The 72,089-nt window shown below is 41.1% G+C and overlaps 3 protein-coding genes across 5 annotated transcripts; 1 reads left to right on the forward strand and 2 right to left on the reverse strand.

Moving 5' to 3' along the window:
- Positions 1–4,200: 4,200 nt before the first annotated feature.
- On the forward strand, positions 4,201–6,975 carry LOC126284642 (fatty acid-binding protein, muscle-like). Its single transcript, XM_049983719.1, has 3 exons — positions 4,201–4,341; positions 6,404–6,684; positions 6,859–6,975. Exons 1-3 carry the CDS (start codon positions 4,260–4,262, stop codon positions 6,907–6,909), a joined length of 414 nt encoding a protein of 137 aa, XP_049839676.1. The 5' UTR covers positions 4,201–4,259; the 3' UTR covers positions 6,910–6,975.
- A 5,497-nt stretch (positions 6,976–12,472) lies between these two features.
- On the reverse strand, positions 12,473–41,457 carry LOC126284699 (fatty acid-binding protein, muscle-like). 3 transcript variants are annotated; one of them, XM_049983829.1, is made up of 3 exons: positions 41,320–41,454; positions 12,764–13,044; positions 12,473–12,589 (listed from the first exon to the last, which is right to left on the reverse strand). In XM_049983829.1, exons 1-3 carry the CDS (start codon positions 41,399–41,401, stop codon positions 12,539–12,541), a joined length of 414 nt encoding a protein of 137 aa, XP_049839786.1. In that variant the 5' UTR covers positions 41,402–41,454; the 3' UTR covers positions 12,473–12,538. The 3 variants fall into 3 exon arrangements, with proteins under 3 accessions (XP_049839786.1, XP_049839785.1, XP_049839787.1); XM_049983828.1 differs by lacking the exon at positions 41,320–41,454 and adding an exon at positions 15,205–15,358; XM_049983830.1 differs by lacking the exons at positions 12,473–12,589; positions 12,764–13,044 and adding exons at positions 38,801–38,889; positions 39,103–39,383 and having other exon boundaries at positions 41,320–41,457.
- LOC126284701 (fatty acid-binding protein, muscle-like) lies at positions 32,516–35,149 on the reverse strand. The gene is made up of 3 exons (XM_049983831.1): positions 35,037–35,149; positions 32,820–33,100; positions 32,516–32,606 (listed from the first exon to the last, which is right to left on the reverse strand). Exons 1-3 carry the CDS (start codon positions 35,116–35,118, stop codon positions 32,556–32,558), a joined length of 414 nt encoding a protein of 137 aa, XP_049839788.1. The 5' UTR covers positions 35,119–35,149; the 3' UTR covers positions 32,516–32,555.
- Positions 41,458–72,089: the final 30,632 nt, after the last annotated feature.

Consider the following 72,089-nt stretch of genomic DNA (forward strand, 5'->3'; position numbering starts at 1 on the left):
TACGTTGAGACCCACACATCGGTGGCACCGTTTGCGATGGTCTCAAGAGCGTAGGGACTATATCAAGGAGGCGCAGGACTGACATGCTCTTCTCAGATGAGCGCATATGTCGTCTGCGTAGTGATTCTGGACATACCCTCACATCCTAGTACAGTGAGATGTGGACATACAAAAAGCACCCATGAACAATGTCGAACGTGCCCGTCTTGGCAGCCCAGGTACCAAGTTGTGGGGAGAAAGAATGCTGCAAGGACGTACTGATATTCAAATCTTTCAGCATAGTACACTGACCGGTAAACGTTATTGTGATCCTGATTTCATTTTCATGGGTGACAATGAGCGGCCGCATCGAACAGTATACGTGAGGCAGCTCTTGGAACGAGAGAGTACACGGCGATTGGACTGGCCTGATAGGTCCCCTCTTTAAAAGATACCAATACTTCTGGTATACAGTAGAGATACGTGCTGCAGGATGTTCGCTTGCACCAACAACCATGCAGCAATTGTCAAAGACGTTGGTGGAGGTACGGAACGCCCCACCACAAAAACAACTTAACTAAGAATGAGATTTTTACTCTGGAGCGGAGTGTGCGCTGATATGAAACTTCCTGGCAGATTAAAACTGTGTGACCGACCGAGACTCGAACTCGGGACCTTTGCCTTTCGCGGGCAAGTGCTCTACCATCTGAGCTGCCCAAGCACGTCTCACCCACGGTACTCACAGCTTCACTTCTGCCAGTATCTCGTCTCCTACGTTCCAAACTTTACAGAAGGTCTCCTGCGAACCTTGCAGAACTAGCACTCCTGAAAGGAGTTCGCAGGAGAGCTTCTGTAAAGTTTGGAAGGTAGGAGACGAGAAACAGGCAGAAGTGAAGCTGTGAGTACCAGGCGTGAGTCGTGCTTCGGTAGGTGAGATGGTACAGCACTTGCCTGCAAAAGGCAAAGGTCCCGAGTTCGAGTCCCGGTCGGGCACACAGTTTTAATCTGACAGGAAATTTCAACTTAACTTACTCCCTGGGAGCACCTGCAGAGCACGCACTGTTCATCTGAGCATACACCCTATTATGAACCACATCCCTCCATTTGTTGTCTTCTGAGGACTAACATAATAAGAAGTGATTTCAGTTTAATTGATGCTACGGTATTTCTTCCCTTTAATTAAATCTTCACATAATGTCATCAGAGACGTCCTTTTGTCAACAGTTATAATGTTATAAACATTATGAAATTACCTGTATTACAACAAACACGGTGACAATTTTGTCAACATAAAATTCTGAAATGCATATTTACAACATGTGAAATAAGTTAATACGAAGAAAGAACAATAAAAATGCTTATCGGACCATTCTTACACAGATATTATTTCTTGAAATAGTTATGGCATATATTGTGATTCACAGCTTGACACATTTCGATTGTCTAAAAGATGTTCGTTGGACAATCCATACCGAACTTTTCCCGTAACGATACAGACTGTCCAAGAAAACAAACTGAAACATAATAAGAGAGTAGGTCGGGTAATTCTTAGATCCTGATAAGATTATGGGACTGTGACGTTTCGTAGCATAGTAGAAGGCTCTTATTACATGTCACGTGGTTAACAATTGACAAAGTGGTCCTTCTTTCTTTCACTGTAATTGCAGACAGCATTCATGTGTAACTGTAGATGTGAACTAGTGCATACAAGTTACTCCCTCCAAACGATATCCACACGTAATTGGCTGAACTTATATAGAAGTACTAATTTCATATTAAATGCAAATATACACTCCTGGAAATGGACAAAAGAACACATTGACACCGGTATGTCAGACCGGCCATACTTGGTCCGGACACTGCGAGAGGGCTGTACAAGCAATGATCACACGCACGGCACAGCGGACACACCAGGAACCGCGGCGTTGGCCGTAGAATGGCTCTAGCTGCGCAGCATTTGTGCACCGCCGCCGTCAGTGTCAGCCAGTTTGCCGTGGCATACGGAGCTCCATCCCAGTCTTTAACACTGGTAGCATGCCGCGACAGCGTGGACGTGAACCGTATGTGCAGTTGACGGACTTTGAGCGAGGGCGTATAGTGGGCATGCGGGAGGCCGGGTGGACGTACCGCCGAATTGCTCAACACGTGGGGCGTGAGGTCTCCACAGTACATCGATGTTGTCGCCAGTGGTCGGCGGAAGGTGCACGTGCCCGTCGACCTGGGACCGGACCGCAGCGACGCACGGATGCACACCAAGATCGTAGGATCCTACGCAGTGCCGTAGGGGACCGCGCTGCCACTTCCCAGCAAATTAGGGACACTGTTGCTCCTGGGGTATCGGCGAGGACCATTCGCAACCGTCTCCATGAAGCTGGGCTACGGTCCCGCACACCGTTAGGCCGTCTTCCGCTCACGCCCCAACATCGTGCAGCCCTCCTCCAGTGGTGTCGCGACAGGAGTGAATGGAGGGACGAATTGAGACGTGTCGTCTTCAGCGATGAGAGTCGCTTCTGCCTTGGTGCCAATGATGGTCGTATGCGTGTTTGGAGCCGTGCAGGTGAGCGCCACAATCAGGACTGCATACGACCGAGGCACACAGGGCCAACACCCGGCATCATGGTGTGGGGAGCGATCTTCTACACTGGCCGTACACCTCTGGTGATCGTCGAGGGGACACTGAATAGTGCACGGTACATCCCAACCGTCATCGAACCCATCGTTCTACCATTCCTTGGACCGGCAAGGGAACTTGCTGTTCCAACAGGACAATGCACGTCCGCATGTATCCCGTGCCACCCAATGTGCTCTAGAAGGTGTAAGTCAACTGCCCTGGCCAGCAAGATCTCCGGATCTGTCCCCCATTGAGCATGTTTGGGACTGGATGAAGCGTCGTCTCACGCGGTCTGCACGTCCAGCACGAACGCTGGTCCAGCTGAGGGCCAGGTGGAAATGGCATGGCAAGCCGTTCAACAGGACTACATCCAGCATCTCTACGATCGTCTCCATGGGAGAATAGCAGCCTGCATTGCTGCGAAAGGTGGATATACACTCTACTAGTGCCGACATTGTGCATGCTCTGTTTCCTGTGTCTATGTGCCTGTGGTTCTGTCAGTGTGATCATGTGATGTATCTGACACCAGGAATGTGTCAATAAAGTTTCCCCTTCCTGGGACAATGAATTCACGGTGTTCTTATTTCAATTTCCAGGAGTGTATTATCCAAACACTAAAATTGATGTGTGTTCAGTTCTAGATTTATGAGTCATTTGGGACTGTCTGTTGTAGAACATGGTTGATATGTGATAAATGATTTTATGCAGATCCCCACATTTGTATATCCTATGTTAGCCTCTTCCTCTCTGCATTAACATTGCGACCTACACCCATTTCAGCCTGCGTACTGTATTGGAGCCTTGGCCTGACTGTACAATTTATGCGTTCTACAATTCACTGCGAAATTGAGAGCTCCTTACTGCCTCAATTTTACAACATCAATCGGCTTCTTCTTTTATGAAGCTCTGCCGTACATTAATTTTCCCACTTGAGTTATCCTATCTACCAATCTAATCTTCAGCGTTCTTCTATGGCACTGTATTCGAAGACATCTTCTCTCTTCCTGTTTGAAATCCATATAATTCGTGTATTACTTTCACATAAAGTTTTCCTTTAGACACCTGCCTTCACCAAAGGCGTCTGAAGTCTGGAATTAACATTAAATTTCTATTTTTCAGAAATTTTTTTCCTGATCTTGCCAGTTTTTATTTATATATTTGTTATTCGGCCCCCATCAGTTAGTTAGTTGCACAGTTAGCGAAGCTCACATATTTCTTTTAGTATTTGATTTACTAACATAATTAACAGACTTAATTTGACTAAATTCCTACAAAGAACTATAATTTACTTTAAAACCAAATAATTTCTTGTAAAAGACATGAATTTGAATTCGAATGTACAGAGTTAACACGTAGTGCCAATACAGAGTGTTCTTACAGGAAGAGAGAAAGATAATCTCAAGGAAGCAAGCACTTACGATGTATGATAAGAAGTTGATATGGCGCAACAGCATTATCTCTGTACTCGAGTGGAGTGAATCAGATCATCAGAAAATAGCACGTGGGTAATTACTACTTTACGGCAGGATGTTTGCTTATCTCTGTCGGTTACGATTACACTAGGCGTGGAGCCGCTTACATCAATATAAAAGTGCTTCTGCTCTACCACAAGACATTAGGACTTCTGAAGTCACAGAACCGCAACAGACATCCGTAGACCGCCAGCAAAATGGTGAAGCAGTTCTCTGGGAAGACCTACGAGCTGGACCTGGATAGCCAGCAGAATATTGAGGCCATGTTTGAGGTGTACGGTGAGTACTGACTATCAGAAATGATTATGGTCGTTTTACGTGATAATTTTCTGGCTTCTTTCCAGCGTCAAAAGAAAAAGTTATTGTTCTACAAGAGAATCAAAGGTGCTTGTTCATCGTAAAAGAACAATCATTCGATGTAATTCTCCTTTCATATACTCCAGTGACGATAACGTTCCATGTCGTGTCTTTGCTTTTTTGTTTCCCGTTCCTGATGTTTACGTAGTCAATTATATTTACGGAGCACAGCATTGTTGCTGTTCAACAGTAGAATAAACTCTGTTCAGCCGCAAGTGAAGTGGCGTACTGGTTAAGACACTAGACTCACATTCAGAAGCATTTGGGTTCCAATGTCTGTCAAGTCGTACAGCTTTAGAGATCCTCTGTTGTTCCTATAGCGTGTGGAGGTCATATCACACTGTAATGTCCGCATCCCCGTCAACATTGACAGTTAAAACGACACATAACAAGAGAAACAAAATTCTTATTCGTACATATGGCGTAGGTCAAACACTTTGAGTTCTACTAAAATCGGGTTAGTGTTCTAGTTACAACAATACAAGCTACGGATTATCTTTAGTTCAAAATTCAGTTCCACTTTGTAGTGTATCAAATCTATGAGGGTAGCATAGCCTCCGTATCTTCAGAACCTGAAACCAAACTACACGGCCACATAGCCATGAAAATACCAATGTAATGTGGGCAACTTGCTGTGCTATGTAGACTCCATGTACAGTACAACCATTGACAGCTGCTGTTAGGACCTAACCCCTACATTTTTGTGCATTCTGTCCTTTCTGTTCATTTACTGTCACCACCTTAAATTTCTTGAATTTTATGTACAGTTAATGTCTTTTAGAATTTGTGGACATAAATTGCATGAACCATAGATATAAGTGTTATTTTTCAAATTGATAATCTGATTCTAAACCACATGATACATATTTTGATCGAGTGTCGTAACTGTGTATGTTCCACTATGGTACATGCGATTGTTAAGTTGCATCATTAGCGGAATGCGCGCTGCCTCATAGTATGCAGACTGCAGACCATACAGTTGTAATAGTAAAAAGTTTAGTTAGATGTTATGTCTCGAACTGGCGACTCCAAGAGTATCATCGTGAAAACGTGCAGTTGGACAGTGGGCTGTGGGGGAAATCACGTGTAGCTAGTAGAAGAGTATTGCTGGGAAGCTTACAGACGTTCTTGGGTATACAAGTCTTATCAGTAAACACTAAATATTTGTCAGGTAATGTTGCTGGGGACTCTTTCTACAAATTGAACAACATTAGCTGTCAAAGGGGAAAAAGAGGATTATAAGATTTCTGTAGACTGGACTTTACGCCGTTGTGTTGAACAGACCAGGAAACTCCACAATTAATCACCGCATAAGGTCCTGTGATATGGCAGTGAATCGCTTGGTGGATGGATGGAAAAGATACAAATGATGCTCTTTGTCACGAGTAGGCTACTATCGTCATTGTACATCACCCACACTATTATCTGTTCCATGGTCATCAACAGCACACACACATGACCTGTATCACTGCACACATGAATCTAGCAGTACCAATTTAACTGACGCACTTACTTCCAACTTCACTCGGGATACATGTCACTGTGTATGAAGAAACAAATCCTACCTAAATTGTAGGTTAGACCAATTCCTATTGGCAACAGTGCCATGCTAAATTATTTATTAGCTGATTGAGTTACATAGAAGTAATAAGGCAATAGGAATTTAAATCATTCCGTTACAATATCCTATTGGTTATGTTTGTTTCAAGGATTTAGTTGTAGAAAAGAAACATGCATATAGCACATAAGATTACAAAGTGTATGCAAGAAAACAGTTACCTAGTTTCTGCCTCTGCTTCTGGTATGCAGTTTTAAGAAATCACTATGCTAAAGAGTTGCAGAAAGAAGTACAGGCAAATTACTTTTATTTCATTCTGTCGTCAAGATTTGTAGTCGAAGACTGCAACTTAGAGATAGTAGATTACGTTCCACTGATCCAACGACAGTATTTTGTGTCCATATGCTACGTGTACTTTTTTTGCAGGTGTGACAGACCCAGCCCACAAGCAGGTAGCCCTGAAGACGAAGTCTCGGGTGACACTGACTGTGGACGGCGACAAGTACACAGAGACCACCCAAACAGGGGACCACAAGACCAGCTCCACGTTCCGCCTGGGAGAGGAGTTTGCAGAGGAGTCCCTGGGTCGCAAGTGGAAGAGCACCGTCTCCTTGAAGGACGACCACACGCTGCTCAAAGTCGAGAAGGGCGAGGATGGCAAGACCGTGACCCTCGAGAAGAGCTTCAGCGCTCAGCAGCTGGTCGTGGTACGTCACATTTTACTAAGCTCATATCACCCCAGTTTAAAAGTTTTCTTGATTTAGAGGTTAATTTTGAGATGGTAATAACAAAGATTTGGTGTTTTCTATTGATCAGCCACTTGTAATGTTTCGTTTGTGTTTATGGACTGTATTAACATCTTGATGTATTTCTTGTTGCAGACTTACAGCTTCGGAAGCGTCACGGCAAAGAGAATCTACAAAGCTGTTTAAGACATTTCATAATTTATTTATATTTTTATATTATTGTAAAACTAAAAATAAAATTTTTACCTGTGAGACAGTGTTTTCTCTTTCATTTCCTAGATCTGGCATCTGGATAAAATTTTAAATTAGGAATTGGTTTTAATAATGTTACTGTCGCTTGGAACGAGTTACATTGGGCTCTAACAAAGAAAAAAACTAACTATTTGCTTGCACTAACAGCATTTTCTGCTTTTAACTGACGCTACTTGTAATGGAACTTGCAAGGGTGCTTACAACTGTCACTTATGATGGCACAATATCATCCATTTATGTAAAAATTCGATATGGCAAAATTACAGACGAGTGCACAGTGCTGTAAGTGACGTTAGTGGTTATTTTAGGTAGACCACACGACAGTTCCTCATCTCTTTCATTTTTTATGAGGCATGAATTATTACCCATAGCCAAATGTTTTTACAAGACAGATGAAAAAAGTGTAAACTCTTTGTACAAAAAGGGGATGAACTACTGAAACTACAAAGATTCCAATAACGTCAGTAAACTGGATAAATGGAAATCGATTAAACTAGAGAAACATTTATGTGCACTCGCCGTCTCACTGCTACATTATCGAACAAAAGTAAAAATGTTTGGATATTTCTGTATTCCGAAACATGCCTTAGAATTGTAAAGTAAAGCCTTTCTGTATCTGTTACTCGTTGTTGACGAAATGTGGGTTGCAGCTTTTTAGTCAGAATTGAAATCGCAGTACAACGTTTAGAGAGGTTCAGCTTCCTCCTAGCTCAGCTAACATGTTATGGACAAGCCCGCTTTTACATGCGTTCCGTTGTAGACGGATGTCATGGTAGCTCATGTTTGCTACACACTATCTGTGGATACTACCTACTGTGATGTGTTTTTACTACCTTTTCTCTTTAGGTGTTTACACCAACAGCCAATGTATCATAACTGATTTCCTTCATGTAGACCAAAATTTGGCTATCTAGCATTTTGTTTATATTTTGATGCGTAAAACAGATACCAATTTCGTATTGAAGTTCCTTCTACTTTTAGAGAAAGCATTATTCAGAAAACCGAAGTAATGTAACGGAGGTAAAATATTTTCGGAGATTTGCGACGATGATTATTCAGATCTTCTTATAAGAATAAAGATCGAGATAACAATCTGAATTTGTCATAGTTTTTATAGTTCTGAGAACAGTTCAAGTAACAGTGACATCAACAGACATGCAAAGAAGAATAAGGTGTCAGTGTTTCCGAGTGATTCTGAAATAAAGACGATGGTGGTTCTGTTCTTGTGAACGATTCGTTTTCTCACAATGTTAACCGTTTCGAGGCACCGCCCATCTCTTACTCAGGCACTGGCTGTGCCAACTGTTCCCACGTATGCTTATCATTACATCGGGCAAACATGAGAAAAATGAATAAAATCAAATACCAGTTTGTGAAGTTCACACCACGCAGAATGCGGACTCCCTGATAAACCTCATCAACGTGTTAGAAATATCGAATCTGGTACGATTTGTGAATATTATTAGAAAGTGTTTATTAATGCTCAACATGGCCCGACTTGATCACTCAGACTCCTAATTGTTTGCCTAATTGTTTGCAAAGCTGTAACATCCTACATTTGGACACCAATTTCCGTCAGTTGAAAAGCTTCCTGCCACATCTATCTGAGCCATTCTCCATGAGAACAGATACTATTCTCAACTAAAATACTAACAGAGAATACTAGGCTTCAGAAGCACCAAAGTCTCCCACAATGTTTCGATTACAAGCAGTAACTGCATAGGCTTCATGCCACACTGACGATGAAAGTAAATGCCAGGACCAACGTATTCTTCTGCAGAGTGACCCGTTAAATCTTCATGGTACCGTAGGACCAAAAACTGAAAAACTGGTGTTTGTACACAATTGGCTATAACATAAATCTGAATGCTGGATAGAACCACAATCACTTCCACGTCAAAAGAGGAGATAATTGGTTCTTAGAACTTCATTCTATATCAGTTACCAACCTGTGCAATCAGTAATTATAAAATAAAACTAATGAACCCACATGGTACTGTGACCAAGAGACAAGATCAACCCACAAATTTAAAATAATTTCTTTCTTACCACAGAATGAGAGCTTTCTTACATGGGGGAAGAAGTTACTTAAAATATCAATGGAGGTCTGTGCTCTGATAATGCCACCCAAAACAGAATTGGATACCAACCCCCTGCATGAAAAACACGACCTCACCGCCTCCCAATTTTTCTGTTGGCACTACAAACACTGGCAGATGACGTTCACCAGGCATTTGCCATACCTACACCCTGCCATCGTATCGATGCATTGTGTACCGTGCTTCGTCACTTGACACAACGTTTTCCCACTATTCAATCGTCCAATGTTTACGCTACTTACACCAAGGGAGACGTCGTTTGACATTTACCGGCGTGAAGTGTGGCTTATGAGCAGCCGCTCGACCATGAAATCCAAGCTTTCTCACCTCCCACCTTACTGTCGTAGTACTTGCAGTTTGGAATTCCTGTGTGATGGTCTGGATAGATGTCTGCCTAATAGACATTACGACCCTCATCAACTGTCGGACGTCTCTGTCAGTCAACAGACGTGATCGGCCTGTACGCTTTTTTGCTGTACGTGTCCTTTCACGTCTCCACTGTCACATTGGAAATAGTGGACCTATGGATGTTTCGGAGCGTGGAAATCTCGCGTACAGACGTCTCACACAAATGACACCCAATCACCTGACCACGTTCGAAGACCGTCAGTTCCACTGAGCAACCCATTCTGCTCTCTCACGATGTCTAATGACTCCTGATGTCGCTGATATGGAGTACCTGGCAGTAGATGGCAGCTCAGTGCACCTAAAATGAAAACGTACGTTTTAGAAAGTGTCCGGATACTTTTGATCACATAGTGTACTTGCAGATAAATATCCGAACTAGAGGAAGGTGGTATGCAATTAAGTCCGCTTTTTCCTTGCTCTCACCCGTGATTTCATAATTTGGGTGAAAATTGTCGGAAATTTTGACGTCTTTTTCTTTCGAGATATTTCATTTGTTAAACCAATAAAGAAATGATAAAATAGAAATACCCAGCGTTTTCAGATGACCATTCCACACTTCAAACTATTACGCCATGACCAATAGGGTAGTCTCTTTCAACACCTGAATTAATACGCTCAAGGAAGGTAATATGCTGACTTTACTCCTCATTCCAAAACGTGTGATGGAATCTGAAATTAGCTTAGAAAAAAAACTTGTTAGAATAATTGGTCTTTCATTCTTAGTTATGTTCCATTTATTAAGCCTGAACGATTGATGGTGAGCCCTTGTAAGTGAATTTTTAAAAGTTTAACAATCTCCATGACTCATATTTGTAGATATCCTGTTGCTGTTGTTGATTCGAACATTCAGTCAGTTCGAGAATCATAGCCACCAGACGACCTGGATCACACTCTGCCAGCAAGTCAATTAAAAAATCGTCAGCACAGGTGATTACAGGTTAAACATCAGTTATCTTGCATTTCCTGATCAATAAGCGATTTCCTCCGTCTAACGTGGTACCTCGTGTCGAATATTCTGCTTCTGTTGCCAGATAGCCCCAATTTTCTGCCGTTTGGTCCACGGTGGCATCACTTTCTTGCCCAGATTGCACATCTAGCACTTCGTGGAAGAAAGCTGACATTCTGTGGTAAGAAAGAAATTATTTTCAATTTGGGGGTTTATCTTGTCCTTGGTCACGGCACCATGTGGATTCATATTTTATATTTACTGCTTGCACAGGTTGGTAACTGGTATTTAATAAAGTTCCAGAAATAAATTATTTCCCCGTTCGACATGGCAATGACTGTGGTTCTATTCAGCATTCAGTTTTCGGTGATAGCCAATTGGGTACAAACAACAGTTTTACAGTTTAAGGCCGTAGGGTAGCGTGGAGAATAGTTTCTGTTCTCATGGCGAATGGCTAAGATAGAAGTGGCAGTAAGCTTTTAAACTGAAGGAAATTGATGTCCAAATGTAGGTTTTTACAACTTTGCAAACAATTAGGAGTCAGTTAGACAAAGTCAAGCTATGGAGGGCATTAAAAACACTTTCTAATAATATTCACAAATCTTACCAGCTACGATATTTCTAACACGATGATGGGGTTCGTCAAGGAGGCCGCGTGGTGTGAACTTGAGAAACTGGTATTTGATTTTATTCATTTTTCTCTGCAGATTTCCCCGATGTAAAGATAAGCATACGTGGGAAGAGCTGGCACAGTTAGTGCCTGAGTGGGACATGGGTGATGTCTCAAAACTGTTAACATTGTGAGAAAACGAATCGTTCACAAGAACAGAACCACCTTCATTTTTGTTTCAGAATCACTCGGACACAATGGAACCTTATTCTTCTTTGCAGGTCTGTTGATGTCACTGTTACTTGAACTGTTCTCAGAACTATAAAAACACTTATTCAGATTATTATCTGGATCTTTATTCTTATAAGGACATCTGAATAATCATCGTTGCAAATCTCCGAACATACTTTACGTTCGTTCAATTACTTCGGTTTTCTGAAAAGCGCCTTCTCTAAAAATAGAAGAAACTACAATACGAAAATAATATCTATTTTGCGCATCAAAATATAAACAAAATGCTAGATAGCCAAATTTTGGCCTACATGAAGGCAGTCAGTTCTGATACGTTGTCTGTTGGTGTAAACACCTAAATAGACAAAGTAGTAACAATATATCACAGCAGATGGTATCCACACACAGTGTATAGCAAACATGAGCTATCATGACATCTGTCTCTAACGGATGGCGTACGAAACACGAGTAAAATAGGCATTGTCTAAAACATCTTAACTCAGCTAGGAGGAAGAGGAAATTCTTTACATATACTGCGATTTCAGCTCTGACTCAAAATCTACAACCCACATTTCGTCAACAGTGAGAGAAAGATGAAGAAACGCTTCACCTTAAAGTGCAAATGTATGTTTCGCGAATACAGAAACATCCAAACTTTTTTGTTTTTGTTCGACAGTGTAGCAGTGAGACGCCTAGTGCACATAAATATTTCTCTAGTTTAATAGATTTGCAATTGTTTAGTTTACTGGCGTTAGTGGAATCTCTGTGGTTTCAGTAGTTCATCCCCAATTTGTACAATAATCTTCTATCACAGATTTTACACTTATTTCATCCCACTTCTTTGAACTTGTTTTTGCCTCATAAAGAATGAAAGAGAAGAGGAACTGCAGTGTGATCTACCTAAAATACCCACTAGGGTCACTTATAGCACTGTGCAGTCACGTGTCATTTTCCACATCAAATTTTTACGTAAATGGATGATATTGTACCATCATCACTGACAGTTGTAAGCCCCCTTCCAAATTCCATTTCAAGTATCGTCGGTTAAAAGCAGAAAATGAAGTTAGTGCAAGAAAATAGTTTTTTTCTTTGTTAGAGCCCAATGTAGCTCATTCCAAGCGACAGTAACATTATTAAAACCAATTCCAAATTTAAAATTTTATCCAGATGCCAGATCTAGGAAATGAAAGAGAAAACACTGTCTCACAGGTAAAAATTTTATTTTTAGTTTTACAATAATGTAAAAACATAAATAAATTATAAAATGTCTTAAACAGCATTGTAGATTCTCTTTGCCTTGACGCTTCCGAAGGTGTAAGTCTGCAACAAGAAATAAATCAAGATGTTAGTACAGTCCATAACTACAAACGAAACGTTACAAGTGGATGATCAATAGAAAACTCCAAATCTTTATTATTAGCATCTCAAAATTAACCACTAAATCAAGAGAACTTTTGAACTGGGGTGATGTGAGCTTAGTAAAATGTGACGTACCACGACCAGCTGCTGAGCGCTGAAGCTCTTCTCGAGGGTCACGGTCTTGCCATCCTCGCCCTTCTCGACTTTGAGCAGCGTGTGGTCGTCCTTCAAGGAGACGGTGCTCTTCCACTTGCGACCCAGGGACTCCTCTGCAAACTCCTCTCCCAGGCGGAACGTGGAGCTGGTCTTGTGGTCCCCTGTTTGGGTGGTCTCTGTGTACTTGTCGCCGTCCACAGTCAATGTCACTCGAGCCTTCGTCTTCAGGGCTACCTGCTTGTGGGCTGGGTCTGTCACACCTGCAAAAAAAGTACACAAAATATTGTCGTTGGATTAGCGGAAAGTAACCTACTATCCCCAAGTTACAGTCTTCGACAACACATCTTGACGAAATAATTTGCCTGTACTTCTTTCTGCACCTCTTTAGCAGAGTGATATCTTAAAACTGCATACCAGAACCAGAAGCTAGACACTGTTTCCTTGCACACACTTTGTAATCTTATGTGATACACACGTGTGCCTTTTCTTCAACCAAATGTTTGAAACTAACATAAACTACTGAATATTGTAAGGGAAAACGGAATGGTTTTAATCCATATTGATTTATTAGTTCTATGTTGCTCAGTCAGCTAATGAGTATTTTAGCATAGCACTGTTGCCAATAGGAATTGATCTAACCTACAATGTAGGCAATATTTGTTTGTTCATGCACAGTGACATGTATCCCAAGTGAAGTAGGTAAGAAGTGTGTCAGCTAAATTTGGACTGCTAGGTTCATATGTGCACACAAGTCAAGTGTGTGTGCTGTCGACGCCGATGAAGCAGAGAATGGGATGGGTGAAATGCAATTACGATCGTAGTCTACTCGCATCAAAGAGCATGATTTGTATCATTTCTATCCGTCCACCAAGTGAGTCACTGCCATATCACAGGACCTCACTCGATGAGTAATTATCGGGATTCATGGTCTATTCAAAACAATGGCATGAAGTCTGGCCATCAGAAATCTTATAATCCTCTTTTCTCTCTTTGACAGCTAAATCTAACAATAAAATTGATTTACGTATTATGTCTTGAACTGGCGAATTCAAAAATACCATCGTGACAACGTGCGTTAGGATAACGGACTGTGGGGGAAAATACGTGCAGCTGGTAGAAGAGTATTACTGGGAAGCTTACAGACCTTCTTCTGTACACAAGTCTTATCAGTAACGAGTATCAGATTCATTAAATATTTGTCAGGTAATATTACTGAAGAGTGTTTCCAGACCTTGAACTGCATCCTTACACCACGAAAAGTCTGATTAGAAAGGAAAGGGCAAGGGGAAACAGTTTACCACCGCTATGTTTTTGCACTTGAGAACATGCTCTTATTTTTTATTGTTAGAATTGTATGGTCTGCCTTCTGCATACTAGACTGGAACGCACATTCCGCTAATGACACAACTTACAATAGCACGTACCATAGTGAAACATATACAGTTACGACATTCAGTCAAAATATGTACGATGTGCTTTAGAAGAAGAGTACCAATTTGAAAAATAACACTTATATTGGTGGTTTATGCAGTTCATGTCCACACATTCTAAAAGACATGAACTGTGCATAAATGTCAAGAATTTTAAGGTGGAGGTAGTAAATGAAAATAAAGATAAGACTGCACAAAAATGTAGGGGTTAGGTCCTAATAGCAGCTATCAATGGTTGTATTGTGTATGTAGTCTACATAGCACAGCAAGTTGCCCACATTGTATTACTAATTCCATGTCTATATAGCTCTGTAGTTTTGTTTTAGGTTCTGAAGATACAGAGGCTATGCTGCCCTCACAGAACCTATGATACACTACAAAGTAGAACCTAATTTTGAACTAAAGACAATCCGTAGCTTGTGTTGTTGTAACTAGAGGAGTAATCTGATTTTAGTAGATCTCAATGTTTTTGACCTACACAGGATGGAGGAATAACAATTTTGTTTCTCTCGTTATATGTGGATGTAAGTGCCAACGTCGACAGCGATGTGGACATGGTGTTATGTGACATACACGCGCTATAGGAGCACCACAGGAACTCTAAAGCTGTACGAACTGACAGACATTGAAACCCAAATGCTTCTATCTGCGGGTCTAGTATCTTAACCAATAGGCCACCTCACAAACGGCTAAACAGAGTCAATTCTACTTTTCAACAGCAATAATATTGTGCTCCGTAATAATAGTTAAGTGACTAAGTAAACATCAGAAACCGGAAATAAAGAAGCAAAGATACGAGCATGGAACGTTTTCTCATGGAGTATATGAAAGGAGAATTACGTCACATGTTAGTCGTTCATTGTTCTTCTACGATGAAGAAGCACCAATAATTCTCTTATGGAATAATAACTTCTTTCTTTTGCCGTTAGAAAGAAGCCAGAAAATTATCACTTAAACTGACCATAATCCTTTCTGATAGTCAGTACTCACCGTAGACGTCAAACATGGCCTCAACATTCTGCTGGCTATCCAGGTCCAGCTCATACGTCTTCCCAGAGAACTGCTTCACCATTTTTCCGGCGGTTCTACGGAGGTTCTACGGATGTCAGTTGCGGTTCTGTGACTTCAGAAGTCCTAATGTCTTGTGGTGGAACAGAAGCTCTTTTATAGTGATGTAAACGGCTCCACGCCTACTGTAGTCGTAACCGACAGAGATAAGGAAACTTCCTGCCGTAAAGTAGTAATTTCCCGCGTGTTATTTTGTGATGATCTGATTCGTTCCACTTCATTACAGAGATAATGCTGTTGCGCCATCTGAATTTCTTATCATATAACGTAAGTGCTTGCTTCCTTGAGATTATGGTTCTCTCTTCCTGTAAGAGAACGCTGTATTGGTGATGCGTGTTAGCTCTGTGCATTCGAATTGAAATTCATGTATTCTACAAGAACTAATTAGATTTGAAAGTAAATCATACTGCCTTGAAGGGAAAGTAGTATATTGACAACGGAATTTAGTGAAATCAAGTCTGCGAATTAGGTTAGTATATGAGACACTAGAATTGATAGATTGCTTTGCTAAGTGAGCAGCTAAGTAAATGATTAGAGCCGAAGAATAGATATATACATGCAAACTGGCAATATCAAGAGAATCATATCTGGAGAATAAAAATTTAATAACATCAAATGTGAGATTTAGACTTTGGCAGCCTCTGTTGGAGGCACATGTCTGAAGTTTGTGTGAAAGTAAAATACGAGCTATAAGCACTTCAGACAGGAAGAGATTGTAAACAGTTTGAATATAGGGGAAGTCGGGGCAGAACGGGATAGCGGGGCACAATGGGAAATTGCAGTTTTCTAGATTCGACAGTGCCGAACCTGTTGTATGGGCATGTAACTATTTAGTTTGAAGTGCAAGATCTAAGCGAATTGTTGTCCGTCACGTTACCGCTTGCGTAGTTCTAACGTTTGGTGAATTTCAACGTCAGGAAAGCTGTTAATTGTTAATTTTATACCCTAAAATGACACATTTCCTTAAAGTGCATGGAATTTGTTGCACGTTAGTTGTTTAATGCGTTTAAATAAGTCAGTTATTACACTCCATAAAAGTTGTTAACCTCAAAAGTGCTCTTGGGGCGGATCGGGACGGGGCAGAATGGGATAGTGTCCTGTTCTGCCCCGTCATATTTTGAAGCAAGTAGAAAGCAAACCCAGCCTGGATGTTCATGGATGCCAGACTCTCGCAACCAGCTATGTTGGCCGAACAACTCAGCTTTCCAGATATCGCCCGAGGCTGTCATTCCAATCCCACTAATCTGTCAAAATACTCGGCGGACTACAAGACGAGAAGGAAAAACCGTCGTAGTAACAGATTCTTCTTGTAAGAAGGAACTGCAGAATACTGTCCCACGTAAGGTAGGTCTACAGAAGGGAGGAGGGTGCAGAAATATGAACAATGTCAGGACACAGACGTCAGGTTCAGTGCAACTTAAGACAAAAATATCAAACTGTACACCCTAAAAAACCAAAACAGAGGACATCAAAGACCTTAAGAAAAATAAAAGGAAGAAGTTAATCGAAAAGAGAGAATCAGAGAGAGAGGATGCTGGCTGTCTCTACTGTGGGGACAACTACTGCGTTTCTAATGAGGGCTGGGTCGCATGCCACAGTGGGCACACAATTCATGTGCTGGCATCGACAGTGAAGATGAAGAGGAGATACTGATTTGTGACTATTGTCGAAAGGACTAGTAGTTAGTGGTTTGGTGGTTATCAAGCATTGTACATTTTTCAGAATGACATTAAAATGCTTTCTTATTTTGAAGAATGACTTTTTAATTGTTTAAATTAGACCTTCCGTAGGCTGAATTGCCTGTTATACAACATTTTGTCATAGTTTAATACGATATTCGTAATTCAAATTCAACGTTTATGCAACAATTTAACAAAAAATACCCTTATCCCATTCTGCCCCGTGGGTGGGGCGGAACGGGAAATATGCAAGACTTTCTTTGAAAAATTGTAAAAATTTTAAAATGTATTGTTTTAAGTGATTTTATTATAAGGTACATTAGGTTACTCCGCAAGGTGTTTTTTATCACTTTAAGAAGTATTTCCTTGTGTTCCCTTATGTTATAGAATTTGTTACACATTAAGTATACCGTTTCGCCCCGCGTTCCCCTAGTGGCATAGTAGGACGCTGACGATTAGATTGGTAGATCGCATCAAATATGCGAGAAAAGAAATGTACGGCAGAATTTAAATAAGAGAAGAAGTCGATTGATATGGCAGAAATTGAGGCAGTAAGGATCTCTCGATTTCGTAATGATCTGTAGGAAGCATAAATTGTACAGACAGACCAAGCCTTCACTATAGTAGGCGGTCTGAAAACCGTGTAGGTCGCAGTATTTATGGAGAGAAGGAGAGGCTAACACAGGATAGACAAGTGTGGGGACCTGCATCAAACCAGTAATCACAAATCAACGATGTTCTAAACCAGACAATCCCCGAATGAATCATAAGCCAGACATTATACACACTACAGTTTTAGTATTTGGATAATAGATTTAGATATGATATTAGTACTTATTTATAAGTTCAGATGTGTGTAAAATACGTCTGGATATCGTTTGGAGGGAGTAACTTGTATGCACAAGTTCACACCTACACTTTGACATGAGTGCACTCTGGAAATATTGTGACAGAAAAAAGGACCACTTTGTCCTCTGTTAACCACTTGTCATGTAATAAGAGCCTCCTACTAAGCGACGAAATGTCACGGCTTCATAATCTGATCAGGATTTAAGAATTAAACAACATGCTCTCTTATTATGGTTGAGTTTGTTTTCTTGGACAGTCTGTTTTATTACGGAAAAAGGACAGTATGGATTCTCCAACGAAAATCTTTTAGACAATCGAAATATGTCATTCTTTGAATCACACTATTTGCCATAACTGTTTCAAGAAATATTGTCTCAGTAAGAATGGTCCCCTAAGCATTTTTATTGTACGTTCTTCGTATTAACGTATTTCACCAGTTCTACAGAGGCATTTCAAAATTTTATATTGTAATACAGGTAACTTCATTATGTTTATAACATCATAACTATTGTGAAAAGGACGCCTCTGATGGCACTACGCCAACATTTAATTAAAGTGAAGAAGTACTATAGCCGCTAATTATGAAGGTTCCATGGACATTACAAAAGGAGAGACTGTTCATGATCACATGAACAGCAGTGCGTGCTCAGCATGTGCTCCCATTTTGGTACAAAATTTCTTAAGGAGTTCTTGTGGTAGGGCGTTCCATTCCCCACCAACGTCTTTGACAACTGATCGACGGTTTTTGGTGTATGCGAACATGCTGCAATACGTATATCTACCGTATACCAGAAGTACCGATAGGATTTAAGTCGGGGGTTAAAGGCAGGTGATTCCATTCACTGTTTGGTCTCTTGTTGCAAGAGCTGTTCTGCCTATACAGATCAATGCGGCTGCCCATTGCTATCGACGAAAATGAAATCAGAATCACAATAACATTTACCGGTCAGTGTAATATGTTCGGAGATTTGGTGGTCAGCACGTCCATCCAACATTCTATCTCCCCACACCATGGCACCTGGGCTACCAAGACAGATATGTTCGACATTGTTCATGGGTGCATTTAGTGTTTCCACATCTCATTGTAGTACAATATGAGGGTACGTTCAGAATCACAACTCAGACTACATAATCATCTGAGAAGAGCATGTGAGACCGTTCCCAAGTAGATCCAGTCCCTATGCTCTTGCGACCATCGCATTCGGGATGTTGGAGATTCAAACCTGTGTCTGGCCGTCCTGATTTATAGTTTTTCCACGATTTCCCTAAAACGCTTACCTCCCCCAAACCAACCAACCAACCATCCCTGTGGAACTGTCGTGCCACTGTCGAGTGTAAGATTGTATGACTTGCACCTGCTGTTTGACATAAATTCACTCTTGCCATTTGTGCAAAGTAGCCGTGATCTTCTATGTAGTTTACCATTGTCAACCACCTTCTCTCATTTGGGCTGCAGTGATTGTGATTTGGAGGGCTCTCCATTTTCGTAAATTATGTTGTGAACAATACCAAGCTACATGGACTACTGGACTATATGTGTCACACTTCCTCTTCCTCCATGTTTCCTGATGATTCTTCCCCTCGAGAATCCATCCAAATTTTGTCTCTGGCCCATGCTGTAATGAAAAACACTGTAACTGCTCGCTGAGTAAGTAATACTGTCCCTTCCCTCAACTGCGTTGTGTTTCGGGGGCAGCCCAATTTGGTGAGAAGTCACGCTGACGTCATGCCATGTCACGTCCAACTTCCTGCACACGACTGTCAGACCTCTGCTCCCTCACTTCCATTTATTTCAACAGCGTTGCTAACGTAATATGTTACTTTATCTATCTCGTCATTAAGTTCTGCAGAATACTTTAAATTCAATATTGATATAATCGTTAAAACTCCATCTGAGTGGTCTGGAACTGACATTTAAACAATCCATTGTGTATTTCAGTTGCAGCAGCACTTTGTTGCTACAGTAATTAAGAGAAAATCTGTGACATGTTTTATGTGTTATCAAATAGGTGAAAGTGCGTAAAACGAAACAAAGTTTGTTTTGAGTTCAGTCAAAATGTGATGAATAAATTTGTGGTCTTTTCCTTCGGGCGAATGTATGGTAGTTTTCAATAGTGTTAATAACATTTCTGCGAACATTTTCTTCAAACGAGTGACACGTGCCATTGTCAAAAAACCTAAATAGCCTGTTTTTACGTTGGAGGTAATTTTGACGATCACAAGAGAATCAACATAAATCCGGAAAGAAGCTAAATGACATTTGTCAAGGTTGAAGTTATAGTATCTTCATTTCTAGCGTAACTCGAGCGTTTCACCAATAACCATAACCGAAGATGACAAGCGCTCCGTCGCCCTTCCAGAGGGTCTATACATGAAGAGTAAGGCGTACTAATAGGTGGAGTCTCAGATGTTTTTTTTGTTAGCTCCCGAACAAGACCAGCACTGACGAGAATCTGTTCACAGGTTACAAGAGCAGTTGGCAGACTTTATCGTAAAATATACAAGCAACAGCCTAGCACTTTTTCTTTAATTTAACTATTAATAACTTCAGATTTTTTTTTCTATCTTCGTATTGAGTGGAAACATGCTTCAGTGAGGTGTTTCCAGAAGTGAGAAAGAGAGAGTAGATGTGTGGAAGAAGCGACTTTGGAGCTTCAATTGACGAAGTTTAAAGCAGCTTTTCCAAAACTGACATCTGTTCATTATCTCCAAGTGCGTACCTAATGACATAGAGTCGTGAGATTTTGCTGAGAAATTAACTACTCTCAATTCTCGTCCTCTTCTTCATCGCTTCATCGTCATGTTATGGCTATTACAACTATTATTATTATTATTATTATTATTATTATTATTATTATTATTATTAAAATTTCAGTGTTCATTTAATGTATTTTAGTTTTTGGTCTATTAAATACTAATGTGCATCTTGTATTTTATGTGTTTTTATGTTTGTGCAAATATATTGCAACTACAGCTTATTCAGATACACTTACTTCCTCTCAAAAAAAGTATATTCAGTAATAAACGTAATTATTATCATTTTAGAAATTAACCTGCACCTAAATATCAATCTCAATTAGACATTCTCTATTATATTTCACAGATAAGGTTTTTCATTTAAAACTTCATGAAATTATAACCCATATCATATATAGCGAGATAGATTATATTTTCATAAATATATAATATGCAGGCGAATTTTCGCAGGTGGAATATTACCTGCTTTATTACTATTTTCATTGAAGAGACAGAGCGTCTTCAGATTTGTTTGTGCACTCGAGTTAACTTGTTGCAAGGTAGCCTCATGGAGACCTAAGAGATAGGTCACAGCCACTGAATATTAGGGCATGCTGAAAAGTAATGTCTCTGAAATATTTCTCCGAAAACTCTAAAAGTATTTTAAATAAAAAGAACGTCATTAACCATCAGCGTTTTTGTTCCAAATATGTGCCGCCCTCTGATGTTAGAGGTCTCCGAATTGTAGCGTCTAACATGGCAGTGGGAAATATAGCTATGTCGTTGGATGGGAAAGACCGTGCTGTAATCGGGTTTAGAATTCGAAGAGTTCGCCTCCAAATGGTGCAGCCTGTCCTTTTTCATGACAATTCCAGCCCACATACATCTGTGACATCTGCAGCAATCCGACGCCTTGAGTTCACTGCCATCAGTCATCCTTCATACTATGCTGACTTGGCCCCATCCTATTCCGAGTTCTTCACTTTGATAGTGATGAGACGGTGTAAGCATAGATGAGGTTGTGGTTCCGTCAACAAAGTCAAACATACTACAGTGATGGTATCTACAAAGTGGTCTCTCGTGTCCGTCGCCAGCATGACTACGTTGAGAAATAGGTTTGTAGACACGAAGAATGAAGATGTAGAAGGTTAGTAACGACGTTTTTCTTTCTTTTTTTTTAGCTACAAGTTAAACTTGGAGGCGTTGCGTTTAAGGAAAGGCAAACCTACGTTTCTAGCATTTTTAGACTTACAGAAAGCATTTGACAATGTTACCTGGAATACTCTCTTTCAAATTCTGAAGGTGGCAGAGGTAAAATACAGGCAGCGAAAGGCTATTTACGATTTGTACAGAAAGCAGATGGCATTTATAAGAGTCGAGGCTCATGAAAGAGAAGCAGTGGTTGGAAAGGGAGTGACTCAGGGTTGTAGCCTCTCCCCAACGTTATTCAATCTGTATATTGAGCAAGCAGTGAAGGAAACAAAAGAAAAATCCGGAGTACTTATTAAAATCCATGGAGAAGAAATGAAAACTTTGAGGTTCGACGATGACATTGTAATTCTGTCAGAGACGGCAAAGGACTTGCAGTTGAAATTAATTGATAGTGTCTTGAAAGGAGGATATAAGATGAACATCAACAAAAGCAAAACGAGGATAATGGAATTTAGTCGAATTAAGTCGGGTGATGCTGAGGGAATTAGATTAGGAAATGAGACACTTAACATAGTAAAGGAGTTTTGCTATTAGGGGAGCAAAATAAATGATGATGGTCAAAGTAGAGAGGATATAAAATGTAGTCTGGCAATGGCAAGGGAAGAGTTTCTGAAAAAGAGAAATTTGTTAAGCGTCAGAAAGTCGTTTCTGAAAGTGTTTGTATGGAAGTGAAACATGGACAATAAATAGTTTAGACAAGAAGAGAATATAGGCTTTCGGAATGTGCTACAGAAGAATGCTGAAGATTAGATGGGTATATCAGATAACTAATGAGGATGTATTGAACAGAATTGGGGAGAAGAGAAATTTGCGGCACAACTTGACTAGAAGGAGGGACCTGTTGGTAGGAGATGTTCTGAGGCATCAAGGGATCACCAATTTAGTATTGGAGGGCAGCGTGGAGGGTTAAAATCGTAGAGGGAGACCAATAAATGAATACACAAAACAGGTTCAGAAGGATGTAGTTTGCAGTAGGTACCGGTAGATGGAGAAGCTTGCACAGGATAGAGTAGCATGGAGAGCTGCAGCAAACCAGTCTCTGGACTGGAGACCACAACGACAACAACGTTTCAGGACGCACTCTTAAATTCGTCACAAAGTATATTGAGACATGTGCAAATTAATAGCTGTCACGCAAGAATGGCTACATCTTTATTATGTATCCAGTTCAACGATTTATCTGAATAGGCGACGTGGTGCTACCAGTTTGACCGCTATTTCGCAGGGTCGGGCATTGTCAATCTTTTTCTTTCTACTGCCACTTCGAGGGAAGACGCACAATGGTGGCCCAGCTGCCAATCCTTGGTGCTCCAAATCCGTCGGACTTCCAATACGCATTCTTGCCTTGCTAGCGAAAAGCCGTAACCTGGTTCGTGGTATGTCTGTACGATCTTGCATGCTGAAATGAACAATATACCTGTCCTTTCTGATGCTAGTCACGTTGGGCCATTGAGGTCCTACATGAAGCTTAGTTTGGTCCTCCTGAACCAATCGATTTCATATTTGTATGAGTTTGATGGGATCCGTGCCGACGCCAGCACCAATTTCACTGCACGATGGACCAATCTCGGTGTCCCCCGAACGCCGGCCGGGATGGCCGAGCGGTTCAAGGCGCTTCAATCTGGAACTGCGCTACAGCCACGGTCGCAGGTTCGAATCATGTCTCGGGCATGGATGTGTGTGATGTCCTTAGGTTTGTTAGGTTTAAGTGGTTCTGAGTTCTAGGAGACTGATGACCTCAGATGTTAAATGCCATAGTGCTCAGAGCAATTTGAACCATTTTTGTTCCACAACCTTTCCACTATCGCACAGCGATGCATGCTGACTTGTTTCAAGTGATAGTAATTCTCACATCGTTAAGGGATCGCGATGCCACACAAGAGTCGGCAACGCGAATCGATACCACAGACATTAGAGAGTGGTTCCTTGAATCCACAACAAACAGTGGATGGCACTGGTGAAGAACACGCCTCTCTCTCTCAGCACAACACAGCAGTACCCTCACAGTCGGCTCAGTATAGTGTCATACATGCAAGAACTCATCCGTAGTTCGTGATCTGATCTGAAACAGTCAACATTATGGTGTAGGAGCAACGGGTTGTTAAAGTTTCTGATGAACTTTGAATTTCAAGAGAGCAGTTTGTCAATCAATGCATGAAACGATGATTTTCTGCTAAACGACAGCTTTACAGCAGGTATCAAGTACTCCTGTTGTAGTAAGTGTTTCAAAGTTAACTAAATCTTTTGTTCATGTATGTAACAAAGTTAACTAATATTTCATCTGTTCTAGTTTCATGAGCCTTCTCTCAGGCAAATCAAAGAATATAGAATTGTGCCTGGAGAAAAACAGTTTCCTTCTGTCACAACACTAATATGCGCCATCCTGATAGGAAAAAGTTTAGTGTGCAACTAAAAATTAACAGAAATGATTGCAGAAGGACAGTAGCAATAGCGTTTCATACCCGCCAGTACTTTGCAATTACATGCTTTTCCCTGCAGAGGCAACCAATGAGATATTTTCAATCCTTCTTTCTAATCCATAGCTTTCCATTTTTCGTTAAATTTATGGGGGAAGAGAAAATTTTGTAAATAGCCGGGCCGTCACCGTAGCAGGCGTGCTGGAGGCCCCCCAGCAGTGACGGTGACAGCGGGAGGGCTTTTGTTGCCCTATGTAAGTAACCTGATCACAAGGATGTAGTCTCGCAAGTATGTTGACAGAGGGGTGGTCATCGGCGAGCGTCGGAGGGGGGGGGGGGGGGGGGGAGGGGGGGGCATCGAAGGATGTGTAGCATGGGATTAGACTGCCATTTGTATCTTTTCGACTGGCATCCGAAAACTGCGGAAACATGAACTAAGGCGACATTTTTACTACATGCATCCATACAGGACCGACATGCTGTTATTTTTTACTTGGATACTGAAGAAAAAACACTGGCAGACACTCATCAAGGAATAAGGAAAGTGTATGGGGCAGCACGTCTGACGAAAGGTCTGTTGTGGAGTGGTGCAACAAGGGCTGGTCCTCTTCATGATAACACACGTCCCCATACTGCAAATATCGTAACGCAGCAATTTACCCAACTCAAGTGGGAGACATTGAGCAAGAGCCGTATATCCATGTTCTCTCCCCAAGTGACTCACCCCTTTGGTCCCTTAAAAAAATGTCGCCAGGATCGTCGAGTCCTGTCAGATAGGGATGTGCAGATGTCAGTAACAGACCACTTCACGCAACAGGACATGGTATCGGGTATCTTCAACCTAGTGCGTCGGTTTTATGGTTGTCTCAATGGACATGGAGATTTTTCCTTAGTGGTATTAAAATTCTCGTCTGTATGGCCTTCGATTGGAAACTTTTTGATAGCTCCTTATATTTTGCTTTTCAGCCATACGATGAAAAAGTAAAATACGCTATTGGTAGTCAACAAGGTCATCAGTAGGTTTAAACTGTCGATATATCGATAGCACTGTCAGCTATCGCCGATCCCTGCTCAATCCAAAACCAACTATTGAACATTGTTGGTCTTACTTATCTTCAGTAGTTTTGTTAACGAGTTTATTTCCTGCTGGCAGTTGACTCTAATGTAAGTCCTACTGTTTATTGTCTTGTGCTGTGTGCTGTTCTGATAGTTCCTAATTATGAATCAGTTGTAACGAGAGAGTAGGGAAAATCTGATTTTCATTCGTCCACTAGCGTCATGGTAAGTTAAAAGTACGTAAGCATTACTATAATAGCCTAATAATATAACAGCAGTTTACCGTTGGCACTGGAGTTGGTATTTGGAGATGGGTAAAACTTTGTAGTTGCAATATTTTAGTATTTCATAATGCAGCGGAACGGTAAAGATCATTAAAATAATGCAAAATTAAATCGATTACACAGATGTACACACCTGAATTTTTTGAGTCGCCCAAAAATCTAGTTGATCAACAAAAATATCGCCCAAACGTCGATGGTTGCATTTATTTACAAAATTTCCTCAAAATTCTATTATTATTAACCCTAATGGCAAAATATCACCCGATCTTGTCACCCAGGAAGTACTCAATTTTAAAAACCAGTTCCGATACGTAACAAGTGGGGAGGGGGGAGGGAGGGGGTTTAGGAAGTGCGAAAGGGCTATCTGATGACAGCTCATTCTGTGATTTGTTCGTTGCTAAAAGACTTTTTCAGCAGGCTGCTTGAATTCGTCCCTCCCTCCCCATTTCGTCCATAACCTATTTACGCTCTTGTAATACTATAACAACTGAAACCACGAATTCCCTGCACAATTAAATACAAAAATATGCATGCACTCATGCACTGTCACATGAAGAAACAACATGTAATATCAGAATTTCACCTTTTCTTGTGATGCATTTTTTGTGCTTGGAAACAATCTACGATAACCAGGTTTTCCAAATTTTCCAGCTAACATGGTAGCTCTGCGCCTTGAGCATTGACCTATCAATACCAGGATTTGAAAGTTATTGGGTTTCGAAAATGGTTTTCTGTGGATTCCCATTTCCAGTTTAGGCAAATGTTGGGATGGGTTCCTTATCATAGGCGACAGCCAATTCCTTACGAATTTCTTATTTTCCTGACAGATTCCTATTCCCTTGAAGATGAAACTTCTCTGCTTAAATGAAAAAAATCTGCATCAAAGGCGAGCCAAACACCTCCTCAGAGACTACTGGCAGTAAAATCCATAATTACATTCGATTGATGCTAGCGACCTGTGTTTTGTACTATGTGTCTGTGCATAAGGTTTGCTCAATTGTAGCGCGGAAATATATCACATTTTCCACTGTTGCCACAAGAACGATGTTCTACTGTGAAAAGTCTTATTCCTAATATTCTTGCGGACTGAGATCAACTATCACAACACTACCATATTTGTAAATAAACGTAATATAAACGACAATATATGCTGTATATCGTAGAGGAGTTTATTGGCATGAAAGATTGTATAACCATATGTTCGTGGTTAAATACAAACTCATTTATGAGGTCGCATGCAGTAGAAGGCTAGCTGGAACTAACGCAGGAACCAATTTTAAGATCCCAAAACTGTAGCTCATAGAATTTATGAAATCCGTCTTCTTCCTAAATAAGTTTGATTGCTATAGTTTCAAGTTAGTAATAACAAATAATTTATTAATAATAAATTTTTAAGAAAACTTGATGACTTGGGGAAGCTGACGTATAGTAACGAAATTAGTTAGTTATAAAAATCTGAGATTGAATCGAGTAATTTGGGATGGTTTAACGTACTGAAGAAATTATGATTTGGGTTCACATAAGTCGTAAATTTAAATACAGCATTGTATTAGGAGAAATATAACCATTGCCAAAAGAGATTTGAACCCATAGAACTTTTATGTAATTCAGCCCAACGTTAAGATTCTTCTGCTCTGCGATGATGATCGTTATAGTATAAGACTGAACTCCGTTTCATTAGCAGAAACTATTCGTTCATATAAATACAGGGGGTATAGAACATATAAACAAATATATCTACATCTCATACATATGGTCCCTGACGGCAGTTTCTGATGCTAGGAAAGATTTAGCACAGAAGGTAGCTTTGCATACTAATTGCAGAACTGGCAGTCACACGAACTGCGCGAATGCGCGCCTATTGGCCTGCATGCACGCAGTTTAACGTTGGACCATTGACTGTGATGTGCATTTGAAGATTCCTGGCATCCCGGAATGGTACCAGCAGTGACAGCATTTCTAGTGACGATGTCTTCTTGTGTTTCCAGAACAGATTCGTCCACCAGTTGCTCCATATGACCCCAGAGGAAGAAATCCAGACACATGAGGTTAGGTGACTTCGGTGGCCAGGCCACATGGACACCACGGCGAAGTCATCGATTCCTGAATGTAGCTCTCTGATGATTCCTCATAGCAGTGCTGAAGTGGGCTGGCATCCCATGGGGCTGGTCTCTATTGTGGTAGGCGCACTTGACTGAGTGCCTACTATCGATCTTCGCGTTACTGGTGCGCTGGCAACAGCTTATGTCAGCACACATCCTGCAGCAGATCTTGCGACACATGTTCCATGAAGATGCGGAATCCCAGTCCATTGAGGTGGACTGGAATAAATAAGGAGTACAGTCCGATCAGCCTAATAGCAAGAATGATCGCCCACACACTAGCACTGAATCTCTGTTGATCAACACGAGGTCAAGGAACTCATGGATTCACATGTGCCCAAACATGCAAATTGAAGATATTTTGATGTCAGTTCACATTACTAGTCATTGACACTGAGCCAACAGCTTATGTCAGTACCATTAGCTAAACCTTCAGTAACAAGTCGATTTCACATTCCATATATTATGTACTTGTCTGTCCCCTGTATTATCTGAAGGAGTAGTTTCGAAACATGGAGAATGTATGTTACACTTTTTTGATACAAGTGTTTCTTCCTTAATTTTTTAGATCAAATACTATTTATATGAACACCTCCCAAAAGATGATTATATACACAAACTTAATAAGTAAATATATGTGTTTCAGTATAAAAATATTATCCTTTTTAAGATATCCTTTAACAAACTGCCCCTTCCCCACTTTGACATATGACACGTTGCTGACTACATCCTAGCTTGAAGAAAAACATTCCAAGTATAGTGATATTCATATGCACTAAATCTTGGCATTTCGTTTCTTTCACTGTCGATTTCAAAATTTGCATAAACATTATTGGCGCATTCTTCTTTCGTTGAAATGAGTAAAATTTGGAAGCATGGAACTTTGAAATCCGAATTTTCGGATTACTATTCCACACATCAAATCATTACTCTGTGAGGACCAGACTTGCGAGTAGACTCATTGAATAGAGCAGATCGTATGCTTGTGGAAGATTATTTTGTGACCTAAATCTTCATCATATGAAGTTACAATTTCAAGTGGCAAAAACAAAGATAAGCGACTTTAGGAAAAAATAAACTCTAGGCATAACTGATCTTTCAAAAAATGGCTCTGGGCACTAGAACTTGTTGTTGTTGTTGTTGTGGTCTTCAGTCCTGAGACTGGTTTGATGCAGCTCGCCATGCTACTCTATCCTGTGCAAGCTTCTTCATCTCCCAGTACCTACTGCAACCTACATCCTTCTGAAACTGCTTGGTGTATTCATCTCTTGGTCATTTCGAAAGCTTCTATTCTCTTATTGTCCAAACTATTAATTGTCTGTGTTTCACATCCATACAAACAAATCCAAACAAAATCCAAACAAATACTTTCGGAAATGACTTCCTGACACTTAAATCTAGACTCGATGTTAACAAATTTCTCTTCTTCAGAAACGCTTTCCTTACCATTGCCAGTCTGCATTTTATATCCTCTCTACTTCGGTCATCATCAGTTATTTTGCCCCCCAAATAGCAAAACTCCTTTATATGTTCTCATTTCCTAATCAAATTCCCTCAGCATCACAGGACTTAATTCGACTACATTCCCTTATCCTCGTTTTGCTTTTGTTGATGTTCATCTTATATCCTTATTTCAAGACGCTATCCATTCCATTCAACTGCTCTTCCAACTCCTTTGCTGTCTCTGACTAGAACTAAGATCTACTTAAACCTAACTAATCTAAGGACATCACACACAGCCATGCTCGAGGCAGGATTCGAACCTGCCACCGTAGCAGTCACGCGGTTCCAGTCTAAAGCACCTAGAACCGCGCAGCCACTGCAGCCTGTACCTGGTCTTTCGTTTCTTCGTTATCTCCCATTAGTTAACACTGCATAGTTGATAAGGGGCCCTTGCAAGCACATTTTTGAAGTTTAATAGCTTCCATGTCTCATGTATTTGTTGCCATATTCATATTGATTTGGCGGCTCGTTTTTGGGGCACCCGCTGCTAGATAGTTATTGATGCGTACAGCAACTTCCCTTTTGTTGTGTCTATGTCTTTTACAAGTCGCAGCAGGAGTCGTCCATGCAAAGAAGCATGGCGGGGAGCAGGCTGATGGTCCGCGCAAGAGCGACAGTTTGCAAGCAAATTATCAATTTGTTTACCAATGCCGACCCAAGTGCAGTGGTGAAGCGCTAATTGCTTCATCTGCACTATACTCCATTGACCAGCGTGCAGTAATCGGAGAATTTCCGATTGCAGCGAACGAGGTAGAACCACACGAGACTGATCATTGTCAGTTTGTAACAAAAAATCACCGTGGTGTACAGACAAGTTGTGACGTTGCGCAAAAAAACATTGAACAAGTGCATCACGAATCTGCGTAAGAGACGAAGGCCATTGAGTACGAATATACTGCAAAAGAATCTGTAAAGAAGAATCGGCGGCCGTCGCAGAAGCAATGCGTCGAAAATCCACCGGAAAATCATCAGCTTATTCCTTATACTGCGAATCAATAAACATGCATGACAATTCTGAAGAATAAAATTCGTCGTCAGGACGTATAGGGAGGTGAGACAATGCGTCGGGATTGCCATGCTGGGCCGTAGGCCGAAACAAAATTCCGTAATTATATAGTTAGTCTAAATAAGGACCATTGTTGCAACTTTTGTGCAATACGGGCTGGAACTGGCTTTGGGTGGTGAAACAACGACGTCAAATGCATATGCTCAGTGACCAAACAGAACTTGCGAACTTGGCCACTCCATAGACAATAGCTAAAGCTTCTTTCTCGATTTGAGAATAGTTTTGCTGGGCTGAATTGAGCAAATTAGACGCAAAACCGATAGGTTGATCGACTGAATTAATGCGGTGATGTGAGAAGATGCATTGACAGCCAAGACAACAGCTTTTGAGGGATCGAAAGGAATCAAACTGCCATAAAAGCAGATTTGAGCTTGTGGAAAGCAGCCTCGCATTCAGAAGACCAAACAAAAGAAACGTTCTTACGCCTAAGGCAATACAAAGGCGCTACAATCTGCGCTGCATTTGGTATAAACCGAACATAATATGTAATTTTGTCCAACACAGACTAAAGTTATTTTAACTTCCTGAGTGCCGGCAAGTCCCAGATCGCACTGAGATGTGATGGTGACGGGTGGATACCCTGTCCGTTAATCATTTGTTCTAAATACTGAATATCTCAAGACTGGGAGGAAGCCGGACCACTCTACACGTTGTACTCTGATTTAAGTTCTAACTCAAAGTCTATAACCCACGTTTCATCAACAGTGAGTAACAGATGCAGAAAGACTTCACCTCAAAACTCGAATGTCTGTTTCGTAAATACAGAAATACCCTGCCATTCGTGTTTTTGTTCAGCAGTGTAGCGGAAGGACGGACTGCACACAAATGGTTCTCTAGTTGAAGTGATTTGCCATTCTACAGCTACATCTGCATCTACATTTATACTCCGTAAGTCACGCAACGGTGTGTGGCGAAGGGCACTTTACGTGCCACTTTAATTACCTCCCTTTCATGTTCCACTCGCGTATGGTTTGCGGGAAGAACGACTGCCAGAAAGCCTCCGTGCGAATCTCTCTAATTTTACATTCGTGACCTCCTCGGGAGGTATAAGTAGGGGGATGCAATATATTCGATACCTCATCCAGAATCGCACCCTCTCGAAACCTGGACAGCAAACTGCACAGCGATGCAGAGCGCCTCTCTTGCAGAGACTGCCACTTGAGTTGCTAAACATCTCCGTAACGCTATCACGCTTACCAAATAACCCTGTGACGAAACGCGCCGCTCTTCTTTGGATCTTCTCTATCTCCTCCGTCAACCCGATCTGGTACGGATCCCACACTGATGACCAATACTCAAGTATAGGCCGAACGAGCGTTTTGTAAGCCACCTCCTTTGTTGATGGACTCCATTTTCTAAGGACTCACCCAATGAATCTCAACCTGACACCCGCCTTACCAACAATTAATTTTATATGATCATTCCACTTCAAATCGTTCTTCACGCATACTCCCAGATATTTTACAGAAGTAACTGCTACCAGTGTTTCTTCCGCTGTCATATAATCATACAATAAAGGATCCTTCTTTCTGTGTATTCGCAATACATTACATTAGTCTATTTTAAGGGTCAGTTGCCACTCCCTGCACCAAGTGCCTATCCGCTGCAGATCTTCCTGCATTTCGCTGCAATTTTCTAATGCTGCAACTTCTCTGTATACTACAGCATCATCCGTGAAAAGCCGCATGGAACTTCCGACACTATCTACTAGATCATTTATATATATTGTGAAAAGCAATTGTCCCATAGCACTCCCCTGTGGTACGCCAGAGGTTGCTTTAACGTCTATAGACGTCTCTCCATTAGTTTACTAAAGTCAGTGGAACCTCTATGGTCTCAGTAGGTTCTCCCAACTTTGCATGACATTCTTCTGTCACTGATTTTACACCTCTCGCATCCCTAACTTTTTTGGAACTTCTGATTTCAGGTTATCATTTATGCCTACCGAAATGCTTCAAAAATAATAAGGAATGCAAGAAACTGTTCAATGATCTAGTATGAACTCGCAACTAATGGCACTCACAGATCTGTACAATCCTGTGTAATTATCTCGAGTAGAGTTTCTACGTAAGTGTATGATATTGCACCTTCATCAGTGATAGTAGTAAACATCTGTGCAAGTTTAATTTTAAGTAAGTATTGCTGAAAAACAGAGAACTCTATTATTCTATCTCAACAGTCATTTCTTCTTCTGTTACATCCCTTTGCTCGTTCCAAGGTATAGTAACATAATTTGAAATTTAATATTATATCTAGATACCACATCTAGGAAATAAAAGAGAAAATCCTGATTTACATATAGAAAATTTTATTTTTAAGGTTACAGTAATACAGCAATATAAATAAATTAGAACACAAAATGAAATATCTTAAACAGCCTTGTAGATTCTCTTCGCCGAAACGCTTCCAAAGGTGTAAGTCTGCAACATAAAGTACGTCGAGACATTAGTGCAGATCATAAACGTGAACGAATCATTTCAAGTGCTGATAAAAAAAAGACATGAAATTAATACTATTCCCATTGAGTAATCTCAAAATTAATGTCTAAATCAAGAGAACTTTGATATTGTGGCTGATGAGCCTGTAAAAAATTCTATATTAGACAAGTAAGGACAGCTACAGATATGACATACCACGACCAGCTGCTGAGAGCTGAAGCTCTTCTCGAGAGTCACGGTCTTGCCATCCTCGCCTTTCTCGACCTTGAGCAGCGTGTGGTCGTCCTTGAGGGAAACGGAGCTATTCCACTTGTGGCCCAGGATCTCCTCTGCAAACTCCTCTCCCAGACGGAAAGTGACGCTGGTCTGGTGGTTCCCTGTTTGGATTGTCTCTGTGTACTTGTCGCCATCCACAATCAATGTCACTCGAGCCTTCGTCTTCAGGGCTACCTGCTTGTGGGCTGGGTCTGTCACCCCTGCAAAATAAGTACACGTAGCATATGGACACAAAATATTGCCATTGGATTAGGGGAAGGTATCCTACTAAGTTATTCTCTCTCAGTACATATCTTGACGACAGAATGAAACAGAAGGTAATTTGCCTGTACTTCTTTCTGCAAACTTTTAGCACAGTGCTATTTTGAAACTACATCCAGAATCAGAACCAGAAACCAGACACCTCTTTTAATTTTTCCACACTCTTTGTAATCGTATGTGCTATATGCATGTGCCTTCTCCACAACTAAATGTTTTGAAACAAACATAATCAGTTGAGCATCGTAGGAGTAATTGGAATGATCTGAAGTATATACTACCTTGTGATCTCTAGGTAATTCAATCAGCTAATAAATAAATTACTGTGGCACAGTTTCCATAACAAATGGGTCCAACCAACAAATTGGCAGGTTTTGTTTCTTCGTGCACAATGACACATTTCCTCAGCGAAGTAGCAAGTAAATATTTTAGTTAACTATGGACTCCTGGATTCGTATGCATAGTAATATGTGTTATGTGTGTGTTGTTGATGACGATGAAACACAGAACAGATGAGGGGAACACGATGACAATCAAAACCGACTCGTATCAAAGAGTTCCATCCGTTCACCAAGTGATTCGCTGTCATGTCACAGGTCCTCACTTAATGCGTAATTGTGGATGTCTCATAGTCAAATTAAGACATGCTGTAAAGTTAGTACAACTAAAAAGTTACTTTTTTCTCCCCTTGATAGCTAAATCTAACAATGAAACTTTATTTTAATGCTAGGGTTCAGAATATCGGTTCCAAGCTGAGCACCATCGTAAAAACTTGCGGTACGACATTGGACTTCTGGAGTATTGCAGGGAAGCCAACAGACCTCTTAGGCATTACCAGAAAAGATACTAGCTTCACTAACTATTTGTTAGGGAATATTACTGAAGAATAATTCTAGACTTTGAACTGCGTCTTTACACCGTGAAAAATCTGTTCAGAGTTTAAGGAGCATTGAAAAACAGTTTTCCACTGTCACCTTCTTGCACTTTGGCGACTTGCACTTATTTGTTTACTGTTAGAATTGGATGGTCTACAGTCCATATACTACGACGGAGTGCACATCCAGTTAATGACAAAAGAAACAATGACTGTTATAATAATTATACATACACAACCACGACATTCAATCACAATATGCACAATGCAGTTAGGATGAACAATACCCATTTGAAGAATAACAGCTCTAGTGATGTTTTATGCTGTTCATGTCCATAGCTTCTGTAAGATATGGACTGAGCATAAAATTGAAGACATTTAAGGTGGAGATAGGAAGTGGAAATAAATAAGAGAATGTACGAAGATGTAGGGGTTAGATCCGAATCGCAGCTGTCATGGAGACTGACTACATTGTATTGCTGTTTCCTTATCTATATCGTCCTGTGATTATGTTTCAGGTTCTGAAGATACAGATCCTATGTTACCCTCACAGAACGTTTGTTAATAGTAACGTTACGCTACACTATAAAGAAGCAATTGAATTCTGGAGTGAAGATAAGCTATAGCTACTGTTGCTATAACTAGAACACTAATCTGATTTTTGCAGTGCTAGAAGCGTTTGACCTGCGCAAAATCTACGAATAACAGCTGTGTTTCTCTCGTTTGTAGTGGCAATGTTGGTGAGGACTTGGACGTAACTGTGGAGTGTGAGCTCCACACGCCACAGGAACACCACAGGAACTCTAAAGCTGCCTGACCTGATGGACATTGGAACCCAAATGTTCCTGATCGCGAATCTATCTCTCAATAAATACGCTGTCTTACAAGGTCGGCTAAACAGCGTGTATTCTAGTATTCAACAGCGACAATAACGTTTTTTTTAGCATTAGAAAGAAACCAGCAAATGAGCACGTAATACGACGATCTAGCTAGTCTCTACTCACCGTAGACGTCAAACATGGCCTCAACATTCTGCTGACTATCCAGGTCTAGCTCGTAGGTCTTCCCAGAGAACTGCTTCACCATTTTGCAGGCGGTTCTACTGATGTCGGCTGTAGCTGGGTGACTTCGGAAGTCTCATGCCCTGTGATCCAGCAAAAGCTCTTTTATACCGGTACACCGCTGCAAGCCGAGTGCAGGTGTGACTGACAGAGATAAGCAAACTTCCTGCTGTATCGTAACGACTTCCCGCGTACAAAGTTCCGATTCATTCCATCTGACGGTTACAGAGATAATGCTGTTGCACCTTGTTAAGCTATTGTAATATATCTTAAGTGCTTTCTTCCATGAGATTAACTTTTTATCTTCGTGTAAGAGAACGCTGCATTAACGTTGCATGTAAACTCTACGCCTTAGAATTAAGCTTCATAATATGCTTTGCAAGAAAGAAACATACCTGAAAGGAATTGATAGTGTTTTGATAGAGGTTACCAATTCAACATTAACAAAAGTAGAACAATGGTAATGGAGTTTAGTTAAGTCAGGAAATTAGATTACGAAATGGCACACTAAAAGCTTTGCTAACTGAGCAGTAAACTAACAATCTAATTGACGAGACCCAAAGTAGAAATGATACAAAAGCAGACTGGCAATATCAAGAAAAACATTTCTAAAAAATAAGAATTTAGTAACATCAAATATGTATTTATGAAGATCAGAAGTCTTTGTCTGAAGTTAAACCCGGTGCGAAGGTAAAACACGGACGATACACATTTCAGGGTAGAAGGAGTAGGAGGATTTGAATGAGATGAAGACTAGATTTGTAGATCGGATGGCTCATGAGGGAAAGGAAATTTATCGCAAAACTTGAATTAAAGATGATACCGATTGATATGCCACGTCTTATCAACGATCGTCAATATGGTAATGATTGGAAGGGGGCATATATTGTGGAGGCAGACCAAGGATTCACTGTAGTAAGCAGTCTGAAATGTGTGTAGTTTGTAATAGTTGTACAAAGATGAAGAGACTTTTACAGAACAGATTAGTGTGGAGGACCTGCATCAGACCAATCTTTTCACTGAAGAGCACAACTAAAACGTGTTCCAAACCAAATGATTCCCGGAGGACTCATAAGCCAGACTTTATACAAGGTGGTCCATTGATCGTGACTGGGCCAAATATCTCACGAAATAAGCGTCAAACGAAAAAACTACAAAGAACGAAACTTGTCTAGCTATAATGGGGAAACCAGATGGCGCTATGGTTGGCCCGCTAGATGGGGCTACCATAGGTCAAACGGATATCAACTGTGTGTTTTGAAATAGGAACCCCCACTTTGATTACATATTCGTGTAGTATGTAAAGAGTATTTTACTTGGACCACTTTTTACGCTCGCTGTAATGGTGACAAACATGTGGCTCACAATTTTAGACGAAAAATTGGTAAGAGATAGGTTAAAATACAGAACATAGGTACGTTTGAACATTTTATTTCGGTTGTTCCAATGTGCTACATGTACCTTTGTGAACTTACCATTTCTGAGAACGCATGCTGATACAGCGTGATTACCTGTAAATACCACATTAATGCAACAAATGCTCAAAATGATGTCCGTCAACCTCAATGCATTTGGTAATAAGTGTAACGACATTCCTCTCAACACCTAGTAGTTCGCCTTCCGTAATGTTCGCACATGCATTGACAATGCGCTGACGCATGTTGTCAGGCGTTGTGGTGGATCACGATGGCAAATATCCTTCACCTTCCCCCATAGAAAGAAATCTGGGGACGTCAGATCCGGTGAACGTGCGGGCCATGGTATGGTGCTTCGACGACCAATCCACCTGTCATGAAATATGCTATTCAATACCGCTTCAAACGCACGCGAACTATCTGCCGGACACCCATCATGTTGGAAGTACATCGCCATTCTGTCTGACAGTGAAACATGTTGTAGTAACACCAGTAGAACATTACGTAAGAAATCAGCATACATTGCACCATTTAGATTTCCATTGAAAAAATGGGGGCCAATTATCCATCCTCCCATAATGCAGCACCATACATACCCGCCAAGATCGCTGATGTTCCACTTGTCGCAACCATCGTGGAGTTTCCGTTGCCTAATAGTGCATATTATACCGGTTTACGTTACCGCTTCGTGAATGGTGAATGACGCTTCGTCGCTAAATATAAAGCGTGCAAGAAATGTCATCGTCCCGTAATTTCTCTTGTGCCCAGTGACAGAACTGCACACAAATGGTTCTCTAGTTGAAGTGATTTGCCATTCTACAGCTACATCTGCATCTACATTTATACTCCGTAAGTCACGCAACGGTGTGTGGCGAAGGGCACTTTACGTGCCACTTTAATTACCTCCCTTTCATGTTCCACTCGCGTATGGTTTGCGGGAAGAACGACTGCCAGAAAGCCTCCGTGCGAATCTCTCTAATTTTACATTCGTGACCTCCTCGGGAGGTATAAGTAGGGGGATGCAATATATTCGATACCTCATCCAGAATCGCACCCTCTCGAAACCTGGACAGCAAACTGCACAGCGATGCAGAGCGCCTCTCTTGCAGAGACTGCCACTTGAGTTGCTAAACATCTCCGTAACGCTATCACGCTTACCAAATAACCCTGTGACGAAACGCGCCGCTCTTCTTTGGATCTTCTCTATCTCCTCCGTCAACCCGATCTGGTACGGATCCCACACTGATGACCAATACTCAAGTATAGGCCGAACGAGCGTTTTGTAAGCCACCTCCTTTGTTGATGGACTCCATTTTCTAAGGACTCACCCAATGAATCTCAACCTGACACCCGCCTTACCAACAATTAATTTTATATGATCATTCCACTTCAAATCGTTCTTCACGCATACTCCCAGATATTTTACAGAAGTAACTGCTACCAGTGTTTCTTCCGCTGTCATATAATCATACAATAAAGGATCCTTCTTTCTGTGTATTCGCAATACATTACATTAGTCTATTTTAAGGGTCAGTTGCCACTCCCTGCACCAAGTGCCTATCCGCTGCAGATCTTCCTGCATTTCGCTGCAATTTTCTAATGCTGCAACTTCTCTGTATACTACAGCATCATCCGTGAAAAGCCGCATGGAACTTCCGACACTATCTACTAGATCATTTATATATATTGTGAAAAGCAATTGTCCCATAGCACTCCCCTGTGGTACGCCAGAGGTTGCTTTAACGTCTATAGACGTCTCTCCATTAGTTTACTAAAGTCAGTGGAACCTCTATGGTCTCAGTAGGTTCTCCCAACTTTGCATGACATTCTTCTGTCACTGATTTTACACCTCTCGCATCCCTAACTTTTTTGGAACTTCTGATTTCAGGTTATCATTTATGCCTACCGAAATGCTTCAAAAATAATAAGGAATGCAAGAAACTGTTCAATGATCTAGTATGAACTCGCAACTAATGGCACTCACAGATCTGTACAATCCTGTGTAATTATCTCGAGTAGAGTTTCTACGTAAGTGTATGATATTGCACCTTCATCAGTGATAGTAGTAAACATCTGTGCAAGTTTAATTTTAAGTAAGTATTGCTGAAAAACAGAGAACTCTATTATTCTATCTCAACAGTCATTTCTTCTTCTGTTACATCCCTTTGCTCGTTCCAAGGTATAGTAACATAATTTGAAATTTAATATTATATCTAGATACCACATCTAGGAAATAAAAGAGAAAATCCTGATTTACATATAGAAAATTTTATTTTTAAGGTTACAGTAATACAGCAATATAAATAAATTAGAACACAAAATGAAATATCTTAAACAGCCTTGTAGATTCTCTTCGCCGAAACGCTTCCAAAGGTGTAAGTCTGCAACATAAAGTACGTCGAGACATTAGTGCAGATCATAAACGTGAACGAATCATTTCAAGTGCTGATAAAAAAAAGACATGAAATTAATACTATTCCCATTGAGTAATCTCAAAATTAATGTCTAAATCAAGAGAACTTTGATATTGTGGCTGATGAGCCTGTAAAAAATTCTATATTAGACAAGTAAGGACAGCTACAGATATGACATACCACGACCAGCTGCTGAGAGCTGAAGCTCTTCTCGAGAGTCACGGTCTTGCCATCCTCGCCTTTCTCGACCTTGAGCAGCGTGTGGTCGTCCTTGAGGGAAACGGAGCTATTCCACTTGTGGCCCAGGATCTCCTCTGCAAACTCCTCTCCCAGACGGAAAGTGACGCTGGTCTGGTGGTTCCCTGTTTGGATTGTCTCTGTGTACTTGTCGCCATCCACAATCAATGTCACTCGAGCCTTCGTCTTCAGGGCTACCTGCTTGTGGGCTGGGTCTGTCACCCCTGCAAAATAAGTACACGTAGCATATGGACACAAAATATTGCCATTGGATTAGGGGAAGGTATCCTACTAAGTTATTCTCTCTCAGTACATATCTTGACGACAGAATGAAACAGAAGGTAATTTGCCTGTACTTCTTTCTGCAAACTTTTAGCACAGTGCTATTTTGAAACTACATCCAGAATCAGAACCAGAAACCAGACACCTCTTTTAATTTTTCCACACTCTTTGTAATCGTATGTGCTATATGCATGTGCCTTCTCCACAACTAAATGTTTTGAAACAAACATAATCAGTTGAGCATCGTAGGAGTAATTGGAATGATCTGAAGTATATACTACCTTGTGATCTCTAGGTAATTCAATCAGCTAATAAATAAATTACTGTGGCACAGTTTCCATAACAAATGGGTCCAACCAACAAATTGGCAGGTTTTGTTTCTTCGTGCACAATGACACATTTCCTCAGCGAAGTAGCAAGTAAATATTTTAGTTAACTATGGACTCCTGGATTCGTATGCATAGTAATATGTGTTATGTGTGTGTTGTTGATGACGATGAAACACAGAACAGATGAGGGGAACACGATGACAATCAAAACCGACTCGTATCAAAGAGTTCCATCCGTTCACCAAGTGATTCGCTGTCATGTCACAGGTCCTCACTTAATGCGTAATTGTGGATGTCTCATAGTCAAATTAAGACATGCTGTAAAGTTAGTACAACTAAAAAGTTACTTTTTTCTCCCCTTGATAGCTAAATCTAACAATGAAACTTTATTTTAATGCTAGGGTTCAGAATATCGGTTCCAAGCTGAGCACCATCGTAAAAACTTGCGGTACGACATTGGACTTCTGGAGTATTGCAGGGAAGCCAACAGACCTCTTAGGCATTACCAGAAAAGATACTAGCTTCACTAACTATTTGTTAGGGAATATTACTGAAGAATAATTCTAGACTTTGAACTGCGTCTTTACACCGTGAAAAATCTGTTCAGAGTTTAAGGAGCATTGAAAAACAGTTTTCCACTGTCACCTTCTTGCACTTTGGCGACTTGCACTTATTTGTTTACTGTTAGAATTGGATGGTCTACAGTCCATATACTACGACGGAGTGCACATCCAGTTAATGACAAAAGAAACAATGACTGTTATAATAATTATACATACACAACCACGACATTCAATCACAATATGCACAATGCAGTTAGGATGAACAATACCCATTTGAAGAATAACAGCTCTAGTGATGTTTTATGCTGTTCATGTCCATAGCTTCTGTAAGATATGGACTGAGCATAAAATTGAAGACATTTAAGGTGGAGATAGGAAGTGGAAATAAATAAGAGAATGTACGAAGATGTAGGGGTTAGATCCGAATCGCAGCTGTCATGGAGACTGACTACATTGTATTGCTGTTTCCTTATCTATATCGTCCTGTGATTATGTTTCAGGTTCTGAAGATACAGATCCTATGTTACCCTCACAGAACGTTTGTTAATAGTAACGTTACGCTACACTATAAAGAAGCAATTGAATTCTGGAGTGAAGATAAGCTATAGCTACTGTTGCTATAACTAGAACACTAATCTGATTTTTGCAGTGCTAGAAGCGTTTGACCTGCGCAAAATCTACGAATAACAGCTGTGTTTCTCTCGTTTGTAGTGGCAATGTTGGTGAGGACTTGGACGTAACTGTGGAGTGTGAGCTCCACACGCCACAGGAACACCACAGGAACTCTAAAGCTGCCTGACCTGATGGACATTGGAACCCAAATGTTCCTGATCGCGAATCTATCTCTCAATAAATACGCTGTCTTACAAGGTCGGCTAAACAGCGTGTATTCTAGTATTCAACAGCGACAATAACGTTTTTTTTAGCATTAGAAAGAAACCAGCAAATGAGCACGTAATACGACGATCTAGCTAGTCTCTACTCACCGTAGACGTCAAACATGGCCTCAACATTCTGCTGACTATCCAGGTCTAGCTCGTAGGTCTTCCCAGAGAACTGCTTCACCATTTTGCAGGCGGTTCTACTGATGTCGGCTGTAGCTGGGTGACTTCGGAAGTCTCATGCCCTGTGATCCAGCAAAAGCTCTTTTATACCGGTACACCGCTGCAAGCCGAGTGCAGGTGTGACTGACAGAGATAAGCAAACTTCCTGCTGTATCGTAACGACTTCCCGCGTACAAAGTTCCGATTCATTCCATCTGACGGTTACAGAGATAATGCTGTTGCACCTTGTTAAGCTATTGTAATATATCTTAAGTGCTTTCTTCCATGAGATTAACTTTTTATCTTCGTGTAAGAGAACGCTGCATTAACGTTGCATGTAAACTCTACGCCTTAGAATTAAGCTTCATAATATGCTTTGCAAGAAAGAAACATACCTGAAAGGAATTGATAGTGTTTTGATAGAGGTTACCAATTCAACATTAACAAAAGTAGAACAATGGTAATGGAGTTTAGTTAAGTCAGGAAATTAGATTACGAAATGGCACACTAAAAGCTTTGCTAACTGAGCAGTAAACTAACAATCTAATTGACGAGACCCAAAGTAGAAATGATACAAAAGCAGACTGGCAATATCAAGAAAAACATTTCTAAAAAATAAGAATTTAGTAACATCAAATATGTATTTATGAAGATCAGAAGTCTTTGTCTGAAGTTAAACCCGGTGCGAAGGTAAAACACGGACGATACACATTTCAGGGTAGAAGGAGTAGGAGGATTTGAATGAGATGAAGACTAGATTTGTAGATCGGATGGCTCATGAGGGAAAGGAAATTTATCGCAAAACTTGAATTAAAGATGATACCGATTGATATGCCACGTCTTATCAACGATCGTCAATATGGTAATGATTGGAAGGGGGCATATATTGTGGAGGCAGACCAAGGATTCACTGTAGTAAGCAGTCTGAAATGTGTGTAGTTTGTAATAGTTGTACAAAGATGAAGAGACTTTTACAGAACAGATTAGTGTGGAGGACCTGCATCAGACCAATCTTTTCACTGAAGAGCACAACTAAAACGTGTTCCAAACCAAATGATTCCCGGAGGACTCATAAGCCAGACTTTATACAAGGTGGTCCATTGATCGTGACTGGGCCAAATATCTCACGAAATAAGCGTCAAACGAAAAAACTACAAAGAACGAAACTTGTCTAGCTATAATGGGGAAACCAGATGGCGCTATGGTTGGCCCGCTAGATGGGGCTACCATAGGTCAAACGGATATCAACTGTGTGTTTTGAAATAGGAACCCCCACTTTGATTACATATTCGTGTAGTATGTAAAGAGTATTTTACTTGGACCACTTTTTACGCTCGCTGTAATGGTGACAAACATGTGGCTCACAATTTTAGACGAAAAATTGGTAAGAGATAGGTTAAAATACAGAACATAGGTACGTTTGAACATTTTATTTCGGTTGTTCCAATGTGCTACATGTACCTTTGTGAACTTACCATTTCTGAGAACGCATGCTGATACAGCGTGATTACCTGTAAATACCACATTAATGCAACAAATGCTCAAAATGATGTCCGTCAACCTCAATGCATTTGGTAATAAGTGTAACGACATTCCTCTCAACACCTAGTAGTTCGCCTTCCGTAATGTTCGCACATGCATTGACAATGCGCTGACGCATGTTGTCAGGCGTTGTGGTGGATCACGATGGCAAATATCCTTCACCTTCCCCCATAGAAAGAAATCTGGGGACGTCAGATCCGGTGAACGTGCGGGCCATGGTATGGTGCTTCGACGACCAATCCACCTGTCATGAAATATGCTATTCAATACCGCTTCAAACGCACGCGAACTATCTGCCGGACACCCATCATGTTGGAAGTACATCGCCATTCTGTCTGACAGTGAAACATGTTGTAGTAACACCAGTAGAACATTACGTAAGAAATCAGCATACATTGCACCATTTAGATTTCCATTGAAAAAATGGGGGCCAATTATCCATCCTCCCATAATGCAGCACCATACATACCCGCCAAGATCGCTGATGTTCCACTTGTCGCAACCATCGTGGAGTTTCCGTTGCCTAATAGTGCATATTATACCGGTTTACGTTACCGCTTCGTGAATGGTGAATGACGCTTCGTCGCTAAATATAAAGCGTGCAAGAAATGTCATCGTCCCGTAATTTCTCTTGTGCCCAGTGACAGAACTGTACGCGACGTTCAGAGTCGTCGCCATGCAATTGCTGGTGGATAGAAATATGGTATGGCTGCAATCGATGTTGATGTAGCATTCTTAACACCGACGTTTTTGAGATTCCCAATTCCCGCGCAATTTGTCTACTACTGAAGAGTGGATTACCTGCGACAGCAGCTAAATCACCTACTTGGGCATCATCATTTGTTGCAGGTCGTGGCTGACATTTCACATGTGGCTGAACACTTCCTGTTTCCTTAAATAACACTTGGATGATGTCGTCCAGAATACCGAGCAGCATACATATCACACATCACAATAGCCATAAATCAACACGATATCGACCTTTTCCGCATTTGTTAAACGGTCCATTTTACACGAATAATGTATCACGAAGCAAATACCGTCCGCACTGGCGGAATGTTACGTGATACCACGTGCTTATACGTTTTTGAGTATTACATCGCCAGCTATCACAAAGCGAAAAAAGTGGTCCAACGAAAATATTCATATTTATATACGCAGTACACGAATATGTAATAAAAATTGGGGTTACTATATAAAAAAACGCAGTTGATATCTGTTTGACCTATGGCAGCGCCATCTAGCGGGCCAACCATAGCGCCATTTCGTTTCCCCCTTCAAGCTAGACGACTGTCGTTCTTTGTAGTTTTTTCGCTTGATGCTTATTTCGTGAGATATTTGGCCCGTTCTCTATCAATGGACAACTCTGAATATACTTCGCTTGTGGGGTCTGAGTAATGTATTTACATTCTATATCACGTTCACACTATTTTGTTAGTTCAGACGTGTCTGGACTACGAGTGTAGATGGTTTGAAAGGAGTAGCTTGTATACAGAAACTCGCATTTACACTTTCGCATGAATGTGGTTTGCGAATATAGTGAGAAATGAGCTCAAGTGAATTAGAACTTTGCTATGTCTTTTGGACGTGGCTGAATTAGAGATCACGACAAGAGTTCGTCCATTGTTCACCATGTGCCATGAATAAGCAGCTCCCACGAAGCCACGAAACCCTCCTAACTCATAATCTGATCAGGATACAACAATTTGCCACGCTACTCCCTTGTTATGTTTCAGACCAAAGGCTTTTCAGATCAAAAGGTGGCTTTCAGAAACAGTAAAGATCACAGGAGACGAAATTATTGACATTCATCATTCTTTTGTTTCCAATTCTGTCTTTTTGAAATTGATTTCCTCTGATTTGTGCTCATAGATAGCTGACAAGTGTGGTAGCAAAATGAAATTTAATCATGCAGACGGAACCGTTAGTGACGTTCTTGTTTCCCATGCTGGGCTAGGCATTCGAACAGTGAGAGTTTTCGAACTGCCGTTCGAGGTCCCTGCCGGAGCAATCAATGCTGCTCTTCAGCCCTATGGTAGAGTTATATCCAATATTGCAGAAAAATGGTCGGAGCAGTATATGTTTCCGGTTTTGAATGGAGTTTGAGCTCTTACGACATATCCTTTCTTACTTGAATATCTGTGGCTATCGCTCTCTCATAATTTATGATGGGCAGCCACGGACTTGTGCGTTATGTAACGCCACAGGGCACATCAGAAGTGAGTGCAGTAGAAGGCGTGTTTCTCAGTTACCGACCAACGAGGCGGCGGTCCCTGGACAAGTTGTTAGCATGCAAGTGACGTACGCTGCCGCGGCAGGTATCCAGCCCCCCTATCAACAGAATATGGGCGAGCAGGCGGGACCTTCCGATACGCGCACGGAAACAGGAAGCACCGAAGAGTTGACTAACGATGACAATCAGAATCTGGCCAGTAATGACGTCACTGAGAGCACACCGCGCTTGCCCTCTGAGTCTGACAACTCTTCCAACGAGCGACAAGCTTCATCGATAATACCTGATGTAGACATTTTAAGAGTACGAAGCGGTAGTTACACACGAAAGGGCCAACATACCTGAGGGAACTACAGTGGATGGACATAAAGAGGAAGTGATGCAACAAATAAATGACAACCACACAGATGACAGGACACCACAAACGGGTTCAGAAAACGTCAAAGGAAAAGGGGGGCGCAAGAAGACTAACCAATGACACCACCCATCTCACGTGTCGTAGAAACAGCAGCAACGTCCGACTCCGAAATTAACGGAGCTCAAAAATCTTCCGCCACGAAGGCGGGACAGGTGACTTCTCCTCGACCTTCCATGAACTCGCCAGAAAGTTCACCAAAGGTTTCACTGACGGTTTCACCGAAGTCATCAAAAAATAAAAAGGAGACGAAGAGCACCTCAAGCTGCAGAGAACTTGGCCCCTCCTTTAAGGAAGCGGCTGAGGAAGATACAGGAGACCGAAAAGAAGGACGAAGATACACAAAAGGAAGCGGTCGGCTAGTCTTCGGACCGGAACAAGAGACAAGAACGGGCTGACACGCCACACGGAACATTTGAACCCTTGCATGACAATGCGACATCAGATATGGACAAAGAAACCCGACTTGGACAAGGACAACGACATGGACACGACATCACCGCGCCACGATTTAATTTGGAGGACGAAAAAGAGGATAAGACCGATGCAATGGGGGCGGAAGGGGCTTTTGAGGAAGAACTTTGTTATAAAAATTGTCATACTGAACTCTAAGAAGAAAGAAAAAAAGGAAAAAAGAAGGAAAACCGTCAATGGAATAAAAGTAAAATAATTGGTTGGTTGTTTGGGGAAGGAGACCAGACAGCGTGGTCATCGGTCTCATCAGATTAGGGAGTGATGGGGAAGGAAGTCGGCCGTGCCCTTTCAGAGGAACCATCCCGGCATTCGGTGGAGTGATTTAGGGAAATCACGGAAAACCTAAATAAGGATGGCCGGACGCGGGATTGAACCGTCGTCCTCCCGAATGTGAGTCCAGTGTCTAACCACTGCGCCACCTCGCTCGGTAAAAGTAAAATAAAATAATGCTGTATGTATCTAAATAAAAGTCATTGTACGCGTCTCACAATGGAACATACGTATACTGTGACCACCCTAAACATAAACGAAATTCAGCGTCAAGCAAAGGTAGCTGCACTGAAGGATTTGCTATATCAGTCAGATACAGATGTCGCCTTCCTGCAGGAAGTTAATGTCAAAGAATTGTATGTTTCAGGGTACAAAGAGGTGTTGAATGTGGCTCCAGAAAACGCGTTTGGAAGAGCCATCCTTGCTAAATAAGGGGTAGAGATGACAAACGTGTGCCTTTTAGAGTCGGGGAGGGGAATTAGCTGCAACATTTTTAACACCACTTTTATAAACCTTTACGCACCATCTGGCAACAATGCGAGACGAGAGAGGGCAGCCTTTTTTAAAAGTGACATTTCATTTCTCCTCCAAGAAAACCCTGCAGAAATCGTTATTGGTGGAGATTTTAATTGAGTTTTAAATAAAAAGGATCAGCGTCCAAATTTTAACTTCTCTCAAGAACTTCAGGTGTTGGTCACCAACATGAAGTGGTTTGACGCCTGGGAAATAAAATGTCCGACGCTGGTTCGCTTCACATATAACACTGGCGCTACACAGAGTAGAATCGACAGAATATATGTCACCCCCCACTTTAGACATTAAAGTCAGTAATATCGAGGTGATACCAGCTGCCTTCTCTGACCACCTCGGAGTGAGGTGCAGCATCAAATTAACCAGGCAAAAGAAGTATTGGGGTTGCCCAATATGGAAATTAAATATCAATACCCTCTCTGAAAACGGTCTAGCTTTAAAGATACAAGAAACTTGGCAGTCTGTTTTAAGGATGCGTACTAAAATTAGAACAACTATTGAATGGTGGACTATGGCCGCTAAGAAAAAGATAAAAACTGCGCTGATATCGTACGCCAAAGAGAGGGCAATGTGGTCAATACACACAATGGAGACGTCTTTATCAATATTAAAAACGTTAAAGCCAAAATGATAAGTATCAAGATGGTATATTTGGAGGCATTACAAATCAAATAACACACTAGACGACGGTGGAGGCAGAAAACACCTCCATCTACCACTTGATACCACACAAGAAGCAGAAGAAGAAATTTTATTGCTAGCCACAGAACGGAAGATAACAGAGTCCTTACAGAATAAAGGGATAGCTTAAATGAAGCACATAGATTTTTCAGCAATTATATTTTGGAAATGCTACTGACGACAACTCAGTACAAGAGTTTTCACAGAACTCCGGGATAGAGGCAGTTGTTACAGAGGAGGAGAACAGAGGTTTAACGTTAGAAATTACGAATGACGAGGTTTTTGGTATACCCAAATCTTCACCTTCACGGAAGTCTCCCGGCCCAGACGGCCTGCCTGTGGAGTTTTGTAGGACCTTTTGGCACCTAATAGGTTACCAATTCACGGACGTAGTTAATGACGTCTTGAGGGGAGAGGAAAATCCTGCTGATCTCACATTGCTTTGTGTACAACTTTTTACAGTCGCCCTTTAAGAACAACGGCTGCTAATTGGAAACAGGTGTTAGGAAAAATCAGAGGCAGCTTAATACTGCATTAAACGAGAGACTTAAATATCAGGCAAAGAATTAAACTAATAAACTGTGCAGTTCTTTCGAAAGCTGCACATGTCGCTCAGATTTTACCAACACCTCCAGACATAGAGAAATCTATAATGAGCACAGTCTGTCGATACGTATGGAAAGGCCATATTTTTAGAGTAGCAGTAGGAACGACTGCATCGAGACCCGAAAACGAAGGCCTGGGGCTGACAGACCTTCGTGGGAGAAACACTGCCCTCTTCATTAAAAGAACGCTAAAACTTATAGAGACGCAGCCGAACAGCATAACTGCGGCTCTATTTGACCTTCTTAAACCCGGAAGCATGCAGCGGCCAGTAGATGTTCACAACATAAATTGCAACCTAAAGCATATTAAGGATTTTTATGGAGAATTGAGCTACTTGACATGCATTTTACCCGACAAAAATGAGAGGACAGGTAAATATATAGTACAAAAGTTAAAATCACGCGAAAACCAAAATAAAATGGAGCTGAAGTCTCCCAACAAAAACTGGGAAAAAATATGGACTAATATAAATAACAAAACACAGACTACGGAGGTGCAAGCGTCATGGTGCGGAGTTGTCAACAACATAATTAGTACCAATGAAAAACTGTATTCAATAGGACAACATGCAACCAATGTGTGCCAAAAATGTCACAATTTGGACTTCTTAAAGCATCACTTCATCTGTAATGGATACAAGAATATTTGGAATGACCTTGTATTGCAAGTTGATTTTCTCAAACGGACCGATGGAAGAGAAATCACACTACACGATTTACTCTTCCCAGAAGAAGTTTCCTTTCCACCACAAAAACAATGTCATCTTGTGGGTATTCGGAAATTTTGTCAATTATATTGTCAACAACAAAGGCAATGACAATCTACAAGAATATCGAGAATATACGAAAGACGAATAGTTCAAAATATACCGGAACAAAGACCATAAAAAGAAGTTCGGCTATATGATGCAAATTTTGTTTCAGAAACAAGGCCTCGCTTAATACCTACATAATATGAAATCGACGGAACAAGATAGAGCGCCAAAGTAGGGGATTGCTGTTGAGGGTGAAGTATGGTGGGGACATCGTGTGCCCCAGGGCCGATACGATAGCCGTGAATGCCTCAACAGAACCCCGAAATAGCATGTTTTCCCAAAAAGTAGCAGGAGTCATGCCACAGCACAAGAACAGTAGGGAAAAACTATTGTAATGCATAAGATGTGCATCAATGAAGAAGTTTAATTTCCTCTCTTAATTTTTACTTTTGCTTCGCTCTCATTTTTGTTTAAATTCTAATGGAAGAATGTTTAGCGTTCCGTTAATGCAGTCAACAGTATTATAGAGAGAGTTATTTTCACGGTAATCTATTCGGATTACAATTTTCTAACATTGTCTTGAAGATGACATTCAGTTTCATAACCCATAAAAAAAAGTGAGGCATTGAAGCTTGCCGAAGAATGCGCATGAAGGAGAGCGAATGGAAGGGCTAGAAGGGAAGATGGGAGGCCCTAAAAAAAGGGAATGAAATTTTTAAAAAAAAATGATGGTAGAGCACTTGCCGGCGAAAGGCAAAGGTCCCGAGTTCGAATATCGGTCCGGCACACAGTTTTAATCTGCCAGGAAGTTTCATGTTTATCGTTGCTTCTTCGTATAACTTATGAGTTGTAAAAATTCACGTTCGAATTTTATGTTGAAAATAATATTATTAAGATGTTTGATGCAATAAAGGTAATATCGTAATGTTTAGAAAATTACAACCGTCGTGAGAAGGATGCATCTCTTGGCGTAACGTTGAATGAAAATGAATAATCGGTATAACCTCAATTACAATTAAGTCACTGCGGATTGTGAGGGTGCCCTGGACCTTACATCAGGCTGCACATGGTAGGGTACGTGATCGTCATGGACAGCAGTGCATGTTCTGCTACGTGCTCCAATGCTGGTCGGAAGGCTGATAAGAAATTCTTGTGGTGGGGCGGTCCATTCCTCCACCAGCGCGCTCGACAACTGCTGCACGGTCCTTATCCCACGTGGATGTGCTGCTGTACGTCTCTCCACCGCGTCCCACAAGTGTCCGATGAGATTTAAGACGGAGAATGGACATACCAGTCCATTCACCGTTTAGCCTCTTGGTCAATGAGATGTCCCACCCGTGCAGTTCGATACGGTCGCGCGTTGCCATCCATATAAATAATGTCGGCACCACAATGATGTGACCAGTGAGTTACCATGTTCAATGTGAAGATCAATACGCCCATTCAGCATTGTACTCATTCACAACATAGCACATGGACTTCCAAACGCTCATATTTGACGTTGTTCCTTGGTGCATTGTGTGTTTCCATCTCTCGTCACATGAGGGTACGTCGAGAATCTCTACCCAGATTGTACCTGCTCTCATCGGAGAAGAGCACGCGGCCCCACACCTCGCTGGTCCAATCTGTAGCCTCCTGGCACCGTCGCCAAACGGTGCCGCCGATGCGTGGCTATCAACGGAGTACAACGTACAGATTTCCGTGCCATTGTGGAGGGTGAGATTCCGTGATTTGCAGTTCTGTTATAAGTGGTTGCTATTGCTGCAGCTCTTTCGCATGGTTCCATTCTTGCCTGTTGTTCAAAGTAGCCGCACCTGATCCGTAGCAGACCGTTGTCAACCACCTCATGTCATTCGGACCAGTGGTTCGGAACGTTTTTCATGTTCGTGAATTGTGTTGTGAGCAATACAAGCTCCTGGACTACACCAGTCACACTTCTTCCTTCACACTGTTCCCAGATGATTCGTCCCGTTGCCAGTCCATCCTAATGTCGGCTTTGCGTCCGAAAAACATCATAACAGAGCACCATAACTGCTCGCTGAGCGACGAATACTGTCTTTTCTCAATCCTTAAACTGCGTCGTGTTGCGGGGCTCGCCCCATTTCACGCCCCATTTAGTTACAATGACGTCATGCTATGTGACGCCCAACTTCCTGCGCCTGACTGTCGGACCTCTTCTCACTCATTTTCATTTATTCCGAGCGCGTAGCTAATATGTTTCCAGCCCATCCTTCAGCCTTCAGTTACGCACTTTAAATGTAATATTGATGTTTTCGTTAGAACAGCACCTGCGGACACATAGGCCGTTCAAAATATACTGGAGTTAACGTTACGACAATCCATTGTGTTTTTCATTTACAGACTCAAATTTTTCTTAAAATAATTAAGGGAATATTGGTGCTATATTATTAAATAGTGGAAAGTGCATACTACGAAACAGAGATGTTTCCGTAATTTCAGTCAAAATTGTGATGAATATGCCTATGGTCTTCTCCTCCCAACGAATGTGTGCAGCTTTCCCACATCTACATGTTGTTGTTGTGGTCTTCAGTCCTGAGACTGGTTTGATGCAGCTCTCCATGCTACTCTACCCGTGCAAGCTGCTTATCTCCCAGTACCTACTGCAACTTTCATCCTTCTGAATCTGCTTACTCAATTCATTTCTGGGTCTCCCTCTACGATTTTTAACCTCCACACTGCCCTCCAATACTAAATTGGTGATCCCTTGATACCTCAGAATATGCCCTCCCAACCGATCCCTTCTTCTAGTCACGTTGTGCCGAAAATTTCTCTTCTCCCCAATTCTGTTCAATACATCCTCATTAGTTATGTGATCTACCCATCAAATCTTCAGCATTCTTGTGTAGCACCAAATTTCGAAAGCTTCTATTCTCTTCTTGTCCACACTATTTATCGTCCATGTTTCATTACCAGTCTACATCTTATATCGACTCTACTTCCACCATCATCAGTTATTTTGCTCCCCAAATAGCAAAACTCCTTTACTATTTTAAGTGTCTCATTTCCTAATCTAATTCCCTTAGCATCACCAGACTTAATTCAACTACATTCGCTTATCCTCGTTTTGCTTTTGTTCGCGTTCCTCTTATATCCTCCTTTCAAGACACTGTCCACTCCGTTTAGCTGCTCTCACAGGTCCTTTGCTGTCTCTGAAAGAATTACAATGTCATCGGCGAACTTCAAAGTTTTTACTTCTTCTCCATGAATTTTAATACCTACTCCGAATTTTTCTTTTGTTTCCTTTACTGCTTGCTCAATATACAGATTGAATAACATCGGGGAGAAGCTACAACCCTGTCTCACTCCTTTCCCAACCACTGCTTCCCTTTCATGCCCCTCGACTCTTATGACTGCCATCTGGTTTCTGTACAAATTGTAAATAGCCTTTCGCTCCCTGTACTTTACCCCTGCCACCTTCAGAATTTGAAAGAGAGTATTCCAGTCAACATTGTCAAAAGCTTTCTCCAAGTCTACAAATGCTTGAAACGTAGGTTTGCCTTTCCTTAATCTTTCTTCTAAGACAACTCGTAGGGTCAGTATTGCCTCACGTGTTCCAGTATTTCTACGGAAACCAAACTGATCTTCCCCGAGGTCGGCTTCTACCAGTTTTTCCATTCGTCTGTAAAGAATTCCCGTTAGTATATTTCAGCTGTGGCTTATTAATCTTATAGTTCGGTAATTTTCACATCTGTCGACACCTGCTTTCTTTGGGATTGGAATTATTATGTTCTTCTTGAAGTCTCAGGGTATTTTGCCTGTCTCATACATCTTGCTCTCGAGATGGTAGAGTTTCGTCACGACTGGCTCTCCCACGGATGTCAGTAGTTCTTATGTTGTATAAACCTTCTATATATTCCTTCCACCTCTCTGCTTTCCCTTCTTTGATTAGAACTGGGTTTCCATCTGAGCTCTTGATATTCATACAAGTGCTTCTCTTTTCTCCAAAGGTCTCTACATCCTTACGTTTGTCCTCTAGCCATCCCTGCTTAGCCATTTTGCACTTCCTGTCGATCTCATTTTTCAGACGTTTGTATTCCTTTTTGCCTGTTACATTCAATGGATTTTTATATTTTCTCCTTTCATCAATTAAATTCAGTATTTCTTGTGTTATTCAAGGATTTATACTGGCCCTCGTCTTTGTACCTATGTAAACCTCTGCTGCCTTCACTACTTCATTCCTCAAAGTTATCCATTTCTCTTCTACTGTATTTCTTTCCCCCATTCCTGTCAATTGTTCCCTTATGCTCTCCCTGAAACTCTGTACAACCTCTGGTTCTTTCAGTTTATCCAGATCCCATCTCCTTAAATTGCCATCTTTTGCAGTTTCTTCAGTTTTAATCTACAATTCATAACCAATAGATTGTGGTCAGAGTCCACAATTGCCCCTGGAAAATGTCTTACAATTTAAAACCTGGTTCCTAAATCTCTGTCTTACCATTATATAATCTATCTGATACCTACAAGTATCTCCAGGCTTCTTCCATGTATACAACCTTCTTTCATGATCCTTGGACCAAGTGTTCGCTATGGTTATGTTATGCTCTGTGCGAAATTCTACCAAGTGGCTTCCTCGTCATTTCTTACCCCCAATCCATGTTCACCTACTACATTTCCTTCTCTTCCTTTTCCTACTCTCGAATTCCAGTCACCCATGACTACTAAATTTTCGTCTCTCTTCACTATCAGAATAATTTCTTTTATCTCATCATACATTTCATCAATTTCTTCGGCATCTGCAGAGCTAGTTGGCATATAACCTTGTACTACTGCAGCAGGTGTGGGCTTCGTGTCTGTCTTGGCCACAATAATGCGTTCACTATGCTGTTTGTAGTAGCTTACACGCACTCCTATTTTTTATTGCTTATTAAAACCTACTCCTCCATTACCATTATTTGATTTTGTATTTATAACCCTGTATTCACCTGACCAAAAGTCTTGTTCCTTCTGCCACCGCCAGCCGAAGTTATAATGACAACATCATGATCACTAATCCCTGCCGGAACCGCGGGACTGCTACGGTCGCAGGTTCGAATCCTGGCTCGGACGTGGATGTGTGTGATGTCCTTAGGTTAGTTAGGTTTAACTAGTACTAAGTTTTAGGGGACTAATGACGTCAGAAATTGTGTCCCATCGTGCTCAGAGCCATTTGAGCCATTTTAACCAGCCTCCTGCCTCCTCCCACTATATCTAACTGTAACCTATCCATTTCCATTTTTAAATTTTCTAACCTACATGTCCGATTAAGGGAACTTACATTCCACGCTCCGATCCGTAGAAAGCCAGTTTTCTTTCTCCTGATACGACGTCCTCTTGAGTAGTCCCCGCACGCAGATCGGAATGGGGGATTATTTTACCTCCGGAATATTTTACCCAAGAGGACGCCGTCATCATTTACCCATACAGTAAAGCAGCATGCCCTGGGGGAAAATTACGGCTATAGTTTCCCATTGCTTTCAGCCGTTCGCAGTACCATCACAGGAAGGCCGTTTGGTTAGTGTTACAAGGCCAGATCAGTCAATTATCCAGACTGTTGCCCCTGCAACTACTGAAAAGGCTGCTGCCGCTCTTCAGGACCCACTAGTTTATCAGGCCTCTCAACAGATACCCCAGCGTAGTGGTTGCACATAAGGTACGGCTTTCTGTATCGCTGAGGCACTCAAGCCTCCCCACCAACGTCAAAGTCCATGGCTCATGATGGTGGGGGACATCTACATCTACGTGCTTATTCTGGAAATTACGCTGAAGTGCTTGTCAAAGCATTCATCGAACCACCTTCACAACAATTCTCTATTATTCCACTCTCGAACAGCACGTGGAGAAAGGAACACCTGTGTCTTTCCGTGCGAGCTCTGATTTCCCTTATTTAGTATGATGATCATTTTTCCCTATATAAGTAGGAATCAAAAAATATTTTCGCATTCGGAGGAGAAAGTTAACAATTAAAATTTCGTAGAAGATCCCCCCGCAACGAGAAGCGCCTTTGCTTTTATGACGTGCACCCGAAATACTGTATCATGTCCGTTATACTCTCTCCCCCATTTCTCGGTAACACTAAAAATGCTGCTCTTCTCTGAACTTTCTTGATGAACTCCGTTAATTCTATACGGTAAGGAACCCACACCGAGCAGCAGTACTCCAAAACAGGCCAGACGACCGAAGAGTAGTAGATCTGTTGCATCCTATAACAATATTAATCACATTTCTTCGAATATTTTTATACTGTTGTCGATATTCTTCGGATGAATGACACAAGTCTTTCTGAAACTATTGAAACAGCATGTTTTGACGTTACTTGCTGTTGCAGATAATTCTGACGATCGCAAGAGACCCACACATAGCGGGGAAGATACCAAATGATATTTGCCGAGGTTGAAGGTGTGGTATCTTTATTTATAGCGTAACTGGAGCTTTTCACCGATGACTATAACCCATGGTGACACGTGTTCGGCCGCCCTTCCAGTCGCCAAGTTCCTACACATGAAGAATAGGGCGTACTTACATATAGAGTCTCAAATGTTTCTTTCTTACAACTAAAACAGCCCAGAATTGAGGAAAACCTCTTCACAGGTTGCAAGAGCAGTTGGTCGACTGAATCGTAAAATATGCGAGCGACCACCATGCGTTTCTTTAGCTATCACTAACTTCAGTTCATTTTCCTATCCACCCACTAAGTGGAAATGTGCTTCAGTGCGGTGATAACAAAAGCTAGAAAGAGAGATTATATGTGTGGAAGGCGCTACTTTCGAACTTCAATTGACGAAGTTTAAAGCATCTATTAAAATATGAACATTTTTTAATCATGCCCACATGAGCACTTAATGCCACAGAGTCATGAGATTTTGATGAGAAACGTTACCACTTCCATTATGCGTCCTCTTCCTCTTCGTCATTCTGTAGCTATTACAACAATTATTATTATTAAAATTTCAGTATTCCCTTAATGTATTTTAGATTTCGTTCCATCAAATATTAATGTGTATTTTGTATTTTTACATGCTTTATGTTGTTTCAAATGTATTGTAACTACAATTTATTCACATATTATTACTTATACCAAAAATTTAATTCTATTAATAAAAGATAATTATAATCATTTTCTAAATTAAGCTGCTCCTAAATACCGAGCTCAATTCAACATTCCTTGCTACATTTCAGAGGTAAAGTTTCACGTTTAATGGTAATCTCTCAACAAATTTAAAATATCATGAAAATGTGAAATCTTATGCGACTTAACTGCTAAGGTCATCAGTCCCTAAGCTTACGCAATACTGAACCTAAATTATCCTAAAGACAAACACACACACCCATGCCCGAGGGAGGACTCTAACTTCCGCCGGGATCAGCCCCACAGTCCATGACTGCAGCGCCTTAAACTGCTCGGCTAATCCCGCGCCTCCAGGAAAATATAATCTGCGTCATATGTAAGAGCCTGGTTATATTTTCAGAAATATGTAATTTACAGGTGAATTTGCGTAGGTGGCATGCTATTTGCTTTGTTACCATTTTCACTCGAGAGAAGAGAGCATCTTCAGATTTGCTTGCACACTTGCATTATCTTGTAGAAAGGTAGTGTCACGGAGACCTCAGCCATCAAACTGTGACGGCATGGTGAAATGTAACGCCTCCTAAATCTTATGAGAAGACTCTAAACGCATTTTAAATACAACTAACGTTATTAATATTCTACATCCTTATTATTCATGTTAACAAATTTGCAACCCTCTGCCGCTAGGAGGCTCTGAACTGTAGCTTGTAACATGGCAGTGTGAAACATAACTATATCGATACGTGCTGTAATCAGTTTTCGAATTACATGAGTTCGCCGCCTCTCCTTCAGCATGACAGTTCCAGCCACAAAGGAGCGCCGCGACATCTGCAAGAATCCGACGCCTTGGGCGCCCTGACATCGATCATGCTTCATACAATCCCGACTGGGCCCCATACTATTTTCACCCGTTCCCAAAAGCTGAAGTACACCTTCGAGGACTTCACTTTGTTAGTGATGAAGCGATGTAAGCAAAGATAAGGTACTGGCTCCGTCGACAAAGTCAAACGTTTTAGTGACAGTATCAATAAATTGGTTGAAAAATAAATAAAAATAAAATAAACAAATAAAATATGTGATTAAATTTGGAGACATTACGTTTCAGCACGTACTCGTAATTTCGTCACAAAGCATTTCGACTCAGGTGCAAACTAATAGCTATCACACAAGAATGTGTACATCCGTATGCTGTATGCAGATCCATTACTCATCTGAATAGATGACATTATGTAACCCGTTTCACCACTGTTACGTTGGGCCCAGCATTGTCGACCTTCGGCTGTCCGCTGCCACCCCAAGGGAAGACGAAACAACGTTCGCCCTGCTGACAATCCTTGGTGTTCCAGATCACGTCGCACTGCCAATGGGGATACATGTATTGCAAGGAAGCAAGATAGCTGGCTCATGACATGCCTGTACGAGCCTCCGTCCTTGATTGAACAATACGTCTTGTCTTTCTGACGCTGACTGCGTGGAGCCCTCCTGAACCAATCGATTCCATATTCGTATGGCTTTGGTGGGATCCATGCCAACGCCGGCAGCAATTTCACTGCACGATAAACCAGTCCTAGTGGGCCATGATCCTTCCACCATGGAACAGCGATGCATGCTGACATGTTTCGTGTGATACTAATTGTGGTATCGTCCAGAGATCGCTGTGGCACACCAAAGTCGGCAACGTGAATCGATATACAACAGAGAGTAGGGGTGGACTCACTGGAATCCACAACAATCAGTGGGTGGCACTCAGGAAAACCACGCTTCTCCCTTAGCACAGCAGTGCGCTCACACTCAAGACAATACATAGTAGTGACAGTTTTGCAAGAGCTCAACCCAAGTTTGTGATCTAATGTGTAGGAGTCGACATCGTATTGTGTGGACAACGAGTCGTTGAAGTTTCTGATAAACTTATACCGTAGTAAAGCTTGAAGTTTGTAACTCAGGAGAACAGTTTGTTAATTAGTGCATCAAACGATGATCTGCTACTCAACGACAGTTGTAATTTATCAAATACTCCTGTGCCAAGAAGTGCTTAAAAATTGACTAATTATCTTATTCATTTGTGTAATAATGTCAACTAGTGTTTCATGTGTTCTGCTCTCAGAGCAATCAAAGAAACCTAACTTATGTCTGGACGAAAATAGTTTCATCTGGTGACAACACTTATTTCCACCAGCCTGATAGAAGAAGGTCATTACGGAACAAAAACACAACAGAAATAATTGAAAAAGTCAAGCAGCCACTTTCGTGCATATCCCACCTTCCGTTAGTAACTCAAAATTGCAATTATTTCTCTGCAGAGAAAAGGAATGAGCAACTTTCAGCCTCTGCTCAAGTCGATAAATTTCCGCTTCAAGTTACACTTCTGTGGGGAGAGAAAATGATGGGAATAGCCATGCCGTATACCCCGCTTGCGTAGTTGACAACAGGAGGCCCTTTGTAATCCTACGAAAGCTACCCAGTCACTACACATCTCAGTCTTTGGAGGAATTCGTAATGTACATCAATGCTCTTTACATGGGAGAGACGACTGTTTGTCCAAAGGTTTTGTGTGTTGGTAATATCTTTATTTTCCATGGTCTAATGTTTATACACCAGTGTGTCTTGTGAATGCCGACCAATTGTTATTATAGTATAACGGGTCGAAAACTGCTTTGTTAGTACTAAATGTTAATGGAACAAATGGCATTTTGTCTGCTTTTCAACTACAGTTATGAAATTGTTTTACCATGATATGATGGAAGAATCGATTTGAGGACCCTAGTACCACTGCGATCAGTATGACCCCATAAGCTCATTACAAATACATACCTCCCTTACTTCAAAACCACTATTTTCAACATACATGATTTTCTCACTCTGAGTCAATTGTAGCCAATGATGGTTTGTTCAGTTTTATACTGACATCACACTAAAATTTATTCATGTATTTTTGTACTGAGTATCACTTGGGTCAATGAACCACAATATCTTTTCCTTTCCTTGATAATAATATTTATGAAAACAGGATCATTCCTGTTACACTGAACAACTGTAACGTATGTTTTCATGTAAATTTATTAAAATACTGCCTACATATCCGCTGTAAATTACGTGTGGTCTACATGACCTCTGTGGTAGCCAGTGAGACAAGAAAATTGGTAGTATGAGTCTTTATATGTTCTTATGTTTGGTGACGTTAATCGCTCCGAGAACTCAGACTCCTTATGATGTTACTTTATGTTCTCAGAACAAAGACTCTCATCTAGTTTTTAAATTAGTCCTATTATTCAACTATCTCAGAAACGTATCGACGTTTGTTGCCCACAGAAACTATCGTACGAAACAGCAATGGAACAACTTCCACACTTCCACCTTCTAATAACGTGTATATTCTCACGCTTGCACGAAGTCGTTATCTTCGTCAGTGCCACACTTCTTCGTAATCTCTTTGTCGGTCACATATCTTTAAGTTAATCACTGAAAATCACCTTAACGGCGAAACTTTAGACTTTCAAACTGGCATTATCAGGCACAGGTTGACTCATTTCCAGTGATAAACGATTACACGGCAGTCTCAAACAGTCATTACCAACATTATGGTGCGTGATTCACATCAGCCAAACCTGCAAAAGTACATAACGAAGGTACTTGTCATTCGACAAAATACGTAACAGCTATTCCAAATGTTCTTTCATCCATACTCAGCTCACTTCCATACATTTATTAAACGGAACTTCACTCCGAACTTCTTGCATGTATCCACAGTATAAAATTAAAACCATATGGTCACTTGTGAAGGAAGCAGCAGCACAAGATCGACGATATAAGGTCAGTTCGTGGTAAAAATATTTCCGTTACTGATAAATCTGATCTATGCACAATATTTAACAATGCTTGTGAATTAAATAAAAATTTAGTTTCTACAGGGAATCATATAACTCTCTTGGAAAATATCTTTCCGAGACTAATGTCTGAAATACTCCTCTGTGATACTGACAATAGGGAGATTCAGTCGATAGTTAAATCACTGAACACCAAAGACTCTCATGGATATTAAAGTACTGTGCTGCACATATTAGCCCTGTACTTAGCCCTATTTGTAATTTTTCCGTTAGGAATAGTCAGTTTCCTGAATGATTAAAGTACTCAGTAGTAAAGCTGCATTATAAAAAGGGAGAAACGGATGACGTAGACAATAATACGCGTATTTCTGTGCCATCAGTGTCACCTAAAATTATTGAAAAGGCTATATATGTAAAGATAATTCATCATTTTAGATCACATAATTTGCTATCAAATGTACAGTTCGACTTTAGAAGTTTAACAACTGAAAATGCTATATTCTCTTTTCTCTGTGAGGTACTGGATAGGTTAAACCAAATGTTCCGATCGCTAGGCATATTTTTTTTTTGTTTAACTAAAGCGTTTGATTGTGTCGATCACAAAATATTACTCCAGAAGCTGGACCATTACGAAATACGGGGAGTAGCTCACAACTGGTTCACCTCTTACTTTTACAGAAGACAGCAAAAGGTCATTGTTGAGAATGGCTGTGATGTATTGTCAAATGGGGGGATGCTTCGTACCACGGACAGCGCAGTGGTCGATGTCCTTCGCTTGACAACCGAGAGTAGCAGCTTTGGTTGGTTTCTGTAATAAATTTTAGCTAGTGATAGAGAATACAATGTTCAACAGTCACGAGTAGGTATAATTGGAAAAGGCCCTGAGTCACGGAAAAGTCCAGCTGGATTACAATGTTGACAGACAGAGAATCCACAATCGGATATTGGATTGTACGGTGTACCCAGGGGCGGATGTAGACTCAGAACACAATCAGTAATGATGAAAAGCAGACTGAAATGTACGGGAATTATCCGGAAGAATCCGTGTTGAAGGAAGTGTCATGTTGCAGTATCTCTCCTCAGGAAAGAGGAGATGCCTTTGTAGTTCTCTGAGGCTGCATACGCTACGATATTGAATGTCACAGTACGCAGTTCAGTTGAACAGACGAAAGAAAAAAGTACCAAAACGTCAAGTGAAAGACATAAATTCTGCAACATTAGTCGCTAAAGAATGAAATAAATACAGTGACGAAAAAAAATCACAACACCAGGAAATAATTAATGTATAGTAATGAAATTTCTGGAATAAATTTGTCTTGGTATCATATTCAAGTGATTAACTTTGCAAGACCACAGGTCAATGTAGCTGAGAGAAAAGCCGTTTCAAATATGAAATGTTGGTACGTTAACAACCAATGTAACCTCCAGAGTTGTGAATGTAAGTATGCAAAAGAGAATGCATTGTGTGGTACAGGTACCAGTTGTCAGTTTGTGAGATGCAGCTCCATGCCTCTTGCACTTGTCCGCTCAGTACAGGGACGATTAATGTTGGTTACGTATGATTCTGGCGTTATCGTCCGCTGGTGTTCCATATGTGCTCGACGGCAAACAGATTTGGTGTCCGAACAGGCCAAGTCAACAGGTCGACACGATGTAGAGCATACTGGGTTACGACAGCGGTATTTAGGAGAGCGTTATCCTGTTCGAATCACCCCCTGGAATGCTGTTCATGAATGTCGTCACAACAGGTCGAATCAGCAGTCACGTACAAATGTGCAGTCAGTCTGCGTGGGATAACCACAAGAGTATTCCTGCTGTCATACGGAATCGCATCCCACAGCATGGCTCCAGGTGTAGGTCCAGTGTGACTAGCGCACAGAAAAGTTGGTTGCAGACGACCACCTGACCTTCTTCTAGCCAATACACGACAATCAATGGCACTGAACCAGAACGAGCTTTCATCAGAAAACTCGACAGAACCCGTCCGCAGCGCAATGAACTCTCGCCTGACGCCTCTGAAGTCGCCAACGGTGGTGGTTACGTGTGAGCACGTCTGACTCGGAACTACCCATGATGCAACCGATCTGCTACAGCTTGTTGTGTCACTGTGGTGCCAACTTCTGCACGAATTGGTGCTGCAGATGCAGTCGATGCGCCATAGCCATACGTAGAACACGAGTTTCTTCCCTCTTGGCAGTGCCACATTGCCTTCCTGAATCCGGTCTTCTTGCAACCGTACCTTCCCGTGACCATAGCTGCCAACAAGCATGTAGACTGGGATGTCTATGAATTCATTACAAAAAAATGGCTCTGAGCACTATGGGACTCAACATCTGTAGTCATTAGTCCCCTAGAACTTAGTACTGCTTAAACCTAACTAACCTAAGGACATCACACACATCCATGCCCGAGGCAGGATTCGAACCTGCGACCGTAGCAGTCGGGCGGTTCCGGACTCTGCGCCTAGAACCGCGAGACCACCGCGGCCGCCAATTCATTACAGGTGGTACAGACAAGCCGTCGTGTAAATTCCTTTTGAACACATTATCCGAAAACTGTCTTGAGCAACTAAGTCGACAGCCAACGCGTAATGGTAATATTTTAGATCTGGAAGCCACAAAGATACCAGACCTCATCGACGGTGTCAGTGTTGAGATAGGGATTAGTTGGTTCAAATGGCTCTGAGCACTATGGGACTTAACATCTTAGGTCATCAGTCCCCTAGAACTTAGGACTACTTAAACCTAACTAACTTAAGGACATCACACACATCCATGCCGCAGGCAGGATTCGAACCTGCGACCGTAGCAGTCCCGCGGTTGCGACAGGGATTAGTGATCATGATGTTGTCGTTATAACTATGGTTAGGAAAGTTAAAAAGTCGGTCAAGAGCAGATAAGCAGTTGGTAGCATTCCACTTAGTAAATGAATCGACTTCATTTACTCCCGGTACGATGGAAGTGGAAGAATTACGGGCAAATTTTAAACACATTGTATATAACGCATTGGACAAGTATGTGCCGAAAGTGGGTTACGGACGGAAAAGACCCACCGTGGTTTAACAGTGAAATTCAGAGAATGCTCCGGAAGCAAAGGCAGAATGAGGACAGGCAAAAGTTAGTAGAGATTCGTGCTGCTGTAAAAAGGACGATGCTCGAAGCATTTAACCACTACCACCGTCATACCATAGCAAGAGATCTTGCTGAAAACCCGAGGGCATTCTGGTCTTACGTAAAATCGGTAAGCGGGTCGAAGGTTTCCATCCAGTCACTCACTGATCAGTCTGGCCTGGCAACGGAAGACAGCAAAACGAAAGCTAAAATTCTAAATCTAGCATTTGAGAAATCTTTCACGCAGGAGGATCGTACAAACATGCCGCCGTTTGAGTCTCGTACAGATTCCCGTATGGAGGACATAGTGACAGACATCCCTTCGGTTGTGAAGCAACTGAATGGGTTGAAAATAAATAAATCGCCAGATTCTGATGGGATTCCAATTCGGTTTTACAGAGAGTACTCTACTGCATTGGCTTCTTACTTAGCTTGCATTTATCGCGAATCTCTTGCCCAACGTAAAGTCCCGAGCGACTGGAAAAAAGCGCAGGTGACGCCTGTATATAAGAAGGGTAGAATGACGGATCCTCAAAATTACAGACCAATATCCTTAGCATCGGTTTGTTGCAGGATTCTGGAACATATTCTCAGTTCGAATATAATGAATTTCCTTGAGACAGAGAAGTTGCTGTCCATGCATCAGCACGGCTTTAGAAAGCATCGCTCCTGCGAAACGCAACTCGCCCATTTTTCACATCATACCTTGCGAACCATGGATGGAGGGTATCAGACGGATGCCATATTCCTTGACTTTCGGAAAGCGTTTGACTTGGTGCCCTACTGCAGACTCCTAACTAAGGTACGAGCACAGGGGACTGGTTCCCAAGTATATGAGTGGCTCGAAGACTTCTTAATTAATAGAACCCAGTACGTTGTCCTCGATGTTGAGTGTTCATCGGAGGTGAGGGTATCATCTGGAGTGCCCCAGGGAATTGTGGTAGGTCCGCTGTTGTTTTCTATCTACATAAATGATCTTTTGGATAGGGTGGATAGCAATGTGCAGCTGTGATGCTGTGGTGGCCGGAAAGGTGTCGTCGTTGAGTGACTGTAGTAGGATACAAGATGACTTAGACAGGATTTGTGATTGGTGTAAAGAATGGCAACTAGCCCTTAAGTATAGATAAATTTAAATTAATGCAGGATCATGTAATGTTTGGATAGTCCAGTAGTAGTGTAGTGCTTGACACAGTCACGTCGATTAAATATTTGGGCGTAACATTGAAGAGCGATATGAAGTGGGACAAGCATGTAATGGCAGTTGTGCGGATGGCAGATAGTCGGCTTCGGTTCATTCGTAGAATTTTGGGAAGATGTGGTCCATCTGTAAAGGAGACCCCTTATAAAACACTAACACGACCTATTCTTGAGTACTGCTCGACCATTTGGGATCCCTGTCAGGTCGAATTGAGGGAGGACATAGAAGCAATTCAGAGGCGGGCTGCTAGAGTTGTTGCTGGTAGGTTTGATCATCACGTGAGTGTTACGGAAATGCTTCAGGATCTCGGGTGGGAGCCTCTAGAGGAAAGGAGGCGTTTTTCTCGTGAATCGCTGCTGAGGAAATTTAGAGAACCAGCATTTGAGGCTGACTTCAGTACAATTTTACTGCCGCCAACTTACATTTCGTGGAAAGACCACAAAGAAGATAAGAGAGATTAGTGCTCGTACAGAGGCATTTAGGCAGTCATTTTTGCCTCGTTCTGTTTGGGAGTGGAACAGGGAGAGAGGATGCTAGTTGTGGTACGAGGTACCATCCGCCACGCACCGTATGGTGGATTGCGCAGTATGTATGTAGATGTAGATGTACGAGAAAGACTAGACAATAATGTAGCCAAGAAAGACTAGCCACGAATGTAGCCACTGCTAGCAAGCCTGTGCAGTGGCTACATTCCTGGTTAGTCTATCTCAGCTGCATTCCTGCCTAGTCTTTTCGTGTTCGTTTTCTTAAAGCCATTCTTAACTAAAATCAGCCCTTAGGTCCAATCCCAAAGATAACTAACGGTCACGATCGTTACAGAACGCATTCAAAACAATCCTGATCTGCATTCTTGTAGTTGGGCTACTAGCGCCCCGCTTACGCGACTGGCGCCAATAAGTAGACTTCACCTTCCAGATGAAGAAACATTCCTAACGTTTATCTCGCGCAACTCTTTATTGGTGTTGGGATTTATCTTTCCGTCAGTGTCGGAGGTACAGGGAAGCCAACGCGAAATCGTTCCGGGAAAAATGTAAAGAAATCAAAACGGATACGGTCGTCGGAAGGAAAGACTGAGCATAGAACAAACTTCAGTGAAATTAAGAACATAGGCGCTATCATTAAGAGAGCAAGAGGAATTTCACAGTTAACCGCAGAGGAGAGAACGGATCGGTGGAAAGAGTACATTGAAGGCTTACACGAGAGAGAAGACAGTCTGACGGTGTGACAGAACAAGAAATGCGTGTCAATATGGAACACATAGGGATCCAGTATTAGAGTCAGTGTTCAACACAGCTTTGGAAGATCTGCAAACTAATAAGGCGAAAATGATACGAGGGTAATCCCAAAATTAAGTCTCCTCCTTTTTATAAGTACATAGACCTGTTTATTTCTACAATGGTTTACATCAGTTTAAAGCTTCAACATTTAGCTATTTTTCGACATAATCACCATTTCTGTTTATGCATTTTTGTAGACGTTGTGGCAGTTTCTGTATGCCCATGTCATACCAGCTCGCCAACATGCAGCGAAGAAGGATACCGGCACTGGCGTGATTGTTGCTTGGTCTCGGGTGTAAAGTGGTATGCCCAGCTTTCTTCACCCGGGACAATTGTGTCCAGAAAGTTGTCCTGTTCGTCTGCAAGGCGGTGAAGAAATGAGCGGGAAGCATCAACTCGTCGCCGCATGTGGTCCTCAGACAGCTTGCGTGATATCCATCTTGCGCACACCTTCCGGTAGTTCAATGTTTCCGTTAAAATTCTGTGGGCAGTGCTTCAGGAAACCTCAGGAACCAACGTGCAGAGCTCATCCAGGGTGATTTGCCGATCTTCACGCATGCTTTGCTCAACGATCAGCACTGTCTCCTCAGAAACTGACTGTCTCCCGCTCCTTTGTTCGTCATGAATTTCGGTCCGACCAGCTGAAAACTCTCTACACCACTGACAAACATTTTTGACGTCCATGCACGCCTCACCATACACTTCAGTCAGTTGACGATGGATTTCAATCGGCACAGTACCCTTTGCGTTCATAAACCGAATAACTGCGCACAATTCACACTTGGCGGTAACATCCAACGGGAGCTCCATTCTCAACGGCTGCCAAGCCAAGGCTGAGCGCCTCAGCGCGGCCTGGGCATATTTACACATAGCGCGTGAAGCACTCTTCATAACAGTGTGACCAGCTGCCACGCAAACTGAGTTCTGTACTTATAAAAAATAGGAGACCTTACTTTTGGGATTACCTTCGTAGATAACATTCCCTCCAAAATTCGAAAATCTTTGGGGGAGGACGAAATCAAACTAATTATCGAGTTGGTGTGTATAATCACTGAGACTGGAGACATGCCATCAGACATTCGGAATAATATCATTATTCAATTCCGAAATTGTAAGAACAGATAAGTGCAAGAATTATCGCTCAATCAGCTAGAGAGCATGCATCCATGCTGCTGAAAATAGGAGATAGTTACCTAAATTGCACCACTTTTTACATTTTATTTATTTTAGCCTAACTATAAGTTTCAAAATAACTTAAATAATACTTTTCTTAACCGCAGAATGTTGTTCTTGCTATATGATTAAAAATTCTGAGGAAAAGCTACACACTACACGTATTATTCTTAATTTATGTCCGCCTGCTTAATGATGATAACGTGTTTGCCTCACACGCAACGGGCCCAGCTTCGATTCCCGGCTGGGTTGGAGATTTTCCTCCGCTCGTCAACGGGGTTTTGTGCTAACTTCATCATACCTGACACACAAGTCGTCCGATGTGGCGTAGCCTGAAATGAGACTTGTAATTCGGAGACTGAACTTCCCTAGTTGAGGCCTCTTGGCGGTCTATCTATTTTTTGTTACCTTCTGAAAGTGGTACAACTGAGGGATCTGTGTTTCTAATTTGTATCAGTTGGGTGCATAAGTTTTACAACCTTAATAAACTGTAAGTAGGACTTAATGAAATGCACTAGTCTAAGTTTAAGGAAATGTATCATGTTTTACTCCTTACATTACTAGTCGCAACCGTCGCATTTTAACTTTTCTCCTCCTTTTCCCAACATTGCACGTTTTATATGGATTCACATTTAAAATTTCGTGCATCTAATAGTTTCTACCATTTGATCTTCCTCGCTCATGTCGCTATACCGTCGAGAGATGGGGTGGAAGGTGGATAAGAGGAGGTTTGACGACCTTTCGATCGTATCACACAACGATGACGATGATGACGTTGTAAAGAATGTTGGTGAAATTTGGTGCCAATGTGACATCAATAATCCACCTAACACGTCACATGAAATTATCAGCTCAGACCTGTTTTTAGCACTTGTCCACACCTTGCTATCTTAGAACGTAGTCAGCCCGAGGGTGACGTTGGAAGAAGTGTGTCAGAACTCCGCATTACATTAAAAATTATATAGCCAACTTAACGCTATTCTTTGCGTTGTCTAATAAATAAATAAATATAGGTAAGATTCCTTGAGGGTCCTTTGTAGACGCCTCCAATGCTAATAATTTTGTAAGAAGGTCTGTGGAAGACCTTATTATATTAATATTATTAATAAATCGTCATTGTTACGATTATTCAAGGTTAAGAAAATTTTTCTATCAAGTGAAAGAATAGTCTCATCGAAAATAGTTCAGGGCATAGCTCGAAAAAAGCGGAAATGCCAACAATGCACATTTTGGAGAAAGGTAAAACTAAAATCGGGGAACAAGGTAACATTCACGTTTGTCTCATACAGTTTTTCACTGTTACAACTAAACATAGACAAATACAGCGCTGTATAATTTTTTATGCATATACGTATGCCACTAACGAAATCTTTCCAGACAGTAATAGAAATCAAAAAAGAAAGGTAAGGACCTGAGATGGAAGTAAATCATAATAGATTGAAAGCAAGCGAACCACAAAGGGTTAATTGAAAACCATAAAAAATATTTGCTGTACTAATAACCATGTTCCAGGTGTCAGAGGAAACTGGACTTGGCAGCCACTCCAGAAAGAAGATAAGTTATTACTTGTTAGCTTAAACACTAACGACTTTCTTCTTTTAGAAACCAAAATGACGACAGTAAATGTTCCAACATCCATTGCAACGTAAACTATGAATGTAAATAAGTGACGTAATACCGATTTTTCCACATCACAAGAGTTTATGATCTCCAGGAAAAGAAAGAACTTTATGACACATTTATACTACTGTTGGTATACTGTCTAATCAAATTTTTCCAGATGAAAAGACAAGAGAGAACATGTATTGAACAGTATTCCGTAGTGAATGCAACAATGAAATAAGTAACTATCCCAAGCCCCTTTACTACAGTCCATATAGTGTAGGAAGATCGATCCACTTGATGTGTGTTTTATGATAGTTAGGGTGACGGTAGGATAATTCCTCCATTCCTCAACATAAGTGCACTTATGATCATACAAATAACTGCTTGAACAGTATGATATTATTCCATATATGACTATTATGACATTACAGTTCTTAAGTAAAATACTGATATATGTCATTGTGAATATTTTTAATCAATATGCACCAAATATTGCTTGTGTAGAAGAATACTTTTTAGCATTCCTGCGTATAGCTGCCTCACGCAGCGTATCCTATATCCATATATACAAACCATTTGTTATCGAATATAAGATTTTATGTGTCATTTTGTGTATGGCGCTGCAATATGCAAAGAATTTCTTAGGCAATATAATTTTTTTTGTGTCGTTTTGTGCACAACATTATACAATGCAGCACACTTTGTTTGATGTTTGTATTATATGCAAACACTTCCTCTGCAGAATTACTTAGTACTCGATTTATACTTTATATGTTTATCTTAATAAGCTTCATGAGCAGATATCTTAATTAGTAATCAAACAGTTCTCGTAATGCCAAACATTACAATAATTTTAGAATTGTGTTAATATATCTGTGCCTCAAATGAAACAATTTACAAACTTCCATTCATATAGACTACACTTACATTTACTTAATTAACTACATTCATTTGTTTTTACTGGAATATGTAAAAAAATTTGTAAAGTCGTTACTCTAAGTATTTTCTGTCTGTAGAGCACCAAGTAACTGATATCTGCCAGGGTACAAACAAATTATAAAATGCACGTGCCCATGTGATGTCTGCAACAATGATGTCACTTCCAATGACGGCAGCAACGAAGGAGGTCCTTCATAATGGTGAAAGTCTGCAATAAGTATCTGTTCTTGAGTGACAATCAGCAACCAATGCTTACCTTTGCCTTCGAGAGCCAATTACACAGTACTGTCTCAGTGAAATGACACTGGCAATACAAGCCACTGTGTCACCAGAAATGCAGTTTCTCCAAGTAAAGGTGTCAGCGAGATAGACACTGTACACAACGTTGCATGATTCAACTACACTCTTCATTGAGATGTTAGTGATATAGACTCTAAACGCACCTTCACACACAGTTTGCGACGTTACTTCTACTTCATATTTCTACAAAAGTGCAAAACAATACAACATTCCCTCTGCAAGGAATATTCACTTTTTACAAAACAATAACATTCTACAATTTTTTCTTGTTATTTTTCTAAACTTCACAGGTTTAAATTTTACATGTATTAAAATGTGCCTAATTACTTATTTTAAATGTCTCTCAAAACTGCCTCAAGATAATTGAGCCAATAATGAACAATCTGTCTAACATTAATAGAACTTCTGCATCTTTATGTAATTCTTAAAAATAATTTAGTAAGCAAGAAATGCTTCACTCTATTTTTTTAAAGTAATATTTACTGTCTAACCTACATGTTTATATATACAAATGTTTCATGATTAAGAATTTTTAGCTCCTTTCCTATTTGTACATTAAGTTCCGATCAAATTCTTAAAGAAGCGACAGGGTGGCTATGTAAGGAGTGTGTCAGAACTCTCCGTTACATGGAAAACAATATAGCCAACTTAACACTATTCTTCTCATTGTGTAAGACTGGAAATAAATAAACACTCAGATATCGATAGTTATAATCTGAAGCGGAAACATGGAAGTACGATTCTAAGTAGTGCCGGTCGAGAGCTCAGAGACACAAGACGTGTCACGCTGCCCCCACGTCGGTGATGGCAGATCTTACCACACTGAAGGACTGATTTCATTTAGATGGCCAGGAGAGATTTAGATGAAGATGGAATTCAAGGTAAAATTGGCAAGCGTAGCGTAAAGCGCAATTGCAGGTTTACGCTCGTGATTGTTAGTCCAAGTTTGCAATAATTCCAAATTTGTCAGTTAAAGAAGCCTCCTTATCCCTGAAATAAATATGTTGCGGTTATTAAATGCTAATGTAAATTTGAAATTGAAATAATTTGTTCTTAGTAACAATAAGCTTCAACCGCTGCTGTTGCATGCAGCTGCGAGTTACTGTAAACCACTTGGAAAAAGGCAGTCATCTAAAGAGATGACTGCAAAATTTGGGCCCTAAACAGAGACGCTGCAGCTGCGAATTACTGTAAACCACTTGGGAAAAGGCAGTCATCTAAAGAGATGAGTGCAAAATTTGGGCCCTAAGCAGAGACACTGACACACCACGACATGTCATGTAGTCCAGTCCAGTAAATACCGTTGCACATGTCAGATTCTGTGTCACTTGAAAATTTCTTATCAAATACGCAGTCAGATAGCTTATCCAGATGTTAGTTTTAAGTTTTTCATATAAAGATCTGTTGAAGTCTTAAAGGACAGTGGAACTGACACTCACACAACACGCGCACAGTGTTATGTAGGTTAGATTCCGATTACTGATGGCTCAGGTTGCTTATCGACTCCATTTTCAGAGACGAACATAGGCTTTATTTGCTGTAGGAACGTCACATATTTATTGTAACTACCTTAAACCGTCGGTCGGTGTCACGGTTTCGTACCATTACAGGGGAACGTTGTAGGCACATGTGAGCAAAATGTCATGCTTTTGCGTTGCAATGGGACACAGTTAAGCCGAGCCTTAAGAGTTGCAGCCTCCGGGCGCAGTCAGTGGGGCCTGTTCTCTCTCAAGAGGCCGTCGTCCCACAACACAGAGTTAATGAGAAAGCACCTTCTTTGAGATTTGTTTTTTGTTCTAAATCAGGCTATTTGCAATTAGAGGAAGTAGAGGGTACTGATTCTACTGGGACCATCAGGTTGCAGAATACATAAACTGAAATTTATATTTGACTGGTTTCGTCTTTTTCATTTTGTCTCATTCATAAGTTGGTTTAAATGATGTGAAATTGTGTCGTGCTTCAGGTACCATCGACAAGGCACTGGGTGTAATCTTGTGACGATTAATTTTTTTTTTTAATTGCGATTCTTTTTCTTTTAAGATTAAGTCTAATTTCAGTGAGATATAATTTTACTAGCCATGCCTACTTGTTCACGTTACAAGGGTGATTTTGTTTTACATTGAGGCATTCATATATGAATAGTCTACTTTACTTAAGAATTTACACTTTTAATTATTGTGCAGTATATTTCACAGACTAAACGCCGGTGGCTCCGAACTACAAATGCAATACATTGTCACTTTCAGTTCTTCATTTTATTGCTACATTTTATTTAAATAAAGTTTACCGGCTAAGAACCGATTATTGTAGTCTGAATGTCAATGCTGACACACGTGTGCCATTCTCTTATACTGTTATGTTACGGAAGTAAGTAAAAAGGGGATTGTTATATTTTATAATTAACTGAGTCTTGTCCTGCTGCCGCCGCAGCCACGTGTTCTGTGGTGCACAATGTAACAAGAAAGGCAGATGATAGGGTTAGAATAATAGGGAGATTAGTAAGGAAATGTAGTTCATACACGAAAGAAGAGGCTTATAAGACACCTATTTATTTATTTATTGATGTAACACTTCCAATTACAATTTATCATTTCATGCTTGCAAGCTGACATAAAATATTAACGATAGAGTTTAAGATCACTAAGTATCATAAAACTGATGCGCGTAAAACAGGTAGAACAGTGCTTTACTTTCCAAAAACAAAAATAGACTGTG

This window comes from Schistocerca gregaria, chromosome 8, assembly GCF_023897955.1.
Source record: "Schistocerca gregaria isolate iqSchGreg1 chromosome 8, iqSchGreg1.2, whole genome shotgun sequence".
NCBI lineage: Eukaryota > Metazoa > Arthropoda > Insecta > Orthoptera > Acrididae > Schistocerca > Schistocerca gregaria.

Coding starts and splice junctions, on each gene's coding strand:
- LOC126284701 (XM_049983831.1), bottom strand. CDS start 35,118: ATGGTGAAGCAGTTCTCTGGGAAGACCTACGAGCTAGACCTGGATAGT. Junction 33,101..35,036: donor GGCCATGTTTGACGTCTACG/GTGAGTAGAGAC, acceptor CTTATTTTGCAG/GGGTGACAGACCCAGCCCAC. Junction 32,607..32,819: donor GCTCTCAGCAGCTGGTCGTG/GTATGTCATATC, acceptor TTTATGTTGCAG/ACTTACACCTTTGGAAGCGT.
- LOC126284699 (XM_049983829.1), bottom strand. CDS start 41,401: ATGGTGAAGCAGTTCTCTGGGAAGACCTACGAGCTAGACCTGGATAGT. Junction 13,045..41,319: donor GGCCATGTTTGACGTCTACG/GTGAGTAGAGAC, acceptor CTTTTTTTGCAG/GTGTGACAGACCCAGCCCAC. Junction 12,590..12,763: donor GCGCTCAGCAGCTGGTCGTG/GTACGTCACATT, acceptor TTCTTGTTGCAG/ACTTACACCTTCGGAAGCGT.
- LOC126284642 (XM_049983719.1), top strand. CDS start 4,260: ATGGTGAAGCAGTTCTCTGGGAAGACCTACGAGCTGGACCTGGATAGC. Junction 4,342..6,403: donor GGCCATGTTTGAGGTGTACG/GTGAGTACTGAC, acceptor CTTTTTTTGCAG/GTGTGACAGACCCAGCCCAC. Junction 6,685..6,858: donor GCGCTCAGCAGCTGGTCGTG/GTACGTCACATT, acceptor TTCTTGTTGCAG/ACTTACAGCTTCGGAAGCGT.